At 41.9% G+C, this 62,894-nt stretch overlaps 1 protein-coding gene across 1 annotated transcript; it reads right to left on the reverse strand.

The window, feature by feature from the left end:
• Window positions 1-15,355: 15,355 nt before the first annotated feature.
• LOC121839098 (neurobeachin-like) lies at window positions 15,356-60,313 on the reverse strand. The gene is made up of 2 exons (XM_042296093.1): window positions 59,852-60,313; window positions 15,356-15,427 (listed from the first exon to the last, which is right to left on the reverse strand). Exons 1-2 carry the CDS (start codon window positions 60,119-60,121, stop codon window positions 15,386-15,388), a joined length of 312 nt encoding a protein of 103 aa, XP_042152027.1. The 5' UTR covers window positions 60,122-60,313; the 3' UTR covers window positions 15,356-15,385.
• Between the last annotated feature and the right edge of the window lie 2,581 nt (window positions 60,314-62,894).

Raw genomic sequence — 62,894 nt, forward strand, 5'->3', positions numbered from 1 at the left:
GTGGAAGATATGGTTTATATGTTCTACTCACCAGTAGAGATATGGTTTATATGTTACTCACAGTAGAGATATGGTTTATATGTTCACCAGTAGAGATATGGTTTATATGTTCTACTCACCAGTAGAGATATGGTTTATATGTTCTACTCACCAGTAGAGATATGGTTTATATGTTCTACTCACCAGTAGAGATATGGTTTATATGTTCTACTCACCAGTGGAAATATGGTTTATATGTTCTACTCACCAGTAAAGACATGGTTTATATGTTCTACTCACCAGTAGAGATATGGTTTATAAGCTCACCAGTGGAAATATGGTTTATATGTTCTACTCACCAGTAGAGATATGGTTTATATGTTCTACTCACCAGTGGAAATATGGTTTATATGTTCTACTCACCAGTAGAGATATGGTTTATAAGCTCACCAGTGGAAATATGGTTTATATGTTCTACTCACCAGTAAAGATATGGTTTATATGTTCTACTCACCAGTGGAAATATGTTTTATATGTTCACCAGTAGAGATATGGTTTATATGTTCTACTCACCAGTAGAGATATGGTTTATATGTTCTACTCACCAGTAGAGATATGGTTTATATGTTCTACTCACCAGTAGAGATATGGTTTATATGTTCTACTCACCAGTAGAGATATGGTTTATATGTTCTACTCACCAGTAGAGATATGGTTTATATGTTCTACTCACCAGTAGAGATATGGTTTATATGTTCTACTCACCAGTAGAGATATGGTTTATATGTTCTACTCACCAGTAGAGATATGGTTTATATGTTCTACTCACCAGTGGAAATATGGTTTATATGTTCTACTCACCAGTAGAGATATGGTTTATATGTTCTACTCACCAGTAGAGATATGGTTTATATGTTCTACTCACCAGTAGAGATATGGTTTATATGTTCTACTCACCAGTCACCAGAAATATGGTTTATATGTTCTACTCACCAGTAGAGATATGGTTTATATGTTCTACTCACCAGTAGATATGGTTTATATGTTCTACTCACCAGTAGAGATATGGTTTATATGTTCTACTCACCAGTAGAGATATGGTTTATATGTTCTACTCACCAGTAGAGATATGGTTTATATGTTCTACTCACCAGTAGAGATATGGTTTATATGTTCTACTCACCAGTAGAGATATGGTTTATATGTTCTACTCACCAGTAGAGATATGGTTTATATGTTCTACTCACCAGTAGAGATATGGTTTATATGTTCTACTCACCAGTAGAGATATGGTTTATATGTTCTACTCACCAGTAGAGATATGGTTTATATGTTCTACTCACCAGTAGAGATATGGTTTATATGTACTACTCACCAGTAGAGATATGGTTTATATGTTCTACTCACCAGTAGAGATATGGTTTATATGTTCTACTCACCAGTAGAGATATTGTTATATGTTCTACTCACCAGTAAAGATACGGTTTATATGTTCTGCTCACCAGTAGAGATATGTTTATATGTTCTACTCACCAGTAGAGATATGGTTTATATGTTCTACTCACCAGTAGAGATATGGTTTATATGTTCTACTCACCAGTAGAGATATGGTTTATATGTTCTACTCACCAGTAGAGATATGGTTTATATGTTCTACTCACCAGTGGAAATATGGTTTATATGTTCTACTCACCAGTAGAGATATGGTTTATATGTTCTACTCACCAGTAGAGATATGGTTTATATGTACTACTCACCAGTAGAGATATGGTTTATATGTTCTACTCACCAGTAGAGATATGGTTTATATGTTCTACTCACCAGTAGAGATTTGGTTTATATGTTCTACTCACCAGTGGAAATATGGTTCATATGTTCTACTCACCAGTGGAAATATGGTTTATATGTTCTACTCACCAGTAGAGATATGGTTTATATGTTCTACTCACCAGTGGAAATATGGTTTATATGTTCTACTCACCAGTAGAGATATGGTTTATATGTTCTACTCACCAGTAGAGATATGGTTTATATGTTCTACTCACCAGTAGAGATATGGTTTATATGTTCTACTCACCAGTAGAGATATGGTTTATATGTTCTACTCACCAGTGGAAATATGGTTTATATGTTCTACTCACCAGTAGAGATATGGTTTATATGTTCTACTCACCAGTAGAGATATGGTTTATATGTTCTACTCACCAGTAGAGATATGGTTTATATGTTCTACTCACCAGTAGAGATATGGTTTATATGTTCTACTCACCAGTAGAGATATGGTTTATATGTTCTACTCACCAGTAGAGATATGGTTTATATGTTCTACTCACCAGTAGAGATATGGTTTATATGTTCTACTCACCAGTAGAGATATGGTTTATATGTTCTACTCACCAGTAGAGATATGGTTTTATATGTTCTACTCACCAGTAGAGATATGGTTTATATGTTCTACTCACCAGTGGAAATATGGTTTATATGTTCTACTCACCAGTAAAGATATGGTTTATATGTTCTACTCACCAGTAGAGATATGGTTTATAAGCTCACCAGTGGAAATATGGTTTATATGTTCTACTCACCAGTAGAGATATGGTTTATATGTTCTACTCACCAGTGGAAATATGGTTTATATGTTCTACTCACCAGTAGAGATATGGTTTATATGTTCTACTCACCAGTGGAGATATGGTTTATATGTTCTACTCACCAGTAGAGATATGGTTTATATGTTCTACTCACCAGTAGAGATATGGTTTATATGTTCTACTCACCAGTAGAGATATGGTTTATATGTTCTACTCACCAGTAGAGATATGGTTTATATGTTCTACTCACCAGTAGAGATATGGTTTATATGTTCTACTCACCAGTAGAGATATGGTTTATATGTTCTACTCACCAGTAGAGATATGGTTTATATGTTCTACTCACCAGTAGAGATATGGTTTATATGTTCTACTCACCAGTAGAGATATGGTTTATATGTTCTACTCACCAGTAATAGTTTATATGTTCTACTCACCAGTAAAGATATGGTTTATATGTTCTACTCACCAGTAGAGATATGGTTTATATGTTCTACTCACCAGTGGAAATATGGTTTATATGTTCTACTCACCAGTAAAGATATGGTTTATATGTTCTACTCACCAGTAGAGATATGGTTTATAAGTTCTACTCACCAGTGGAAATATGGTTTATATGTTCTACTCACCAGTAGAGATATGGTTTATATAAGCTCACCAGTGGAAATATGGTTTATATGTTCTACTCACCCAGTTTATAGTTCTACTCACCAGATATGGTTTATATGTTCTACTCACCAGTAGAGATATGGTTTATATGTTCTACTCACCAGTAGAGATATGGTTTATATGTTCTACTCACCAGTAGAGATATGGTTTATATGTTCTACTCACCAGTGGAAATATGGTTTATATGTTCTACTCACCAGTAGAGATATGGTTTATATGTTCTACTCACCAGTAGAGATATGGTTTATATGTTCTACTCACCAGTAGAGATATGGTTTATATGTTCTACTCACCAGTAGAGATATGGTTTATATGTTCTACTCACCAGTAGAGATATGGTTTATATGTTCTACTCACCAGTAAGAGATATGGTTTATATGTTCTACTCACCAGTGGAAATATGGTTTATATGTTCTACTCACCAGTAAAGACATGGTTTATATGTTCTACTCACCAGTAGAGTTTATATGGTTTATAAGCTCACCAGTGGAAATATGGTTTATATGTTCTACTCACCAGTAGAGATATGGTTTATATGTTCTACTCACCAGTGGAAATATGGTTTATATGTTCTACTCACCAGTAAAAATATGGTTCATATGTTCTACTCACCAGTGGAAATATGGTTTATATGTTCTACTCACCAGTAGAGATATGGTTTATATGTTCTACTCACCAGTGGAAATGTGGTTTATATGTTCTACTCACCAGTAGAGATACGGTTTATATGTTCTACTCACCAGTAGAGATATGGTTTATATGTTCTACTCACCAGTAGAGATATGGTTTATAAGCTCACCAGTGGAAATATGGTTTATATGTTCTACTCACCAGTAAAGATATGGTTTATATGTTCTACTCACCAGTAGAGATATGGTTTATATGTTCTACTCACCAGTAGAGATATGGTTTATATGTTCTACTCACCAGTAAAGATATGGTTTATATGTTCTACTCACCAGTAGAGATATGGTTTATATGTTCTACTCACCAGTGGAAATATGGTTTATATGTTCTACTCACCAGTAAAGACATGGTTTATATGTTCTACTCACCAGTAGAGATATGGTTTATAAGCTCACCAGTGGAAATATGGTTTATATGTTCTACTCACCAGTAGAGATACGGTTTATATGTTCTACTCACCAGTAGAGATATGGTTTATATGTTCTACTCACCAGTAGAGATATGGTTTATAAGCTCACCAGTGGAAATATGGTTTATATGTTCTACTCACCAGTAAAGACATGGTTTATAAGCTCACCAGTGGAAATATGGTTTATATGTTCTACTCACCAGTAGAGATATGGTTTATATGTTCTACTCACCAGTAGAGATATGGTTTATATGTTCTACTCACCAGTAAAGATATGGTTTATATGTTCTACTCACCAGTAGAGATATGGTTTATATGTTCTACTCACCAGTGGAAATATGGTTTATATGTTCTACTCACCAGTAGAGATATGGTTTATATGTTCTACTCACCAGTAGAGATATGGTTTATATGTTCTACTCACCAGTAGAGATATGGTTTATATGTTCTACTCACCAGTGGAAATATGGTTTATATGTTCTACTCACCAGTAGAGATATGGTTTATATGTTCTACTCACCAGTAGAGATATGGTTTATATGTTCTACTCACCAGTAGAGATATGGTTTATATGTTCTACTCACCAGTGGAAGATATGGTTTATATGTTCTACTCACCAGTAGAGATATGGTTTATATGTTCTACTCACCAGTAGAGATATGGTTTATATGTTCTACTCACCAGTAGAGATATGGTTTATATGTTCTACTCACCAGTAAAGATATGGTTTATATGTTCTACTCACCAGTAGAGATATGGTTTATATGTTCTACTCACCAGTAGAGATATGGTTTATATGTTCTACTCACCAGTAGAGATATGGTTTATATGTTCTACTCACCAGTAGAGATATGGTTTATATGTTCTTCACCAGTAAAGTGGTTTATATGTTCTACTCACCAGTAAAGATATGGTTTATATGTTCTACTCACCAGTAGAGATATGGTTTATATGTTCTACTCACCAGTAGAGATATGGTTTATATGTTCTACTCACCAGTAGAGATATGGTTTATATGTTCTACTCACCAGTAGAGATATGGTTTATATGTTCTACTCACCAGTAAGAGATATGGTTTATATGTTCTACTCACCAGTAGAGATATGGTTTATATGTTCTACTCACCAGTAGAGATATGGTTTATATGTTCTACTCACCAGTAAAGATATGGTTTATATGTTCTACTCACCAGTAGAGATATGGTTTATATGTTCTACTCACCAGTAGAGATATGGTTTATATGTTCTACTCACCAGTAGAGATATGGTTTATATGTTCTACTCACCAGTGGAAATATGGTTTATATGTTCTACTCACCAGTAGAGATATGGTTTATATGTTCTACTCACCAGTAGAGATATGGTTTATATGTTCTACTCACCAGTAGAGATATGGTTTATATGTTCTACTCACCAGTAGAGATATGGTTTATATGTTCTACTCACCAGTAGAGATATGGTTTATATGTTCTACTCACCAGTAGAGATATGGTTTATATGTTCTACTCACCAGTAGAGATATGGTTTATATGTTCTACTCACCAGTAGAGATATGGGTTCTACTTTATATGTTCTACTCACCAGTAGAGATATGGTTTATATGTTCTACTCACCAGTAGAGATATGGTTTATATGTTCTACTCACCAGTAGAGATATGGTTTATATGTTCTACTCACCAGTAGAGATATGGTTTATATGTTCTACTCACCAGTGGAAATATGGTTTATATGTTCTACTCACCAGTAGAGATATGGTTTATATGTTCTACTCACCAGTAGAGATATGGTTTATATGTTCTACTCACCAGTAGAGATATGGTTTATATGTTCTACTCACCAGTAGAGATATGGTTTATATGTTCTACTCACCAGTAGAGATATGGTTTATATGTTCTACTCACCAGTTTATATGTTCTACTCACCAGATATGGTTTATATGTTCTACTCACCAGTAGAGATATGGTTTATATGTTCTACTCACCAGTAGAGATATGGTTTATATGTTCTACTCACCAGTAGAGATATGGTTTATATGTTCTACTCACCAGTAGAGATATGGTTTATATGTTCTACTCACCAGTAGAGATATGGTTTATATGTTCTACTCACCAGTGGAAATATGGTTTATATGTTCTACTCACCAGTAGAGATATGGTTTATATGTTCTACTCACCAGTAGAGATATGGTTTATATGTTCTACTCACCAGTAGAGATATGGTTTATATGTTCTACTCACCAGTAGAGATATGGTTTATATGTTCTACTCACCAGTAGAGATATGGTTTATATGTTCTACTCACCAGTAGAGATATGGTTTATATGTTCTACTCACCAGTGGAAATATGGTTTATATGTTCTACTCACCAGTAGAGATATGGTTTATATGTTCTACTCACCAGTAGAGATATGGTTTATATGTTCTACTCACCAGTAGAGATATGGTTTATATGTTCTACTCACCAGTGGAAATATGGTTTATATGTTCTACTCACCAGTAGAGATATGGTTTATATGTTCTACTCACCAGTAGAGATATGGTTTATATGTTCTACTCACCAGTAGAGATATGGTTTATAAGCTCACCAGTGGAAATATGGTTTATATGTTCTACTCACCAGTAGAGATATGGTTTATATGTTCTACTCACCAGTAGAGATATGGTTTATATGTTCTACTCACCAGTAGAGATATGGTTTATATGTTCTACTCACCAGTAAAGATATGGTTTATATGTTCTACTCACCAGTAGAGATATGGTTTATATGTTCTACTCACCAGTGGAAATATGGTTTATATGTTCTACTCACCAGTAAAGACATGGTTTATATGTTCTACTCACCAGTAGAGATATGGTTTATAAGCTCACCAGTGGAAATATGGTTTATATGTTCTACTCACCAGTAGAGATATGGTTTATATGTTCTACTCACCAGTGGAAATATGGTTTATATGTTCTACTCACCAGTAGAGATATGGTTTATAAGCTCACCAGTGGAAATATGGTTTATATGTTCTACTCACCAGTAAAGACATGGTTTATAAGCTCACCAGTGGAAATATGGTTTATATGTTCTACTCACCAGTAGAGATATGGTTTATATGTTCTACTCACCAGTAGAGATATGGTTTATATGTTCTACTCACCAGTAGAGATATGGTTTATATGTTCTACTCACCAGTAGAGATATGGTTTATATGTTCTACTCACCAGTAGAGATATGGTTTATATGTTCTACTCACCAGTAGAGATATGGTTTATATGTTCTACTCACCAGTAGAGATATGGTTTATATGTTCTACTCACCAGTAGAGATATGGTTTATATGTTCTACTCACCAGTAGAAATATGGTTTATATGTTCTACTCACCAGTAGAGATGGTTTATATGTTCTACTCACCAGTAGAGATATGGTTTATATGTTCTACTCACCAGTAGAGATATGGTTTATATGTTCTACTCACCAGTGGAAGATATGGTTTATATGTTCTACTCACCAGTAGAGATATGGTTTATATGTTCTACTCACCAGTAGAGATATGGTTTATATGTTCTACTCACCAGTAGAGATATGGTTTATATGTTCTACTCACCAGTAAAGATATGGTTTATATGTTCTACTCACCAGTAGAGATATGGTTTATATGTTCTACTCACCAGTAGAGATATGGTTTATATGTTCTACTCACCAGTAGAGATATGGTTTATATGTTCTACTCACCAGTAGAGATATGGTTTATATGTTCTACTCACCAGTAGAGATATGGTTTATATGTTCTACTCACCAGTGGAAATATGGTTTATATGTTCTACTCACCAGTAGAGATATGGTTTATATGTTCTACTCACCAGTAGAGATATGGTTTATATGTTCTACTCACCAGTGGAAATATGGTTTATATGTTCTACTCACCAGTAGAGATATGGTTTATATGTTCTACTCACCAGTGGAAATATGGTTTATATGTTCTACTCACCAGTAGTAGAGATATGGTTTATATGTTCTACTCACCAGTGGAAATATGGTTTATATGTTCTACTCACCAGTAGAGATATGGTTTATATGTTCTACTCACCAGTAGAGATATGGTTTATATGTTCTACTCACCAGTAGAAATATGGTTTATATGTTCTACTCACCAGTAGAGATATGGTTTATATGTTCTACTCACCAGTGGAAATATGGTTCATATGTTCTACTCACCAGTGGAAATATGGTTTATATGTTCTACTCACCAGTAGAGATATGGTTTATATGTTCTACTCACCAGTGGAAATGTGGTTTATATGTTCTACTCACCAGTAGAGATACGGTTTATATGTTCTACTCACCAGTAGAGATATGGTTTATATGTTCTACTCACCAGTAAAGATATGGTTTATATGTTCTACTCACCAGTGGAAGATATGGTTTATATGTTCTACTCACCAGTAGAGATATGGTTTATATGTTCTACTCACCAGTAGAGATATGGTTTATAGTTCTACTCACCAGTATGGTTTATATGTTCTACTCACCAGTAGGATATGGTTTATATGTTCTACTCACCAGTGGAAATTGGTTTATATGTTCTACTCACCAGTAGAGATATGGTTTTTATATGTTCTACTCACCAGTAGAGATATGGTTTATATGTTCTACTCACCAGTAGAGATATGGTTTATATGTTCTACTCACCAGTAGAGATATGGTTTATATGTTCTACTCACCAGTAGAGATATGGTTTATATGTTCTACTCACCAGTGGAAATATGGTTTATATGTTCTACTCACCAGTAGAGATATGGTTTATATGTTCTACTCACCAGTAGAGATATGGTTTATATGTTCTACTCACCAGTAGAGATATGGTTTATATGTTCTACTCACCAGTAGAGATATGGTTTTATATGTTCTACTCACCAGTAGAGATATGGTTTATATGTTCTACTCACCAGTAGAGATATGGTTTATATGTTCTACTCACCAGTAGAGATATGGTTTATATGTTCTACTCACCAGTAGAGATATGGTTTATATGTTCTACTCACCAGTAGAGATATGGTTTATATGTTCTACTCACCAGTAAGAGATATGGTTTATATGTTCTACTCACCAGTAGAGATATGGTTTATATGTTCTACTCACCAGTAGAGATATGGTTTATATGTTCTACTCACCAGTAGAGATATGGTTTATATGTTCTACTCACCAGTAGAGATATGGTTTATATGTTCTACTCACCAGTAGAGATATGGTTTATATGTTCTACTCACCAGTAGAGATATGGTTTATATGCTCACCAGTAGAGATATGGTTTATATGTTCTACTCACCAGTAGAGATATGGTTTATATGTTCTACTCACCAGTGGAAATATGGTTTATATGTTCTACTCACCAGTAAAGATATGGTTTATATGTTCTACTCACCAGTAGAGATATGGTTTATATGTTCTACTCACCAGTGGAAATATGGTTTATATGTTCTACTCACCAGTAAAGACATGGTTTATATGTTCTACTCACCAGTAGAGATATGGTTTATAAGCTCACCAGTGGAAATATGGTTTATATGTTCTACTCACCAGTAGAGATATGGTTTATATGTTCTACTCACCAGTGGAAATATGGTTTATATGTTCTCACTCACCAGTAGAGATATGGTTTATATGTTCTCTCACCAGTGGAAATATGGTTTATATGTTCTACTCACCAGTAAAGACATGGTTTATAAGTTCACCAGTGGAAATATGTTTTATATGTTCTACTCACCAGTAGAGATATGGTTTATATGTTCTACTCACCAGTAGAGATATGGTTTATATGTTCTACTCACCAGTAGAGATATGGTTTATATGTTCTACTCACCAGTAGAGATATGGTTTATATGTTCTACTCACCAGTGGAAATATGGTTTATATGTTCTACTCACCAGTAGAGATATGGTTTATATGTTCTACTCACCAGTAGAGATATGGTTTATATGTTCTACTCACCAGTAGAGATATGGTTTATATGTTCTACTCACCAGTAGAGATATGGTTTATATGTTCTACTCACCTGTGGAAATATGGTTTATATGTTCTACTCACCAGTAGAGATACGGTTTATATGTTCTACTCACCAGTAGAGATATGGTTTATATGTTCTACTCACCAGTAGAGATATGGTTTATATGTTCTACTCACCAGTGGAAATATGGTTTATATGTTCTACTCACCAGTAGAGATATGGTTTATATGTTCTACTCACCAGTAGAGATATGGTTTATATGTTCTACTCACCAGTAGAGATATGGTTTATATGTTCTGCTCACCAGTAGAGATATGTTTATATGTTCTACTCACCAGTAGAGATATGGTTTATATGTTCTACTCACCAGTAGAGATATGGTTTATATGTTCTACTCACCAGTAGATATATGGTTTATATGTTCTACTCACCAGTAAAGATACGGTTTATATGTTCTACTCACCAGTAAAGATACGGTTTATATGTTCTACTCACCAGTATAGATATGGTTTATATGTTCTACTCACCAGTAGAGATATGGTTTATATGTTCTACTCACCAGTAAAGATACGGTTTATATGTTCTACTCACCAGTAGAGATATGGTTTATATGTTCTACTCACCAGTGGAAATATGGTTTATATGTTCTACTCACCAGTAGAAGATATGGTTTATATGTTCTACTCACCAGTAGAGATATGGTTTATATGTTCTACTCACCAGTAGAGATATGGTTTATATGTTCTACTCACCAGTAGAGATATGGTTTATATGTTCTACTCACCAGTAGAGATATGGTTTTATATATGGTTTATATGTTCTACTCACCAGTAGAGATATGGTTTATATGTTCTACTCACCAGTGGAAATATGGTTTATATGTTCTACTCACCAGTAGATATATGGTTTATATGTTCTACTCACCAGTAGAGATATGGTTTATATGTTCTACTCACCAGTGGAAATATGGTTTATATGTTCTACTCACCAGTAGAGATATGGTTTATATGTTCTACTCACCAGTGGAAATATGGTTTATATGTTCTACTCACCAGTAAAGATATGGTTTATATGTTCTACTCACCAGTGGAAATATGGTTTATATGTTCTACTCACCAGTAAAGATACGGTTTATATGTTCTACTCACCAGTGGAAATATGGTTTATATGTTCTACTCACCAGTAGAGATATGGTTTATATGTTCTACTCACCAGTAGATATATGGTTTATATGTTCTACTCACCAGTGGAAATATGGTTTATATGTTCTACTCACCAGTAGAGATATGGTTTATATGTTCTACTCACCAGTAGAGATATGGTTTATATGTTCTACTCACCAGTAGAGATATGGTTTATATGTTCTACTCACCAGTAGAGATATGGTTTATATGTTCTACTCACCAGTGGAAATATGGTTTATATGTTCTACTCACCAGTAGAGATATGGTTTATATGTTCTACTCACCAGTAGAGATATGGTTTATATGTTCTACTCACCAGTAGAGATATAGTTTATATGTTCTACTCACCAGTAGAGATACGGTTTATATGTTCTACTCACCAGTAGAGATATGGTTTATATGTTCTACTCACCAGTAAAGATACAGTTTATATGTTCTACTCACCAGTAGAGATATGGTTTATATGTTCTACTCACCAGTAGAGATATGGTTTATATGTTCTACTCACCAGTAAAGATACGGTTTATATGTTCTACTCACCAGTGGAAATATGGTTTATATGTTCTACTCACCAGTGGAAATATGGTTTATATGTTCTACTCACCAGTAGAGATATGGTTTATATGTTCTACTCACCAGTAGAGATATGGTTTATATGTTCTACTCACCAGTAGAGATATGGTTTATATGTTCTACTCACCAGTAGAGATATGGTTTATATGTACTACTCACCAGTAGAGATATGGTTTATATGTTCTACTCACCAGTAGAGATATGGTTTATATGTTCTACTCACCAGTAGAGATATGGTTTATATGTTCTACTCACCAGTAGAGATATGGTTTATATGTTCTACTCACCAGTAGAGATATGGTTTATATGTTCTACTCACCAGTAGAGATATGGTTTGTCTTTGTCTACGTTGATGTTGTTTAGAGGGTCCATTCTGAACCAGGTGTTGAGAGTGAAGCCGTTCTGGTAAGGCCACTTAGCAATGGGAGGCAGCGCTATGGCCTGGAGTGAGAAAGGAAAGAGAGAGAGAGAGAGGGAGAGAGAAGGGGAGAGAGAGAGATACTTATCATAGACGTCAGAGTCATCTCTAAACCGAATAATGTAACAAATATTCAACATATTATAGAACAGTGACAGATAACTACAGTTTATGTATAACTATTTTCAGCTCTTCACACAAACAAAACATAATAAGAGGGAATGTCCATTTTACCAGCCCAGCCCAGTCCAGAGTGTAAATAAAGTCTTACCGCAGCACTGCGTCCGGGGAAGTTGAAGAAAGTGTCTGGACCGTGTCTCTGAGGCATCTGGTTCAGAACAGACAGCAGCTTCACCGCATGCCTCGGCTGAAGAGGAGAGATGAAGGGACAAAGGGAAGAGAGAAGAGACGAGGGAAGAGACGAGGGAAGAGACAGAGGGGAGACATGAAGGGACAAAGGGAAGAGAGTAGAGACGAGGGAAGAGAAAGAGAGGAGACATGAAGGGACAAAGGGAAGAGAGAAGAGACGAGGGAAGAGACGAGGGAAGAGACAGAGGGGAGACATGAAGGGACAAAGGGAAGAGAGTAGAGACGAGGGAAGAGAAAGAGAGGAGACATGAAGGGACAAATGGAAGAGAGAAGAGACGAGGGAAGAGAAAGAGAGGAGACATGAAGGAACAAAGGGAAGAGAGAAGAGACGAGGAAGAGAGGGGAGACATGAAGGAACAAAGAAGAAGAGAAGAGACAGAGACATGAAGGGACAAAGGGAAGAGAGAAGAGATGAGGGAAGAGAAAGAGAGGAGACATGAAGGGACAAAGGGAAGAGAGAAGAGACGAGGGAAGAGAAAGAGAGGAGACATGAAGGGACAAAGGGAAGAGAGAAGAGACGAGGGAAGAGAAAGAGAAGAGACATGAAGGGACAAAGGGAAGAGAGAAGAGATGAGGGAAGAGAAAGAGAGGAGACATGAAGGGACAAAGGGAAGAGAGAAGAGACGAGGGAAGAGAAAGAGAGGAGACATGAAGGGACAAAGGGAAGAGAGAAGAGAGGAGACATGAAGGGACAAAGGGAAGAGAGAAGAGACGAGGGAAGAGAAAGAGAGGAGACATGAAGGGACAAAGGGAAGAGAGAAGAGACGAGACATGAAGGGACAAAGGGAAGAGAGAAGAGACGAGGGAAGAGAAAGAGAGGAGACATGAAGGGACAAAGGGAAGAGAGAAGAGACGAGGGAAGAGAAAGAGAGGAGACATGAAGGGACAAAGGGAAGAGAGAAGAGACGAGGAAAGAGAAAGAGAGGAGATATGAAGGGACAAAGGGAAGAGAGAAGAGATGAGGGAAGAGAAAGAGAGGAGACATGAAGGGACAAAGGGAAGAGACGAGGGAAGAGAAAGAGTGGAGACATGAAGGGACAAAGGGAAGAGAGAAGAGACGAGGGAAGAGAAAGAGAGGAGACATGAAGGGACAAAGGGAAGAGAGAAGAGACGAGGGAAGAGAAAGAGAGGAGACATGAAGGGACAAAGGGAAGAGAGAAGAGACGAGGGAAGAGAAAGAGAGGAGACATGAAGGGACAAAGGGAAGAGAGAAGAGACGAGGGAAGAGAAAGAGAGGAGACATGAAGGGACAAAGGGAAGAGAGAAGAGACGAGACATGAAGGGACAAAGGGAAGAGAGTAGAGATGAGGGAAGAGACGAGGGAAGAGAAAGAGAGGAGACATGAAGGGACAAAGGGAAGAGAGAAGAGACGAGGGAAGAGAAAGAGAGGAGACATGAAGGGACAAAGGGAAGAGAGACGAGACGAGACATGAAGGGACAAAGGGAAGAGAGTAGAGACGAGGGAAGAGAAAGAGAGGAGACATGAAGGAACAAAGGGAAGAGAGAAGAGACGAGGGAAGAGACAGAGAGGAGATGTAAGGAAGAGATTGAGAACATATGAACCATGTTCATCAAATACAACAGGTGAATCTAAACCCCAAGTTGTAACCTCTCCTTCTCCTCCTACAACTTACCCAGAGTTCTCTACTCCTACAACTTACCGAGAGTTCTCTACTCCTACAACTTACCCAGAGTTCTCTACTCCTACAACTTACCCAGAGTCCTCTACTCCTACAACTTACCCAGAGTCCTCTACTCCTACAACTTACCCAGAGTTCTCGGTCTCCCCTCAGCATACTGAACAGCAATTTGAGCTCCTTCACTGTGATGCTGTAGCTGGCCAGCACTCCTAACATATCCACCAGCAGGTCTACACACACACACACACACACACACACACACACACACACACACACGTGTTGAGTTGGTACTTCACCGGCAGATAGGGTTTCATTATTTACTGTAAACAATCCACAATAGAAACATGCCCTCATATTCACAACAGAATTCAAAAGAAAATTCCATGCTATTAGCTTACCCTCTGAAAAAACATCCTCTAAACTGCCACTCAGTCTCATTATAAAACACACTGTGACTAATGACATTTTCTCTTTTCAATCTTTCCTCTCCTTTAAGCCATAGGAATTTCAATATGCTTAAAATATTAACTTAATCCACATCCATCCACCCAGAACTCTGCAGTGGGTACTTTACTGTACTGCAGGCAACTGGCCATGGAACAAGCTCTATGGACTATGTATTCTCTGTGTGTGTGTGTGTGTGTGTGTGTGTGTGTGTGTGTGCCTGCTTGCGTATGTGCCTTTACCTGCGATCATGTCGTCAACGGAGCTCATCTTCAGCAGCAGCTGCTCTATGAGGCCCACCTCAGTGCTGGTCTGGAGGTTGCGGACACTCTTCCTGAGGATGGCTGTGAACATGGACCACACCTCAGCCTGGCAGGTCACATCACAGTGCTCCAACAGCTCTACTACACAGCCCAGGCTCTCCGCTGCCGCTATGATGAAGTTCTGCTCCAGGTCAAACTCGCCCCCACCAGCTGAGAGGAGAGGGGAGGGGAGGGGAGGGGAGGGGAGGGGAGGGGAGGGGAGGGGAGGGAGGGAGGGAGAGAGGAGAGGAGAGGAGAGGAGAGGAGAGGAGAGGAGAGGAGAGGAGAGGAGAGGAGAGGAGAGGAGAGGAGAGGGAGGAGAGGAGAGAGAGAGGAGAGGAGAGGAGAGGAGAGGAGAGGAGAGGAGAGAGAGGAGAGGAGAGGAGAGGGAGGAGAGGAGAGGAAGGGGAGAGGAGGAATGGAGGGGAAGGGACAAGAGAGAGGGGGTATGAGATTAACGGGCATGATTGCTAGTTCAGTAAGAGAGGGGGGGCTTTTTCCTCTAAGAGACTGTGAGGGTATTGGAGATGTAATGTAAAATCCAATGTTGGTTGGAAAGTGGAGGGGAAGGGGCATACTGTACCGATCACCCAACAATCAATATTTATATTCTTGAAGATCAACAGGAAATTAATTGGCCGACTCTAGTAGCATGTGATACATACAGAGAACACACTGTACAGAGGCTGCATCTTGATTGGTGGGCATGGAGGCAGACATGCATAAAATAGGGTCAGAAACTCTCCAGGTAACAGAAGTAACAGAAGAAAAAGAAATAAAAAAAAGAACTAATAGCAGATCTAGCAAAAGAGAGAGCATGAAAGAACGTGAGAAAGAAAGAGGGTGAGAGAGAAAGGGGTGAGAAAGAAAGAGGGTGAGAGAGAAAGAGGGGTGAGAGAGAAAGGGGTGAGAGAGAAAGGGGGTGAGAAAGAAAGAGGGTGAGAAGAAAGGGGTGAGAGAGAAAGAGGGTGAGAGAGAAAGGGGGTGAGAGAGAAAGGGGGTGAGAGAGAAAGGGGTGAGAGAGAAAGGGGTGAGAGAGAAAGGGGGTGAGAGAGAAAGGGGTGAGAGAGAAAGAGGGTGAGAGAGAAAGAAAGGGGTGAGAGAGAAAGAGGGTGAGAGAGAAAGGGGGTGAGAAAGAAAGAGGGTGAGAGAGAAAAGGGGTGAGAGAGAAAGAGGGTGAGAGAGAAAGAGGGTGAGAGAGAAAGAGGGTGAGAGAGAAAGGTGAGAGAGAAAAGGGGTGAGAGAGAAAGAGGGTGAGAGAGAAAGAGGGTGAGAAAGAGGGTGAGAGAGAAAGAGGGTGAGAGAGAGGGAGGGTGAGAGAGAAAGAGGGTGAGAGAGAAAGAGGGTCAGTCTCAGAGAAAGAGAGAGAAAGGGGGTGAGAGAGAAAGAGTGTGAGAGAGAAAGGGGTGAGAGAGAAAGAGGGTGAGAGAGAAAGAGGGTGAGAGAGAAAGAGGGTGAGAGAGAGAGAAAGAGGGGAGAGAGAAAGAGGGTGAGAGAGAAAATCTGAAGGGGGTGAGAGAGTTCAGGGTGGAGAAAGAGGGTGAGAGAGAAAGAGTTGAGAGAGAAAGGGGGTGAGAGAGAAAGAGGGTGAGAAGAAAAGGGTGAGAGAGAAAGATGAGAGAGAAAGAGGGTGAGAGAGTTCACACTGAGAGAAAGAGGGTGAGACAGAAAAGGGTGAGAGAGAAAGAGGTTGAACAGAAAGAGGGTGAGAGAGAAAGAGGGTGAGAGAGAAAGAGGGTGAGAGAGAAAGAGTGTGAGAGAGAAAGGGGGTGAGAGAGAAAGAGGGTGAGAGAGAAAGAGGGTGAGAGAGAAAGAGTGTGAGAGAGAAAGGGGGTGAGAGAGAAAGAGGGTGAGAGAGAAAGAGGGTGAGAGAGAAAGAGGGTGAGAGAGAAAGAGGGTGAGAGAGAAAGAGGGTGAGAGAGAAAGAGGGTGAGAGAGAAAGAGGGTGAGAGAGAAAGAGGGTGAGAGAGAAAGAGGGTGAGAGAGAAAGAGGGTGAGAGAGAAAGAGGGTGAGAGAGAAAGAGGGTGAGAGAGAAAGAGGGTGAGAGAGAAAGAGTGTGAGAGAGAAAGGGGGTGAGAGAGAAAGAGGGTGAGAGAGAAAGAGGGTGAGAGAGAAAGAGGGTGAGAGAGAAAGAGGGTGAGAGAGAGGGAGGGTGAGAGAGAAAGAGGGTGAGAGAGAAAGAGGGTGAGAGAGAAAGAGGGTGAGAGAGAAAGAGTGTGAGAGAGAGGGAGGGTGAGAGAGAAAGAGGGGGGAAGTACTGAGTAATCTGATGTGGTTCAATGGCCAAGCTGTTCAGACAACTGATTCCTATAAAGAGTTTACAGAAGCAACCTCCTGCTATTCCTTCCCCACCATCTCCTCTGCTTCCCCTCTCCTTTCCTCCCTTCATCTCTTCTCTCTCGTCTCCTCTCCTCCTCTGCCTCCCATCTCATCTCCTCTTTTTCTATCCTCTCCTCTGTCTTCTGCCTTCCTCTCCTCATCCATCCTCTCCTCTCCCCATCCCTCCTCTCTATTGTCCTCTCCTCTCCCCGTCCTCTCCTCTCCCCATCCACTCCTCTCCCCATCCACTCCTCTCCTCTCTATTGTCCTCTCCTCTCCCCATCCTCTCCTCTCTATTGTCCTCTCCTCTCTCCATCCCCTCCTCTCGATTGTCCTCTCTACTCTGCGTTGTCTAAAGTTAATATTCCTTTCATTTATTTACCCCTCATTTTATTTTAGTAGAATTCAGATCCAGTAGTAGTTGTTATAAAAGGCATCAATTACTTAGGGAGCTTAGTGTGGTAATACCTGTCTGGTACTCGAGTACAGAGCCCAGGGAAAGTATTCATGTGGAATGTACCATCTTGACAAGAACGTCCTTATCAATGAGAGGAATTGATTTTCAGATCAGACTGTGTGCAGTTGAAGTTAGGATAATGTCTGAGGTATTAGGAAAAACAGGACCAGATCAATCATGTTTATTTACTTTCTCATCTACACCAGAGAACTAGGATTCTGACCAAGAACTAGCTTCTCCATTACATTGTGGGTTGAGCAAACAACCTCAACATTTTTACTGCAAATGTATTGGCAGACTAGTAGGCCATGGTATAGAGACAGAGGAGAAACAAAGAGCCCTGCAGTCCCGGCTGAACCTAATCTCTCGTTCCTACCTCTCCATCCCCCTGTCCATGCTTCACTCCATCCCTCCATGCACAGACAGCAAGCAGCAGACTAATTACAGTTGTCTCATCCTAGTAAACTGCAGACATTATGCTCAGAGAGGAGGAGAGGTATAGATGCGTCCCCCTATTCCCTATTTTGTGCTCTGGTCAAAAGGCTCTGGTCAAAAGTAGTGCCCTAAATAGGGAATAGAGTGGCATTTGGGATGTTGACATGGACATAGATTAGCCACTTAGGCTGCGTTTACACAAACAGCCCAATTCTGATCTTTTTTTCACTAATTGGTATTTTGACCAATCAGATCAGCTCTGAAAAAGATCTGATGTGATTGGTCAAAAGAACAATGTGTGGAAAAAATATCAGAATTGGGATGCCTGTCTAAACGCAGCCTTAGAAGCTTTCAGCCTCTCTCTCACACAGCCAGTGACTGTTAGAGTAATTATACCAGCCATTATACACACCACTTTAGCCACTTAAAACTGGCTAAACCATGCTACTGCATAATCAATACTAAGAACACGTATACATTTAGCTTGAGTTTGTTTAAACCATACGGAAGAAGAACTTGAGGGTTATCAAAGATTCAGAAATATAGGCACATTATGTAAGCCTGAGGTATGCCAGAGGCAACGAGAGCTAACACGATGTCCTGTACAGCAGTACAGCAGAATATCTGCAGTCTAAACTCCAGGGAGGTATCCAAAATAGCACCCTATTCTCTATATAGTGCACTACTTTTGACCAGAGCCCTGTGGGTGCCATTTGGGACCTCAAAAAAGGATTTGGGGCACTCCTAGAAGCCAGTGAGAGGACAGCAGAAAGGAGAGAGCAGAGAGGAGAAAACAAGGACACAGGGAGTCTAATCATCAACAAAACCTTGAAGATGAAAAGAACAACTTGTGCAGTCCAAAGTCAGTTTTACAGTGTGGTGGTGTATCTTCAATCAATCATGATCTCCTGGTTGGATGAAAAAGAAAATAACTACTTTTTAACTTGAAATGTTTAGTATGCATAAGAGTGTCATTGTTTCTATTAGCAGAATAACACTTTCATTTACAATCTCTTTCTGAATTTAGAAACCATCTTCAAATTAGATTCTTGATTAGCTCCCACAATCACCCAGGTGCCAGATGTCTCTGTGTGAGTAGCTGCATTAAGAATGAATGTATATTGGAAACATACAGTCGGGTTACATATAACTGTCACACCCTGATCTGTTTCACCTGTCTTTGTGATTGTCTTCTCCCCCCACCAGGTGTCACCCATCTTCCCCATTATCCCCTATGTACTTATACCGGTGTTCTCTGTTTATCTGTTTCCAGTTTGTCAAGTCAACCAGCGTTTTTTGTATCAGCTCCTGCTTTTTCCCAGTCTCTCTTTTCTCCTCCTGCTGGTTTTGACCCTTGCCTGTCCTGAGCACATCCACCTGACCACTCTGCCTGCCCCTGACCCTGAGCCTGCCTGCCCCTGACCCTGAGCCTGCCTGACCCTGCCTGCCTTGACCCCCTGACCACTCTGCCGCCCCTGACCCTGAGCCTGACCACTCTGCCGCCCCTGACCCTGAGCCTGCCTGCCCCTGCCTGCCCCTGACCCTGCCTGACCCTGCCTGACCCTGACCCTGAGCCTGACCACTCTGCCGCCCCTGACCCTGAGCCTGCCTGCCCCTGACCCTGCCTGACCCTGCCTGACCCTGACCCTGGCCACTCTGCCTGCCCCTGAGCCTGCCGGCCCCTGAGCCTGACCACTCTGCCTGCCCCTGAGCCTGCCGGCCCCTGAGCCTGACCACTCTGCCTGCCGTCCTGTACCTTTGCCCCCGTTGCTGTAATAAATATTGTTACTTCAACACGGTCTGCATCTGGGTCTTACCTTTATCCTGATAATAACAATGTACCTCCTCCACCATCTAAGAATATAGTTTTAAGGATTACTAGAAGTAACAGGCTACATATAGATATAGGCTCAGTCTTATTACGGTAACAGAAATTATACCCATTTCAATTTAACTCTACAGTACCGCTCACTTCTTCTCACTACAACCTCTCTCCTTCTCCCCTCTCTTTCTGTGTGTTAACCTCCTGACCATTCATCTCTGTTACACTTAACATCCTGATCAGTGATTAGTTCCTTTCTCCCGACTGCATCTTGACAGGATGACGAACCAGAGAGAGGGGGAGAGAGAGAGAGAGAGATTCTTGGTCACCATGGTGACAGCAGTAGGTTGTACTAGTGATGTAATCTTCAGTAAGTTTCCAGTCTAAACAATGGACAGTAAATCAGGCAAAAAAAAATATTAGAAGTGATTTCCTATTTTCAGCTGCTAGTGAGAATGAAAAGAGAGAAGGAGAAAGAGGATTACATCAAGATGAATAATATAAGATGCCAAAACATGTTCAAAAATACACAGCTGCTCCATACTAAGAGGCATCCATTGTGAAGGCCCGGGCTAAACTGCTGTATCCATCATCAGAGTACACAGACAGCACATGCTAGTGTGTCGTTTCGGTTTCCATGTCATCCTAAATAAAAAGAAAACCTGGTGGACTTTCAGTTCTTTGCAGCAGAGAATGTGTACAGCAGCCATGCAGCAGCAAACCGTCTGGAAAAGAATTAGACCAATCGCTCAAAGATCAGCCTCACAGATTGGTCGATGATTGTGTCTGCACCCTGTGTGCCTACACCAAGTCACAGTGATAACAGAACAGCATAACAGGACAAGTCCAGGGTTGTATCCCAAATGGCACCCTATTCCCTTTATACTGCACTACATAGGGAATAGGGTGTCATTTTGGACACAACTCGGGGCTAGACCATTGCGGATCAGGTCAGCCTGATAGTGTTTAAACTACTTAAGCTGCTCTCTGTCTCTCTGACACGTACAGTAATCTTCAGTACTCTGCAGGAGTGTGATCTAACACAGCCACTCCAGTAATCTGAGGGAGTAAACCCAGGGCTCTTCTCTCCCTCCTCGAGACCTGACAAAATGTCACGACTACAAAGGTCAGGCTCCCACTCAGCCCAGTCCAAGCTGTGTAGTAGTGTGAATAGTGGGACACCACAGCTGCTCTGATGCTCTGAGGACTAGAACCACTTCCTCATTCCAACATAATGTAAATTAATTCACTCATTTGCATAACTGGCAGAACAGCCTTGTGTGAGTAAATGCACAAGGCAAAACCCACAAATTAAACCCCCTTTTGTAGCTGTCATGATCTATACTCTAATCAGCAGGACGGTCAACGTCATACACACACCAAAACACCTATAAAAGGTTTAGTCCCAGTGTACTAGCCATGTAACACCAGAAAGGAAACAGTCTTTTAAACAGCAGCTTTGATGAATGTGTGTAAACTAGGCCATGATGCTACTGTGAACAGAGCACATATCTGAGAACCCAGTTACACACTGGTTTCCCCTTTAAGACAAGCCACAACCCACCTCCTGCTTCCTGCCTGCTGCAGCCAAACCTTCTCTCTCCTCCTTGCTGATCATCGCTACATCATCCAGACACATGGTCCTCTTGGCTTAGACTGCAACTCTGTTGTCGGGGGGGGTCAGAGTTTCTCAACACAGTTTTGTTCCAACCCTGCACAAGCATGCATGATCAAAGGGCTAGAAGATGAGTTGAGTGGTGGAATCAGATGGGTTTGTGCAGGGCTGGAGCAACAATGTGCACTGGACCGGAGGGTGGGGACAGTAGTGGAATGTTGATGCATGTTTAAACAGAGCTTTGTGCATAAACCCAGCACTGGGAAACAGCAGAGCCCAGCACTGGGAAACAGCAGAGCCCAGCACTGGGAAACAGCAGAGCCCAGCACTGGGAAACAGCAGAGCCCAGCACTGGAAAACAGCAGAGCCCAGCACTGGGCAGCAGAGCCCAGCACTGGGAAACAGCAGAGCCCAGCACTGGAAACAGCAGAGCCCAGCACTGGGAAACAGCAGAGCCCAGCACTGGGAAACAGCAGAGCCCAGCCAGCAGAGCCCAGCACTGGGAAACAGCAGAGCCCAGCACTGGGAAACAGCAGAGCCCAGCACTGGGAAACAGCAGAGCCCAGCACTGGGAAACAGCAGAGCCCAGCACTGGGAAACAGCAGAGCCCAGCGAGGTTGTGTGACTGGATTACAGATTAACATACAGCATGTGATGATGATCACACCGGGGTAAACAAACACAGGAACAACACAAAGGACAACTCTGTTGAAACACTGTAGAAATTAGAGGCTTACAGTCATATTACTGTTGAGACGTAAACACATGATCAGGTCTACACAGATACAGTATACTCTCCTCCATGCTATCACGTGGACATATAGATGGTCCAGAATGATCAACTCCACCGCTCAGTCAGGTGTGATCTATGGCAGATCTATTTCCAGTCAATAGGGCATCACATTACTCTGCTCCCTGACCCAGCATCATGAACACCTGGCCCGCCCCTGTTCATCATGAGAAAACAGATGTCTGTCCATGTGTGAGAGTTTCCACCTCCTTTGCTACAACGCACGCACACATGAAATCCTCTTCCTCCTGTCCTCCCCATCCTCCTCTCCTCCAGCTGATTCAGTTGCACCAATTTATTTTATCAAACAGGTCATTATATGAAATCAGTAGATCCTTTGTGAGGGCTAGAAAGACCTGTGTGATTTATTGAACAGGAACAGAACAGGAAGGTTGTCTCTGAGGCAGAGAGGAGAGATGTCCTGAGTACCAACAAATCAACCTACAGAGAAAAGAGAGGGAGTAGAGAAGGAGGAGAGAGAAATGAGAACGGGGAGAAAATAGGGAAAATAGAGAAATGAGAGGGGAGAGAGGGAGGAAAGGGGGAGGAGAGAAGGAAAGAGAAGAGAGAAATGAGAGGGGAGAGAGGGAGGAAAGAGGGAGTCTAATTACCAGGGAGGAGAAAGTGAGAAAAAGAGCGCTAGAAGGGGTGGGAGGTGAGATGGAGAGAGGGACGGGAAGAACATCAGTAGTTTTCATCACCTTCTCTCCACATAATAAATCAGGGGGAACATGAAATGTATTAAATCCCAGAAGAACCAGCCAGCTTCATTTATCTTAATGCTCACTGCTAACATTACCTGTAGAAGCACAAGTGCCATGACATTTACTATCTGAAAGGAAATGGAATAAATTGTATAAAATAGTGGAATAAATGGAATGTTATATCATTGTCCAAGGTACACGACAAGATTATCAAGGTAACCATAAATCCTGTAAAGAAGACATTGTATCAACACCAGTACACCCTACAAAGCCAGAAGAGGAGAAAGGAAGTCTAACGGAGCTCTAGAGGGGCCTTGAGGATGTGCCATGACCAGGCCATGCAGTCTCTGAAAAGGGACAGCACAGCAGATCAACATAGGTCCTTGTCAAAAGTATTGCACTAAATTGGGACAAACTGCTTAAAATTCTACCTAGCCGGAAGGGGTTATTAATCTCATACTTTTAGTCATATCTTATGTGCGCCGCCAACACAGGGAGAAGTGGGAAATTGAATTGAAAATAGAACTTACCGAGGATTGGAGTGAAAGCGCTATAAAAAGAGTAATGTGGGGTCCAGGGGTCTGAATACCCTCGGAATGCACTGTATATGTTGTATATATATTCACTGTCTCATTTATAACATGTTAACATTCATTGTTTTCAAACCATGACACATGTAGGCCTATGCACCTTATATTAATAGTATTTTATTTTATGTATTTATTTTTATTATTATTCATAATTGTTTTCCCGGGATGGAATGTGAGGGTGGGACTGGGGTAGGTGGGCACGAGTGTGGAGCTGTTCTTTGTAAAAAAAGAAATATAAAAAAACAATCAATGGTGCAATTTTAATCTTTAATTAAAGAAACTAACTAATTAGGGAATGAAGGCCATTTGGGATGAAGAAAAGTGAAAGTGCGTCTGACTCCATACAGACAGACACTAGCTGCATGTCAGTATTTCAGCACTATGGACAGTTCCTCTCTGGTGAAACCTCATTAAACCTCACAAAGCTGCAAGTGTAGAGCCCCACTGATCATGCTGCCTCACTGCACAGACAAAGACAGGTTAACAGACATGTAACATGCTAATGACATACTTTATATGAAGTGGCCTCTTCCAGCCTTCTGGTCCGTGGCAGGGCCTGTTAAGCTGAACAGCCAATCAACAGATAGCAGGTCTCTTTCATCTCTGGCCAGCCTCATACTAAAGCCCATAGGCTGGCAGCCATGCTGTGTGTGTGTGTGTGTGTGTGTGTGTGTGTGTGTGTGTGTGTGTGTGTGTGTGTGTGTGTGCTGGGTAAAAGCACATCAAAGCCAGTGATCCTGGCCTGCTTCTCTTAAACTTCAGTAGAGGCGAGAGTAAGAAACCACTTAGTATTTTGTCCACCAATTAATCACACCCTGGGGGTGGATCCTAAGGTCAGTACAGAGAGCTCCCAGAGACACTGTGTTCTACCTCCCTAACCCATCAAGTCACTTCACATTCACAGCTCACTGTGAGAGACAGAGACACAGGTCTGCTTCCCCATCTGAAGGCTTCTCAGCTCAGTTCCTTTCCTCTCCATTCTTCTTCCTTTCCATTCCTCTCCTTTCCTTTCCATCCATTCCTCTCCTCTTCACTCCTCTCCACACAACCCCTGCCCTTCTATCTTCCTGCCACTCTCTACTCCTGTGAGTATCTCTCTCCCTCTCTCCATCTCTTTTCCAGTGAATACTCAGATTGTCAAACAGGTTGAGTAGCGAGCGTTGCCAGTCCAGAGCAGGAGAGAAAATTAAAAAGCAATCTTGCAAGAAATACATCTGGTGGAAAGGAAGAGGGGCTGTGATGTGAAAGGAATACCAGGAGGTCTGGGGAGTGTCGCTACAGATTACAGAACACATACACACACAGGCCTGCTGAGCTCAAAACCACACCACATACTGTAGGTACACACACACACCACATACTGTAGGTACACACACACACCACATACTGTAGGTACACACACACACACCACATAGAATATTAGAAGACATGCATAGAAAAACCTATGATACAGCATCTCAACATGCAGACAGACATCATGGGAGATGCTGTATGTTAAGATAACATATGGAATTGTTTTAACATTTTCACACCATGGATCATTTAGCTATTTGATTTTAATTTTAGGAACACTTTATGAATCCAAAACATATGTAAAAAATATTTGATAAAATATTGAATTAAGAGTTTACTACTATAGCCCATAGAAACTCATTGAATAACACATTCATTAAAGGCAAAAAAAAGTCAGTCAAAAAATAAATCTTAAGGAGTAAGGTTTTGAAGTGTCTGTCCTATATCTAGGAGATTTAAGAAAGCTCAGGAACATGTGTTATTTTTACACATATTTAACCCCTTATTTTTGTAGGTCAAAACTACCTCCATACTTCCATTCGTTTGTATTGGTTATCTTCAGGCGAGTCCCGTGACGCTATAGGCGTTTTGGTGAGAAGAGCGAATTTGACAAACACCCCTGTAGTTCGGCCACCTTCCACCACAGATGTGGAAGGCTGACATAGGTGGATTGTAGATTGAGACTCAGTCCATGAAAAAAAACGGATCTCTCTAGTTTAATGTGACAGATTTTGATGGGAATTTTTTTATTATGTTACTTAGAATGACACAAAGGTGCGTCAATAGACTCTCAAGAATTAAACAACTCCATGATTGGGAGTGGTCAGGACTCACGGTACAATATGTGTGTGTGTGTCTGAAGGTGAGGAATAAGTACAGATGCTTCACCGCTGTTTCCTGTCAGATCGTCTGTCTGTCTTATTAAAGATACGCCTGGAGCCATCTGGTGCTCACACACACACACACACACACACACACACACACACACACACACACGCTGTTGTTCCACAATGAAAGAAAGGTTTAAAAAGAGTCACAATCAATCATTATCACAACCAACCCTACAACAGTTGGGATATCTAGCGGCAGTATATTTATCTGGGATATCTATTCACTGTATATCTATCCTCTGATACATAGATGAATGCTTCAGTGCTCCAGTCACCTTGGAGCAGCTCTGCACTGCAGCATTCATCTGTGCACACCTCACCTTGGCTGGGGGTTGCATGGTGCAGTGGGACAGGAGTTCTCCTGTCTCTCTCTCACAGCAGAACAAAACAGAAAAGCAGTTGAGGTCACCTAAGCCTGTCTAATCATCTCTGCTAATTGAACAGCTCCAGTCAGGATAAGAGTTGTCAGAGTCATTAACCTCATTAACCTGCAGATACACTTCCCCGTTCTGTTCCATTATACTGCTATCACAGACACAGACTGGAGGCATATGGAGAGGGATAGCTGGGGGAGAGAGAGTTGAAGGGATCCCTATTGTAAAGTGGTGTACAAATGTAGGATCTTAATTTGATCACCCTGTTGCAGGAGAATTTTGCTGCAATGCAGGAAATGTAAAACTTTTAGAACATGTGAGATTTAAAATTGCTTCTGAAGTTTTGAGAGTTGATTTTCCCTTACGTAAAATGTATCAACCCCTACATAACTCTCCATTAACTACAATCCACATAAGAATTCACATTTCCTTCTGTAGCAAACTGGCTCAGATTAAGATCCTACATCTGTATAGAGAGAACAGAGAGAGAGAGAAAGGGAGGAGAGGAGAGAATTGCCTCTACAGCCCTAAACAGCGATGAGAGAGAGAGCAGCGCACTGCAATGCAGAGAGAGAGAGAGAGAGAGAGAGAAAGAGAGAGAGAGAAAAAGAGAGAAAGAGAGAAAAAGAGAAAAAGAGAGAAAGAGAAAGAGAAAGAGAGAGAGAGAAAGAGAGAGAGAAAGAGAGAGAGAAAGAGAGAGAAAGAGAGAGAAAGAGAGAGAGATAAAGAGAGAGATAAAGGGATAGAGATAAAGGGATAGAGATAAAGAGATAGAGATAAAGAGATAGAGAGAAAGAGATAGAGAGAAAGAGATAGAGAGAAAGAGAGAGAGAGAAAGAGAGAGAGAGGTGTCACCAGGCTGAGAGGAGGACCAGGACATCATGTAGTCCAGATAAAACTACACACACACTTATAGCAGCTGAAAGTCATAATCTCAGGATTATGATCTAAAGTAGATCCCTCAAACTCAGCTCTGGAACTTGAAGCCAGTTCCACTGCATGTTTTCTATTCTTCCCCTCTTATCAGAGACTGAATTAGACCTGGGACACCAGGTGGGTGTAATTAATGACCAGGTAAAACAGAAAACCAGCAGACTCCAGACCTCGTAGGGTAATAGTTGACTACCCCTGATCTAGATGAGAACTATCCTTCAGAATCTCTGAACCACTGAAACACAACTCACATTAAAACACAACTCACATTAAAACTCAACTCACATTAAAACTCAACTCACATTAAAACTCAACTCACATTAAAACTCAACTCACATTAAAACTCAACTCACATTAAAACTCAACTCAGATTAATTTTGATATACAGTACCAGTCAAAGGTTTGGACACACCTACTCATTCAAGGGTTTTTCTTTATTTTTACTGTTTTCTACATTGAAGAATAATAGTGAAGACATCAAAACTATGAAATAACACGTATGGAATCACGTAGTAAGTTTAAAAAAAGTGTTAAACAAATCAAAATATATTTTAGATAACCAGCCTTTGCCTTGATGACAGCTTTACACACTCTTGGCATGGAAAAAACTCTATTGTTCCCGCCCCAGCTGGATGTCCTTTGTCATAATATCAAACACAACAACATCAGAACAACAGTAAAACAACAGTAGAGATATGTTTGTTATTCTTTTAGTCTCAGTGTAAAACTGCAGAGGGAATGATAGAGAAAAGTACATTAGAAATAACAGCCATTTCAGACAGAAATCAAACAGTGCTGTTAATGAATGTATGATGGAGAAAAGAGGTCAAGTCTAAAGCGGCCAGTCAGAATCAAACCTCATCAGAGCCTCCCGAGTGGTGCAGTTGTCTAAGGCACTGCGTCGCAGTGTTACTAGAGATACTGGTTGAAGTCCGGGCTCTGTCGCAGCCGACCGCGACCAGGAGACCCATGGGGGGGGGCACACAATTGGCCAAGTGTCATCTGGGTTAGGGGAGGGTCTGGCTGGCAGGGATGTACATGTCCCATCATGCACTAGCGACTCCTGTGGTGGGCCGGGTGCAATGCATGCTAACACGGTGGCCAGGTGTACAGTGTTTCCTCAGACACATTGGTGTGGGTGTCATGTCAAGAAGCATGGTGCCTCTCCTTGTTCGGGCGTCGTCACCGGCTTTCTGGCTGCCACTGATCCACGTTTCTTTTTCCATTTGTTATGTCTTGATTGTACACATCTGGTTCCCATTAAGTTACTATTATTTCCCTATTTAACCCTCTGGTTCCCATTCTGTTTTGTGAGTGATTGTTCCTCGTTTATGTTAGTCTTTTGTGTTAGAGTTTGTTATTCCCTGCGTGAATTCATTTTGGCTGATTTATTTTTCCGAGTAAAGTACGTTGTTTTACTCAGTTCTTCGTCCTGCGCCTGACTCCGTCCTCACCTGTGCACAACTGACAGTTGACACAGGGTTGGGTTGGGTTTCAGAGGATGCACAGCTCTCTACCTGCAACAAGACTCTAACTACCAACTGGGTACTATGAAAAAAAAAAATATATATATATATATATATTAAGATTCTAAAAAGATTCAAACCTCATCGCCTCCAAACAGACCTTCCATTACAGACACCAGGAACCATGGAAGAAATGAAATTAGCCAGACAGTGTGTGTGTGTGTGTGTGGAACTATACTTGTGTGTCATGGTTCCTCCTGGCATCAGAGGGCGGCAGAGACTACCCTAGAGATTTTTATTGGACTCGTGTGTCTTATTACGCGCTCCAACAGGTATATTTCAATGGTCATCCCCAAAGCCAACACCTCCTTTGGCCGCCTTTCCTTCCATTTATCTGCTGCCAATGACTGGAACCAATTGCAAAAATTACTGAAGTTGGAGACTTATATCTCCCTCACTAACTTTAAACATCAGCTGTCTGAGCAGCTAACCAATTGCTGCAGCTGTACGCAGCCCATCTGTAAATAGCCCATCCAATCTACCTACCTCATCCCCATATTGTTTTTATTTACTTTTATGCTCTTTTGCACACCAGTATTTCTACTTGCACATCATCATCATCTGCACATCTATCACTCCAGTGTTAATTTGTAATTACTTCGCTACCATGGCCTATTTATTGCCTTACCTCCTCACGCCATTTGCACACACTGTATACAGACTATTTTTCTATTGTGTTATTGACTGTACGTTTGTTTATTCCATGGGTAACTCTGTGTTGTTGTTTGTGTCACACTGCTTTGCTTTATCTTGGCCAGGTTGCAGTTGTAAATGAGAACTTGTTCTAAACTGGCTTACCTGGTTAAATAAAGCTTAAAAAAAAACGTTAAAAAATGTGTTTATGATTGTTTCCCCTTTAAGAGAGGTGTGTTTTCTGTTTCCTTTTGTTAGTTCTTGAATTCAGTTTCCTGTATGTTTACCCCATGTGAGTTTCGAGTTTTAGTGTTTGTTGTTTTTGGTTTGAAGTTTTCTATATTATTACGTTCTCCATTATTCAAGTAAAGGGATTACGTTTTTCCCAAGTCGCTGATTCCTGGTCTGGTTCATTCTCTGCTCATGGGTTCAAATCTACCACGTCACATTGTGGGGACAAACACAAATTTGAGCAACTGGGGACATTTTCTTAGTCCCCACAAGGTCAAATGAGACTTCTAGGGAGGTTAAGATTAGAATTAGTGTTAGGGTTTGAATTAGGTTTAGGTTTAGGGTTAAGAGTGAGAGTTAGTTTTAGGTTAGGAGATAGGGTTGGGGTTAAGGATAGGTTTTGGGGTTAAGGTTAGGTTTAAGATTAGGGTAAGGGTTAGGTTTATGGGTTAGGGAAAATAGGATTCTGAATGGGACTGAATTTTGTGTCTACACAAGGTTAGTTGTACAAGACTGTGTGTGTGTGTGTGTGTGTGTGTGTGTGTGTGTTTCTAGAGCAGTGTGACTGATGGCTCTGTTATGTTAGGTGTTTATTTGATGATGTAATTATTTCTCGTCTGTAATTACTTCTCAATGAAGTCTCAATGTAGAGCTGGCTAAGCCAATAGTCTAACACATGCCTGTCCTTCTCTTTTATACACACACACAATAACCTTAGGGAGGAGTTCTGATGGGAACAGTCACCTGGGAAAGTCTAACGACAGATTGAATGGCCAGCCTGGGTCGGGAGGTGGGTGTGTGTCGCCTGGCAGCATGGGGCTGGCAGAGCAGACAGGTGGCAGAGCCATAGCTGTAGAACCTGACAGAGCTAACAGAGACACAGAGAGAGAGAGAGAGAGAGACACAGAGAGAGAGAGAGAGAGAGACACAGAGAGAGAGAGAGACACAGAGAGAGAGAGAGAGAGAGACACAGAGAGAGAGAGAGAGAGAGAGAGAGAGAGAGAGAGAGACACAGAGAGAGAGAGAGAGAGAGACAGAGAGACACAGAGAGAGAGAGAGAGAGACACAGAGAGAGTGAGAGAGAGAGACACAGAGAGAGAGAGAGAGAGAGAGAGAGAACAGAGGTGTTCACAGTGAGAGCTGCTTGCTACCTTGGTCTCTAAGCAGCTCTACAGACATGACACAGCCTGACAGTCTGCAGACACAAACAGAATGTTTACTGATCATATAAGACACACAGGGAAAACAGGGATGTACAGTACCAGTCAAATGTTTGGACACACCTACTCACTTAAGGGTTTTTATTTTTACTATTTTCTACATTGTAGAATAATAGTAACGGCATCAATACTATGAAATAAAACATGGAATCATGTAGTAACCAAAAAAATGTTAAACAAATCAAAATATATTTGATATTTGAGCTTCTTCAGTTAATGCCTTGATGACAACTTTGCACACTCTTGGCATTTTCTCAACCAGCTTCATGAGGAATGCTTTTCCAACAGTCTTGAAGGAGTTCCCACATATGCTGAGCCCTTGTTGGATGCTTTCCTTCACTCTGAAGTCCAACTCATCCCAAACCATCTCAATTGGGTTGAGGTCGGGTGATTGTGGAGGCCAGGTCATCTGATGCAGCATTCCATCACTATCCTTGGTCAAATAGACCCTAAACAGCCTGGGTTTTAGCTGTTCTTGCCATAATATGGACTTGGTCTTTTACCAAATAGGGCTATTTTCTGTATACCACCCCTACCTTGTCACAACATAACTGATTGTCTCAAACGCATTAAGAAGGAAAGAAATTCCACTTTTAAGAAGGCACACCTGTTAATTGAAATGCATTCAAGTTGACAACCTCATGCATCTGGTTGAGAGAATGCCAAGAGGGTGCAAAGCTGTCATCAAGGATGGCTACTTTGAAGAACCTCAAATATAAAATATATTTTGATTTGTTTAACACTTTTTTGGTTACTACATGATTCCATATGTGTTCTTTCATTTCATTTGATGTCTTCACTATTATTCTACAATGTAGAAAATAGTATATAAAAAAAATAAAAAAACTGGAATGAGTAGGTGTGCCCAAACTTTGGACTGGTGCTGTAAGGGTAAACGTTATTGCTCTCTGGTGGTTCAGAGCACAACAGCACAAACCATTACATAATGAAAAACAGAGCTGGAATATAAATGTATGCGTCCCATGTACGCCACCCTATTCCCTATATAGTCCACTACTTTTGACCAGAGACGTAAGGGCCCTGGTCAAAAGAGGTGTGCTAAATAGGGAATAGGGTACAATTTAGGATATACCCAAATCATGTTATCATGGAGCATTACAGGGTCCTGAACCAATACAAGGTCTCTGTAGCCTAGGGGATAAACATAGCCCACATCCATATAAAACAGTTTTTATTACTACCACAGTATTTTCATTATTTTTCATTGCATTCAATTACTACATTATTGCGACAGAAAGAGAGAGAAAATTAGATCACTGTACTACAGTCACCAGATGACCGTCACTGCCTGATGAGGGAGGTGAGTGCAGAGATCTGATTGGCTACCCTGAGGAACTGACCAGTCAGGCTAGAGGAGAAGCCCTACCCTCCAGATGGACTCAACCCACACCTCCTTTATGTTGTTTTAACTACCCAGCGATACGCTTGATCTCATATCTGCAACTGGAACCTAGTCTCCACATGACTGTCCAGGTTAGAGCTAACACACATCTCAATGCAAAAACTCTCTCTCTCTCCCCCCCCCCTCTCTCTTTATTTATCTCTTCTTCTCCCCCTCTTTCCCTCCTCAGTAATGTAAATTACAGTTTCTTACAGTAGTTGTGACATTTGGGAGACTGAGGTTGCATCCCAAATGGCACCCTATTCCCTTTATGGTGAACTATACTTTTGCACTATACTGCCCTATGGGCCCTGGTCAAAAGGAGTGCCATATAGGGAATAGGGTACCATTTGGGATGCATATAGGTCTTCATGATTCAGCTCCCAGGTATTGGTAGACTGGGAGACTTCGATCTTATTATGTGGCAGGCCAGTCCTCTATTCCTCCCCTCACTCTACTCCATTTCACCTCTCACTCTCTTTCCCTGCTCTTATGTAGAGCACACTCAATCAGCTCGGGGCTGCTTCTCCTGATGTGATATGAGCATGCCTTTCAGAGCTAATGTCAGAACTGCAGCTCATTCTTTCTCACTGCGTTTTGTTCTCACAGTGCAGAGGGTGTGTGTGTATATGTGTTGCTGTCTGTGTGTGTTTATATGTGTGTGTAGCTGTCTCTGTGTGTGTTTATATGTGTGTGTAGCTGTCTCTGTGTCTCTGTGTGTGTGTGTGTGTGTGTGTGTGTGTGTGTGTGTGTGTGTGTGTGTGTGTGTGTGTGTGTGTTGTCAGGCAGGCAGGCAGTGAGCGAGAGGGATTTGATAGCTTCCGGCAGCGTGCTTGTTTCCCTCCCTGCTGGACCAGTGTTCTGTGTTCTGGAGCTAGTTTATGAGATTGAGTGTGACCTGCTATACGAAGGTCGACCTGACCTTGTCACAGTGGATAGAGGGAGGATGGAAGGGAGGGAGAAAATGAGAGAGGGAGAGAAAACGAGAGAAAGGGAGGGAGGGCTTGGTATTCTGTGCAGTTCTTCAGTAGATCTGACTCCGTTTAATCGACTGGCCGATTGTTTGGTCGATAGACTGTTGGTTGACTGAGATTTCTTTAGTCGAGCAGTAGCAAAAAATTATAATTTCATGGTGTACTAGTAACCGAAAAGTTGCTCTATCAAATCCCCGAGCTGACAAGGTAAAAATCTGTCGTTCTGAACAAGGCAGTTAACCCACTGTTCCTAGACCAGTTAACCCACTGTTCCTAGACCAGTTAACCCACTGTTCCTAGACCAGTTAACCCCCTGTTCCTAGGCCGTCATTGTAAATAAGAACTTGTTCTTAACTTGCCTAGTTAAATAAAGGTAAAATAAAATACATTTAAAAAAATGACCACCTGTCTGTGGACTACTCCATTGTGGAGGCCGTGGGGATGGCACAGTCCATCACTAAGACATGTGCTGCTGAAGTTGTATATGATTATATTATATAATAACAAATTATGTAAATACGAATGTAAAAAAAAAAAAAAGTTTTATAAAAAATGCGCTTTCTCCCGTGTTGGATAGCGGTCGTTGTCCTCAAACATCTGTGCGCTGTTGAATTGGCGCCTATTCCTAGAGCATTTTGCTATGTGCATAATAGTAAAGCTATCAAGTATATTGGTGTTGAGAACAAGTGAGGAGAGAGGAAAAGAAGCCAACAAGTGCTCAGCATATGTGGGAACTCCTTCAAGAGTGTTGGAGAAACATTCCATGTGAAGCTGGTTGAGAGAATGCCAAGAGTGAGCAAAGCTGTCAAGGCAAAGGGTGGCTACTTTGAAGAATCAGAAATATAAAATATATTTTGATATGTTACATTTTTTGGGGGTACCGCATGATTCCATATGTGTTATTTCATAGTTTTGATGCCAAATTAAGAAAAACCTTTGAATGAGTAGGTGTGTCCAAACTTTTGACTGGTACTGTATAGCTGCAGAAATGACAGATCTTCAATAGTCTACTGATTCCGTGAGCACCAAGCCTCACGCACCCACATGTTGGATTAACAATTTCACAAATTTGCCGTTTTTTAAAATTGTATCTTTGCTATGCTGTAATAAAGGCTTTACACATTTTTTTTCATTAGAACAGCCTATCTGGTATTATTTATAATGTATTTAGTGTTGTTTACACTCTTCCAAATTGTCTGAAAAATTATATTTATAATAATAACCCTCCTTTTTCTTGATCTCCTTATTGTTATTATTTTTACTGCTACTACCACTTTCATCATAATTAGTAATGTCATTATCATTAGTAGGCTAAGTATAGCAGCCTTGTTTAACCACCATCGAGCTGTAGGACAAAGAGTGCATCCTGTTGAGTCTTAATACCATAACTTAGACATATATTTCAATAGTTATATAGATCATCTGTTCATGTCATCACACAGCATATGTGTAACGAACACGAGGGGAGACAGAGAGCTGGTTTCATGCGCAGGGCGCAGCAAGTGTTTATTGCAAAGGACCACAGGAGGAGGCAGGTAGCTGGGTCCAGGGGCAGGCAGAAGGTCATACACAGGAGGAGGCAGGTAACTGTGTCCAGGGGCAGGTAGACAGTCATACACAGGGGTTCCAAAAGGGCAACAGTATAGGCAGGGAAAAGGCTAGTAACGTAGTCCGGGAGATCAGGAAATAGGTAGATGACAGGAAATCCGATAGGCTAAAGTACAGGCAGGGAATAGGCAAAAAGGCGTCATTAGTGAGGCAGGCCAAAATTATCTTACACGGGAGGAGTAAATCACGGGAAAAACAGTGCTCCGAAAGACGTGTGTAACAAAACAAACTATACCTCACACAGATGGGGTGCAAAGAACTGAAATAAAAAAGTGTGTGATAATGACTTACAGGTGTGTGAACAGGTGATTCGAATTCAGGTAATTGGGATCTGGAGAGTGAGCTGCGTTCAGGGGATCTACGTTTTTGAGAGTGTGAGCTGGATAGTGGTCTGGAAAGTGAGCTGTGTTCAGGGGATCTACGTGTTTGAGAGTGGGAGCTGGAGAGTGAGCTGTGTTCAGGGGATCTACGTGTTTGAGAGTGGGAGCTGGAGAGTGAGCTGTGTTCAGGGGATCTATGTGTTTGAGAGTGGGAGCTGGAGAGTGAGCTGCGTTCAGGGGATCTATGTGTTTGAGAGTGGGAGCTGGAGAGTGAGAGTGAGCTGCGTTCAGGGATCTATGTGTTTGAGAGTGGGAGCTGGAGAGTGAGCTGCGTTCAGGGGATCTATGTGTTTGAGAGTGGGAGCTGGAGAGTGAGCTGCGTTCAGGGGATCTATGTGTTTGAGAGTGGGAGCTGGAACGTGGTCTAGAAAGTGAGCTACGTTCAGGGGATCTATGTGTTTGAGAGTGGGAGCTGGAAACAGACATTACAATATGAGTCATTCATGATTTGAAATGCAATCAAGCATTTTACTTTCTAAAATAAAATAAAGCGACCATTGAATAATTAGTAAACACTAAATAGAATGTGTCTATATATGGAAAAATACACGTTTAAACATTTTGACCAATCGATTGGACTAAAGAACAAACAGCTCTCTGTTGACCAAGGTGTGTTTTTGTCGGTGTCACACCCTGACCATAGTTTGCTTTGTATGTTTCTATGTTTTGGTTGGTCAGGGTGTGAGCTGAGTGGGCATTCTATGTTACATGTCTAGTTTGTCTAGTTCTATGTTTGGCCTGATATGGTTCTCAATCAGAGGAAGGTGTTCGTCATTGTCTCTGATTGGGAACCATATTTAGGTAGCCTGTTTGGTGTTGGGTTTTGTGGGTGAATGTCCTTGTTCTGTCTCTGTGTTACTTTGCACCAGTATTAGGCTGTTTCGGTTTTCGTGTTACGTTTATTGTTTTTGTATTTGATTCGTGTTTACTTTGTTTTATTAAACATGGATCGCAATAGCCACGCCGCATTTTGGTCTGACTCTACTTCACATACAGAAAACCGTGACAGTCGGGGACAGCCCGAGTAAAAAGTCTGGTTTATGGTCTTCACTGAACTGGAATAATTAGGATGATTATTATGCTAATGCTCATATATATTGCATGTTCATCAGACCTGCAATCCTGGCAGGAAATAAGAATCAGGGTATGTCCCAAATGGCATCCTATTCCCTAATAGTGCACTACTCTGATGTTAGACTACTCTCCCCATTGAGAGATGATGACCAGCATATTCACATTTACATGTTAGTTATTTAGCAGACGCTCTTATCCAGAGCAACTTACAGTTAGTGCATTCATCTTAAGATCGCTAGGTAGGAGAACCACATATCGCAGTCATAGTAAGTACATTTATTCTCAATAAAGTAGCTATCAGCAAATTTAGAGTGGGTGGGGGTACTGTGGGATTATTTAAGATACTCTTTGAAGAGAAAAGCATTGCAAGTTTGAATTTTTTAAAGTTAGTGTGGGAGAGGTTGAAAAAGTATTGTTATCGATCAATAATAACTAACCTCTTGGCATTGACAACTCAGATGGAAAGCTACTGATGATGGTAGCTGACTCCATAGCCACTGCTATCTGTCATATCTTTAATCTGAGCCTAGAGGAAAGTCTTTGTCCTCAGGCCTGGAGGGAAGACAAAGTCATTCCGCTACCCAAGAGTGGTAAAGCGGTCTTTACTGGTTCTAACAGCAGACCTATCAGCTTGCTACCAGTTCTTAGCAAACTGTTGGAAAAAGTACAATGCTATTTCTCTGCAAACAAATAACAACAGAATTTCAGCATGCTTATAGAGAAGGGCACTCAACATGCACTGACACAAATTACTGATGATTGGTTGAAATAAATCAAACAATAACAAAATATTGTCATATACACATGGTTAGCAGATGTTAATGCAAGTGTAGCGAAATGCTTGTGCTTCTAGTTCCGACAGTGCAGTAATATCTAACAAGTAATCTAACAATCCCCAACAACTACCTAATACACACAAATCTAAAGCGGTATATGAGAATTGGTACGTGTAAGTATATGGATGAGCGATGGCCGAGCGGCATAGGCAAGGAGCAATAGATGGTATAAAATACAGGATGTACATGTAATATGAGTAATGTAAGATATGTAAACATTATAAATAAAATACAGTATATACAGTGGCTAGATAAAGTATGTGAACCCTTTGGAATTACCAGGATTTCTGCATAAATTGGTCATCAAATTTGATCTGATCTTCATCTAACTCACAACAATAGACAAACATAGTGTGCTTAAACTAATATCACACAAATTATTGTATTTTTCTTGTCTATATTGAATAGATCATTTAAACATTCACAGTATAGGTTGGAAAAAGTATGTGAACCCCAAGGCTAATGACTTCTCCAAAAGCTGATTGGAGTCAGGAGTCAGCTAACTTGGAATCCAATCAATGAAACGAGATTGAGTTTGCTATTCACAAGAAGTATTGCCTGATGTGAACCATGACTCGAACAAAAGCGATCTCAGAAGACCTAAGATTAAGAATTGTTGACTTGCATAAAGCCTGAAAGGGTTACAAAAGTATCTCTGAAAGCCTTGATGTTCATCAGTCCACAGTAAGACAAATGTCTATAATTTAAGAAAGCACTGTTGCTACTCTTCCTAGAAGTGGCCATCCTGCAAAGATGACTACAAGAGCACAGCGCAGAATTCTCAATCAGGTTTAAAAGAGTGTCAGCTAAAGACTTACAGAAATCTCTGGAACATGCTAACATCTCTGTTGACGAGTCTACGATAAGTAAAACACTAAACAAGAATGGTGTTCATGGGAGGACACCACAGAAGAAGTTTGCAAAAGTGCACCTGGATGTTCCACTGCGCTAATGGCAAAATATTCTGTGGACAGATGACACTACATTTGAGTTGTTTGGAAGGAAGGAACACACAACACTATGTGTGGAGAAAAAAAAGGCACAGCACACCAACACCTCATCTCAACTGTAAAGTATGGTGGAGGGGGCATCATGGTTTGGGGCTGATTTGCTGCCTCAGGGCCTGGACAGCTTGCTATCATCAACGGAAAAATGAATTCTCAAGCTAATCAAGACCTTTTGCAGGAGAATGTTAGGTGAAGCTCAACAGAAGTTGGGTGATGCAACAGGACAACAACTCAAAACACAGAAGTAAATAAAGAATATAATGGCTTCAACAGAAGAAAATGCGCATTCTCCACCTCCAAATCGATCCCGCTCCAGAGTACAGGCCTCAATGTAATGCTCATTCCTTCGACAATAAACACGAATCCGACCATCACCCCTGGTGAGGAAAAACCGTGACTCGTCAGTGAAGAGCCCTTTTTGCCAGTTCTGTCTGGTCCAGCAATGGTGGGTTTATACCCATAGGCGACATTGTTGCCTGGGTATCTGGTGAGGACCTGCCGTACACAGGCCTACAAGCCCTCAGTCCAGCCTCTCTCAGCCTATTGCGGACAGTCTGAGCACTGATGGAGGGATTGTACATTCCTGCACTAACTCGGGCAGTTGTTGTTGACATCCAGTACCTGTCCCACAGGTGTGATGTTCGGATGTACCGATCCTGTGCAGGTGTTGTTACACATGGTCAGCCACTGCGAGGACAATCAGCGGTCCGTCTTGTCTCCCTGTAGCGCTGTCTTAGGCATCTCAGAGTACGGACATTGCAATTTATTGCCCTGGCCACATCTGCAGTCCTCATGCCTCCTTGCAGCATGCCTAAGGCACATTCACATAGATGAGCAGGGACCCTGGGCATCATTCTTTTGGTGTTTTTCAGAGTCAGTAGAAAGGCCTCTTTAGTGTCTTAAGTTTTCATAACTGTGACCTTACTACTTACTGTCTGTAAGCTGTTAGTGTCTTAACAACTTTTCCACAGGTGCATGTTCATTAATTGTTTATGGTTCATTGAACAAGCATGAGAAACAGTGTTTAAACCCTTTACAATGAAGATCTGTGAAGTTATTTGGATTTTTACAAATTATCTTTGAAAGACAGGGACCTGAAAAAGGGATGTTTCTTTTTTTGCTGAGTTTACATCTATAAGAATGAAAACAGAGGAGAGTCAGCTTTGCCAGTGCGGAGAGCCTCTGTGACACAGAGAAGCGCAGTCTCGGTTGAATGACCAGCCTTGAAGCCTGAATGGTTAGGTTCAAGAAGATCATTCTGAGAGGGATATCGAGAGAGTTGGTCAGAGACAGCACGCTCAAGTGTTTTGTAAATAAAAGAAAGAAGGGGCTGTTTTGATGTTAGAGGGTTAGAGTGTTGTTTTCTTGAGGAGCGGAGTGACTCTGGACATTTTGAAGTCAGAGGTCAGGGTTGAGTTGATGAGGAAAGTGAGGAATGGAAGAAGGTCTCCAGGGATGGTCTGGAGAAGGTAGGAGGGGATGGGGTCGAGAGGACAGGTTGTCAGGTAGCCAGACCTCACTAGTCGCAGTATTTCATCTGGAGAGAGAGGGGGAAAAGAGGTAAAGGCGTAGGGTAGCTCTGTGTGAGTCGGACAAGTGGACTCAATAGGCTGAGTGAATGAGGAGCGGACATGGTCAACCTTCTTTTCAAAGTGGTTGACAAAGTCGTCCGCTGAGAGGGAGGAGGATGGGGTGGAGGATTAAGGAAGGAAGGGAAGAGTTTCCTAGGGTTAGAGGCAGAAGTTCAAAAAATGTATAGTGATTGAAAGTGCCTTTAGCAGTGGATACAGAAGAAGAGAAGGTAGAGAGGAGGGAGTGAAAGGAGGATAGGTAATTCTGGAAGTTTAATTTTCCTCAATTTTCACTCAGCTGCCCTGTTCTATAAGCTCGCAATGAGTCACGGGGCAGGAGGGGAGGGCCAAGTCGGCCAGGAAGGAAAGGGGACAGTGCAACTCAAAGGATACAGAAAGGGAGAGCATCTGGTCAAAGATGCAGAGTCAGCAGATAGTAGGGAGAAGGATTTAGTAGAATGAAGAGAGGATAAGATAGAAGAGACAGAGAGAGATAAGATAGAAGAGAGAGTGAAGATTGCAGTGGTGCATGACCATCTGAGTAGGGCCCGAGTGAGTAGGGTTGGAAGAGAGTTGGAGAGAAAAGCAAACAAAGTAGTGACCAGAGACATGGAGGGGGGTTGCAGTGAGATTAGTAAGCGAGCAACTTCTAGTGAAGATGAGGTCAAGAGTATTGCCTGCCTTGTGAGTGGGAGGTTACTGGGAAAGGAAGAGGTCAAAAGAGGAAAGGAGTGGAAAGAAATTCATTGAAGTCAGACGATGGGGATGTTAAAGTCACCCATTTCAATGAATGGTGAGCCATCATTAGGAAGTTAGCTTATCAAGGTGTCAAGCTCATTGAGGAACTCAGGGCACCTGATGGGCAACAGATGTCCACTCAAGCTTAACATTGTTGTCAAGTGACAGTGACAGCATGGAATTCAAATGAGGAGATGGACAGGTAAGTGAGGGGGAAAAGAGAAAATCTCCACTTAGGAGAAATGAGTAGCCCTGTGCCACCACCACAATGACCAGATGCTCTTGGATTATGAGAAACGTTGTCAGATGAAGAGAGAGCAGCAGTGTTCTCTGAGGTGATCCATGTCTCTGTCAGGAGCAACAAGTCAAGGGACTGAAGGGCAGCATAGGCTGACATGAACTCTGCATTCTTGACTGCAGATCGGCAGTTCCAAAAGCTGCTAGAGACCAGGAATTCCACATGGGTTGGGCGTGCAGGGTACACTAAATTAGAAGGGTTGCAGCCAAGGTGTGAGGGTAGTGTCTGTAAAGCCTACAGGGAGAGGAGTGAACAGGTGTAGAAAACACACACATAGTTGCCAAAGCTACAAAAGAGTCAAATTAAATCTGAAAATAACTAGTTAAGATGCTCAAGTGAGAGAGTGGTGTGGAGCCTTCTCATTCCTTCCTCAAATAACTCGTCAGAAACACTCGTCAGAACCGTCTGTGGCAACGGTCTTAGTTTTGCAACGGAACTGCCTCTGATAAAACAGAGGAGACTGAAGTACTAACACGAATCCTTTCCTTGCAGATGTGAATAGCACACCACTCATAACTAATTGTTGATTGCCTAGGATAGGAGAAACCACTCCCCTTCCAATACAACCGCTGATTATGAAGACAACAACATTCACAAATTGCCCTGCCCATTAATTCTGGTTGATGTGTCAACAGTCATCAGCAACTTGATAGCAGTTAACAGTTCACACACCAAGTAGGCTACTGGGAAGACAGGCAGCACTTAAAGTAGATGGCCCTAGCTACGTAGCAAAAAGACGGCACTAGACAACAACAGATTAAGACAAAAATGATACCTATCACTCCTTGAGATGTCAGGAGATATAGAATGAAGCATCATAATCAGTCTAATGGCCACTGCCCTGACACTAGTGGATTAAATTAAAAACAGAAGGATGTATTTAAAGGTCCTTTCATTATAAACACAGAATACACTGAGTGTACAAAACATTAGGAAATGTTCTTTGCATGACACAGACTAACCAGGTGAATCCAGGTGAAAGGTATGATCCCTTATTGATGTCACTTGTTAAATTCACTTCAAATCAGTGCAGATGATGGAGAGGAGTCAGGTCAAAGAAGTATTTTGAAGCCTTGAGACACAGATGGTGTATGTGTACCATTCAGAGGGTGAGTGGGCAAGACAAAAGGTTTGCGTGCCTTTGAACGGGTTATGGTAGTAGGTGCCAGGCGCACCGGTTTGAGTGTGTCAAGAACTGCAACGCTGCTGGGTTTTTCACCATCCAAAGGAAACCCAACCAACTTGAAACAACTGTGGGAATCACTGGAGTCAACATGGGCCAACATCCCTGTGCTTTCGGCACCTTGTAGAGTCCATGCCCTGATGAATTGAGGCTGTTCTAAGGGCAAAAGGGGCTGTAACTCAATAATAGGAAGGAGCTCTTAATGTTTTGTACACTCAGTGTACATTTTATGTCACACTCTCAAACTTTTACATTTTGCATGAGCTAATAGCTAATTCATTTGTTTTCAAAACAACATTAAATGTGTTTCCTGTTTTGATTCACTCAGAATATAATAACACCAAGGCACATGTAAAGAAAACTTGTCAACTGTAATATTATCTTTACATTTTTCCACCCGATCTGAGTAATAAAAACACTGAAGCTTTGTTGTTTGAACTTTCTTCCCCTCTCTCTCCATCTCCTGGAAGCGGAACACAGAACCAGCCATTTAGGAGATCTGTGTACACACACACACACACACACACACACACACACACCTCCTCTCAGAGCTTGCTGATCCCCACAGAGAGACAAGAGGAGACAGATAATCGGCAGAATGGACAGCACAGTGTGTGTGTGTGTGTGTATATAAAAGGACAGCCAACAGAGACACTGTGATAATAGAATACAAGGCAGAGAGAGAAAGAGGCCTGGATGGGAACATCCAGGGAACATCTGGCCCAATAGAACCAGAACCAGGCAGAGACTGTTCTCTGTGATAACAGCCTAGCAGCAGCAGGCTTAAAACTGAGCCTCTGGAGAGAGATCTGGGCCCATATCCACAAAGCGTCTCAGAGTAGGAGTGCTGATCTAGGATCTGTCCATACAATATTTTTCTTCATGTTCCAAAAGTAAAAACTGATGCTAGATCAGCACTACTACTCTGAGACACTTTGTGGATACGGGCCCTGAGCTGCACAGCCAAGGAAAATACATGCAGGCTTCCTTTGAGATGGAGATAGCTAGTCACATCTTCAGGCTAATGTTGCTTTTGCTGCTTTGTGAGGCATATTTGTTATGTTTATGAATGCTCTATAAAGCCTTTATATCATATCAGGTTGTTAGTTTAAATGTGTTGTAATGCTTCTATCTAACCATTCTGAAGTCAAATGTTTTCCCCTCAGTCTTGATATGATCGTAACCCTGGGACTAAGGACCCTAGGACTTAACACCTCCCTCTGCAACTGAATCCTGGACTTCCTGACGGGCTGCCCACAGGTGGTAAGGTTAGGTAACAACACATTTGCCAGGCTGATCCTCAGCCCTCAGGGGCACGTCCTTAGTCCCCTCAGGTACTCCCTGTTCACACACGACAGCGTGGCCAAGCACAACTCCAACATCATCATTAAGTTTGCCGACAACACAACGGTGGTAGGCTGATTCCCGACAACGACGAGACAGCCTATAGGGAGGAGGTCAGAGACCTGGCCATGTGGTGCCCGGGCAACAACCTCTCCCTCAACGTGATCAAGACAAAGGAGATGATCGTGGACTGAGCACACCGGGTAGCCAATAAATGGGTCAAACAAAACCCGGTAATACCAGCATACCGTGCATAAGCACTACGAGAAACAATTACCAACAAGGACATGAGGGGGAACAGAGGGTTAAATACACAACTTGTAATTGATGGAATTGGAACCAGGTGTGATGGAAGACAAGACAAAACCAATGGAAAATGAAAAGTGGATCAGCGATGGCTAGAAGGTTGGTGACTTCGACCGCCAAATGCCGCCCGAACAAGGAGAGGGACCAACTTCGGTGGAAGTCATGACAGACTCGGTACCGGTACCCCCTATATATAGCCTCGTTGTTGTCATTTTATTTTGTAACCATTTTTTTACATTTTCTTAACTATTTTTTCTTAAACTGCATCGTTGATTAAGTGCTTGCATTTCTTTGATTTGAGCATGATAAGAGAACAGAACCATTTTGAAAGGCTATGCCTCAAATAATAATAATTAATTGGATTTATACAGCGCTTTGATCCCAATATAGGGCACTACATTTGACCAGGGCCTATAGGGTTTATAGGGAATAGGGTACCATTATATAGGGAATAGGGTACCATTATATAGGGAATAGGGTACCATTTGGAACACAAACAACAATAAAAGAACAGACGCATTGTGAAGCCAGACAGACAGTTGAACTCAGGATCCAGATCAGCTCCTCGGCTGATTTCAGAATGCAGCTCCTTTCCTCAGCATGCAGGGCGAAGCTGGCCAGACTCAAACACTTCCACATGTCACTACAGATATTCTCATTGGCAGTTCAGGGACACACTCCACAGACAACGTGCACTACAAGTCAATGAGGCCAGTCAGCTCAGAGGCCTGCAGGTGGTTGGAGCCAGGGCTGAACAGAATAGAACTCAGCTGGGAGTCAGTCAGGAGAGGACACTCTGGGATGGCGGAATGTGGGATGTTAATAGGCAGGGGTACATGGTTTTAACTGTCATCAGGTCTGTGCTGTAACCTTCATGGGATATGGTTTATTCTTTCTTGAATTCTCTATGAGAACAGGAGTGTGAGGCCTGAGGGACAGAGCCTGAATAGACAGACAGACAGACAGTAGCTTACAAATTTGATCAGTGTTCATAGTTTAACACACCCATGTGAGGGATGTCCCAGACTTCCAGAACAGGCAGACAGACATACAACAGATAGCAGGAACCTATCCTGTGACATCAGTGACTGCAACCCAAATGAAACCTTATTCCCCATATAGTGCACTACTATTAACCATGGCCAATTGAGCTCTGATCAAAAGTAATGCACTATATAGGGAATAGGGTGCCATTTGGGATGCCCCCTCTCTATACAGAGCAGGACTATTACTTCCATAGAGACTCTGTATTCTATTTAAAGCAGGAGGTATTGAGGCCTCCTGTGTCTTCAGCTGAACATAGACAGCCTGAGAAGAGGTTACAATTTATACAAGACAAGAAGCTAGTCTAAACAGTACTAAGTCTGTGATAATTCAAATGCTGAGGTGTTTAGATAGAACACACAACGTCCCCCAGCTCTCATGGATGGTTATGAAGCCTCAGTTTGTGTCCCAAATGGTGGATGGGCCATGGTCAAAAGTAGTGCACTATATGGGGTTCTGGTGAAACGTTCTTGTCCATTTGGGACGCACCCTTTGTTGACCGGAGATGTTAACAATGTCACAATATGACAAGACACTGTTCTCTGATGAGACATACTTCCTATTGGTAACATCAAGCTGGCAGCAGGTATGTGTGGCTAGGCTAGCCACTCTCAGTGCGCGACGGAAATGCCTCAGAGCAAGCCAAGGACGTGTCAATGCAGTGTGATGTTTCTGCAAAGAAGCCTCTAATCCTCTGAGCCATCCTAATATGGTTTGGTCCTCCTCTGGTGCTCTGGGGATGAGAGAGAGAGAGACAGTGCTGAACTGAACCTTTAATGCAGTGTTTCCCAACTCCAGTCCTTCAGTACCACCAACAGCACACATTTTTGTTGTGGCCCCAGACAAGCACACCTGATTCAACTTGCCAACTAATCATCAAGCACTCAATGAGTTGAATCAGATGAGTTGGTCTCGAGGATTGGAGTTGGGGAAAAGTGCTTTAATTAACCTAAAGAAAACTTATTTCCAGGCCTATTTACTGCCTGTTCTCTGCTGCTACTCTACCCAATCTCCAGTCTGTAAGACGTGTTGTTACTCCAAGGTCAACAGAGGTCAGAGCATCAGAGAGCGCATCCCAAATGACACCCTGTTACTTATATAGTGCACTACTTTTGACCAGGGCCCATAGTGCTATGGTCAAAAGTAATGCACTACATAGGGAATAGGGTGTCATTTGGGACGCATAGAGAGCACCAGGCCAGCTGGCTTCCTGCCACCAGAAACACAGCTCTCTGGGGAGCAGTGGGAGAAACACAACCTGGGTTGAGTTATTCACCTGCACTGCAGCTGCCACTACCACAAAGCCCTAGCACACACACACACACACACAAGCATCCACCATTTCTTCATTGCACTTCTTTAGATCCACACTCTTAGAAATAAAGGTGCTATCTAGAACCTAAAAGGGTTCTTCGGCTGTCCCCATAGGAGAACCATTGTTGGTTCCAGGTAGAATCCTTTTGGTTCCATGTAGAACTGTTTTGGTTTCCAAGTAGAACCGTTTTGGGTTTAATATAGATCCCTTTCCACAGAGGGTTCTACATGGTACCGAAAATGCTTCTACCTGGAACCAAAAAGGGTTTTTACCTGGAACCAAAAAGGGTTCTCCTATGGGGACAGCCAAAGAACCCTTTCGGAACCTTTGTTTTGAAGAGTGCAGAGATGATGCAGAGCGCAGACCTTCTTCACTGAGCCCAGAAGTAGGAAACTATCATCATAATGCACAGAATTGGGGCAGACATATTCAAGCCTCTCCAAAGATGGAGGGATTTTCTGTCAGAAGCCTGGAAATGTGCCATGTGCTTTTCAGCGCTGCAACAATAACCCCAAAAATTAGATAGGAACATCTCCATATGGAAAACGGATTGTCTAGATGAGAGAAAACATTGGACCCAAATACGTTTTCTCATTTCTGTCCCAACTGGCAGAGAATGAAACATGCTCCTAACACTGAAGGACTATGGCACTGTTACAGCCACTATGCTATAAGAGGCCTGCAGCATTCACGATAAGAAATATTATAGAGTCACATACAGATGCAGGATCTTAATTTGAGCCAGTTTGCTACAGCAGGAAAATAATCCTGCAGCAACAGGAAATGGGAATTATTATGTGTAATATAATAAATTGACATTTTTGTAAGGGTTGATACATTTTTTGTTAGGGCAAATCAAGTCTGATATTTCAAAGTGGAAATACAAACTTTAGAAGCCTTTAAAAACTTAAATACACTACAAGTTTGCATTTACTTCTGTGCAGGACAATTCTCAGCAACAAAAGATTAATCAGCTTAAGATCCTACACCTGTAGCCTTGTTTCTCTTTTGTATAATACAACAGTATAAATCCTTGTTATTTCTCTCTATACTGGTTGAGGAAGTGTCCCAAATGGAACCCTATTCCCTATTGGCCCTGGTCAAAAATAGTGTGTATAGGGAATAGAGTGCCATTTGGGATGGATCCTATGCCTTGCAGCTCAAAACAGAACAATAGACAATAAGGGGATAAATAACCACAGGGCTGCCAAGCTGAAATCCTACATTTTCTTAATTAAACTATGGGAATGGAACATGTTCAATTGTCCATTACTCTCTCATGAATATATGTATGAGCCACATATCTTAGTTAGAGGCAAACTGGAATTAAATGACACTGGAATCAGCAGTTTCATAACACAGACGTGTCTTAACAGTGTTATTGTGTGGAAACAAAACACAAAGCGGATTTGAGTTCTTTAGGAAAACATCATTATGTTAGAGTCACATTTATTTATTTTCAAGCTATAGAGCCCCAAAGTGGAGTGTCATAATTACCCATAAAACATAGGGTCAAACAGGGAAATGGTTCAAATCATTTTCCACCCTTATTTTAGGGGATTTTAGAAACACTTCAAATAAGGGCTGTGTTTTGTGTAGGCTTATCGTGGCGTGACGTTTGATCATGGCATTTGTAGTTCTTTCTGATAGCCACATTAGCAGCTAATTAGCGTTTCATTTTGGGGGAGTAAATAAATCAAATTGTAATTTGTCACATGTGCCGAATACAACAGGTGTAGTAGACCTTACAATGAAATGCTTACTTACAAGCCCATAACCAACAATGCAGTTAAGAAAATGCCAAAAACAAAGTAAGAGATAAGAATAACAAATGATTAAAGAGCAGCAGTACTCATTGAAGAAGAACATTATGTACAAAACCAGTTACGAACAACGCGAAAAAACAAACAACATAGCACGGTTGGTTAAGGGCCAATAAGACAGCCGCCCTCCCCTCCGGCGCCATCACTTGTCAAAAGTACAAGCATAAATATTGACAAAAGTCACCTTGACATAGAGAGATTTACACAGTTATCCAAACGCCACGCCAGGGTATGTCTACATGGAACACAGCCCTTTCTAAAAGAAAAAACTATTTGAAAAATGAATGGTGGGAAAACGATTGGAACCATTTCCCTGTTTACCGGTAGGATTCATGGGTATTATAACTCATACCGTGGTACTCTTTAGCACACAATATTGCATACAGCAGGTTTTTAAAAGGACAAAAGAGTTTGGTCTGCTTCATGTTTTCATTTTTGACGTGGAAAAAATATTGCGATACTGGTATTGTCACAGCCCTAGATGACTTACATGCCCTGGGTGCCTCATTAGCATAAATATGCATATCTATTTCCAGACAGAAGCAGTCGATGATAGTTGAGATGGAGGGAGATGACACCAGACAGAAAGGTGAGAAGGTATATCTTAGATATATCTGAAATAATCCTCCCTACGTGGAAAAATCATTGGATTTGCAAAAAGTCATCAACGTAAGGGAATGTCTTTTTCTTAACATTTAACCTAAATCCAATGACATGTACATTTTTTTGTTGATTTCACATTGAATCCACATTAGTTGACAACTCAACCAAATGTAAATCAAAACTAGACAATGAAATTACACCAGTGGGTTGTATTACTTAGACACTATGTTACTCCACCCCAGAAGATAACTAAGCCTAGTGGTTAGAGCGTTGGACTAGTAACCGGAAGGTTGCAAGTTCAAACCCCCGAGCTGACAAGGTACAAATCTGTCATTCTGCCCCTGAACAGGCAGTTAACCCACTGTTCCTAGGCCGTCATTGAAAATAAGAATTTGTTCTTAACTGACTTGCCTAGTTAAATAAAGGTAAAAATGTTGAAATGATTGGCTAATGTAAATCTTTTTTTTCTTCCCTGTGGTGGGGGCTTTAAGTTTTTTATTAATGTCTACAGAGAAGTATTATAAAATGTATTGGCAAAAACACTGTCTGCATCCCAACTAACACCCTATTTCCAGATATAGACATAGTGCAGCCCATCTCCTCTCTCCTCTTCCTACTACCCACCTCTCCTTTCCTCTTCCTGTCCTTCTGGAAGACAGCAGGCAGCAGCCATATCCTCACCTCTCCTCCTTTCCATTCTCTGCTCTCCTCCTACTCTCCACTCTTCCTCCTGCAAGACAGAAGCCAGCTGTGCCCCCATCTCGTCCCCCAGAGCCCCATATCCCCTCTCTCCTCCTTTACTCTCCTCCTCTCCTCTGTTTCTCTCCCCCTCCAGCCATCTGTAGCCCTATTTCCTCTCCTCCTCTTCCCCCTCTCCTCCTCTCCTCTTCCTACCAGCTTTGCCCCTGGTCCCCATTACCCAGAACAGGAAGGCATGGCCTACAGCCCTCTTATGCTAATGTGGGGAGGCAGTGAGCACATAATGTTCCATCAGGGCCATGCTAATGTAGGCAGCTGCCAAAAAATCCCCCATCAGCAATTCTCCAGGGTTACCACGCATGAACGAGAGAGAGAGAGAGAGAGAGAGAGAGAGAGAGAGAGAGAGAGATATATAGAGAGAGGGATATAGAGAGAGAGAGATATATAGAGAGAGGGAGATAGAGAGAGAGAGAGAGATCCATGGCCTTTGCAGTGGCTTGTGGCCCATCTCTTTAACAGCTCCTCTGGGCTTTAGTGGTTTGTTTCCAGCGACATAGATACTTCATCCCAGACACAACATAGGGACACAACACAGAGAGACAACACAGAGACACAACACTGGGACACAACACAGAGACACAACACTGGGACACAACACAGAGAGGAAACACAGAGACACAACACTGGGACACAACACAGAGAGACAACACAGAGACACAACACTGGGACACAACACAGAGAGACAACACAGAGACACAACACTGGGACACAACACAGAGACACAACACTGGGACACAACACAGAGAGGAAACACAGAGACACAACACTGGGACACAACACAGAGAGACAACACAGAGACACAACACTGGGACACAACACAGAGACACAACACTGGGACACAACACAGAGAGGAAACACAGAGACACAACACTGGGACACAACACAGAGAGACAACACAGAGACACAACACTGGGACACAACACAGAGACACAACACTGGGACACAACACAGAGAGGAAACACAGAGACACAACACTGGGACACAACACAGAGAGACAACACAGAGACACAACACTGGGACACAACACAGAGAGGAAACACAGAGACACAACACAGAGAGACAACACAGAGACACAACACTGGGACACAACACAGAGAGACAACACAGAGAGACAACACAGAGACACAACACTGGGACACAACACTGGGACACAACACAGAGAGGCCAAAGCTGCTGGCTGCCATCTCTCAAATGGCACCCTATTCCTTATATAAAGCACTACTTTTGACTGGGGCCCTGGTAAAAAAGCTGTGCACTATGTAAGGAATAGGGTGCAATTTGAGACACATGCACTGACTCCCACAGTAGCAGAGAGGATCTAAACAGTCAATAAAATCGAATGAAATAAAATAACATTTTATTAGTCACATACACATATTTAGCAGATGTTATTGCGGGGGTAGTGAAATGCTTGTGTTCCTAGCTCCAACAGTGCTAGTGTAGATTTGTCACTATAACCTGGAGCATGGTATGTAAAGGGACTACATGACATCACTATAGAGAGCAGTTGGAATGAAAAGGCAGATCACTACAGAGGAAGAGGTCTAAACTAAACAGATGTCAGACTAAGCAGGCTTTGGTAGATTTTTTTTCACAGAAGAAAATACAAAACAATATGATCAGAGTTTAAAAGGAAAACTAAATGAGCATGTGCAGGAAAGGTAGAAACCCCTGAGAGGCTTGTAAGATACCTCCCCATTTCAAATTATTATGGAATAAATGTAAATGTAAACAAGTAGTAAATAGATGTAAATATATGTAAACCAGATGTAAATAGATGTAAACAAGATGCAAATCGATGCAAACAAAGGCAGGAGGGTTTCAGCGGAACTGCAGGCAGGTCTACTATAAAGGGAATAGGGTGGCATTTGGGTCACAGTCCTACTTGTCTGCTCTGTCTCACCACCAGGCTGGTCTATGTTACTTCTGCCCCGTCACTCCGGCTGCATCGACCCAGGATTGATCCCTTCTGCCTGGGACAAACAGGAGGCTGCTCTGGGATAGCACAGATAGACTGTGGTTCCTAATTAAAAGGCTATACAGCTGGCTGCTATAGCCGTTCCTTTATTCCTAGTCAGTAGATTGTACAGGGTTGATGTGTGTTGTGATCAGACCCAGCAGCCCAAGGGCTCAACCAACCGCGGGAATTTAAAAACAATCAAACATGCTCAGAGGGCCTGCTGGGTTTGGGATTTGTTGTTTAGAGAATATTCCCAATGTGAGTCGAGATGTGTCCTGAAAATCAACAATATTTTTTAAGACTCACGTTTCCCCATCCAAGACATGAGCCCATAGTGAGAGAGGGGAAATGAGAGAACAAGGGAGAGAGAGAGAGAGAGAGAGAGAATGCCTGTCCCAGAGTGCAACAGCAGCAGTATGGCAACATGGCTTTAACCCAGAGAAACTCATCCAGATATCCAGAGAAACTGGGACAACATGAATTTTAGATGCCTGCCATGAAAAACAAAAAGAAGCATCTGAACTGAGAAGCAGGAGAAGAAGGAGGAGGGAAGTCTCCCAGAAGCCATCACCACTGAGCTGAGCAGAGCTGAACAGAGATCTGATGTTAATGTAGTGGTAAATCAACCCCTACTCTCCTGATTGATACAAAGCTATTCCCTCTAGATCTGATACAACCACACATCTATCTATGATCTATCTATCTACAGAAAACCCACCACAGGGCTGTTGTAACAGTAGACGCTTGTTTCAAATATGTCAGCCAGCTTTTGGTCTTCTGAAAATAATTTCTCTTGAGGAAAGTAACATCATGAAAGAGACATGCATACTGACACAACATCTGTTTTCATCCAGAGATGTGGAGCTGTGATGTCTGTTTCTTCACGTCAGACCCTCCTAGCTCTCTCAGTCTGAGTCCCAAATGGCACCCTATTCCCTACATAGTGCACTTCTTTAGATGAGAGCCCTGGTCAAAAGAAGTGGACTATATAGGGGAAAGAGTGCCATTTGAGACGCAATCTCACTCACAGTCCGGCCCAGCCAATGGGGAGAACGGGGATGTTAATATGTGACATAACATTGGCATGTTTACATGTTGTACTCATTATTTTCTGGCAGTGTCATCAGAACCTCCAGACTGATGAATGTTGTCTACTTCCTGGGTGAAGAGCTGACACAAGCTGAAATATGTCTGTCCATTCCTCAGATACGTTCTGAATGTCCATGTCTTCAGGTAAATGTTTGACTTAATTCTATGAATCTCAAATTCCACAAGACAACAGGACAGAAGTCTCCCAAGCTGTAATCATGTCCTCATCACCTCAATATGCCTTTTAATGGGAATTGAAAGATCATGGCCCAACTAAGTACATCCAGTAAATGTGGCTGAAGGTTTCAATTTGCCTCAGGCAAAAAACATCAACATCAGTAACACATTTGTTGTGAGAAAATAAACTGCTTTTCTCAGCAAAATATTGATGTGGGGACTAGCAGCATGAAGACCAAACAGGGACTGTGGTGTTCCATTGTGGTTAGTTCCAGAACGTTGCTCAATGAAAATTATAAGAGGCTGCACAGTGTTGGTTACCAAGGCTGATTTTGAGCTTAGCCTGGGATCTATCCCAATGGTACCCTATCTAGTGCTCTACTTTTGACCAGAGACCTATGGACCTTGTTCAAAAGTAGTGCACTATATAGGGAATAGGGTTCTATTTGGGACATGGCCCTGGTATTTTCTCTGTAATGTCGGTCAAAGGCTACTAATCCAGACAGGTATGTAGCGCTACAGGGGGCAGGGTGCATTAGAAAGTTTCCTGTACTAAGAAGCATTATGACCCAGAAACATAACAGATACAGACAGACCAGGCCTAATGGCAGCCTATTCCTTATTTAGTGAACTCCTAAATATGGGCCCAGGTCAAATGTAGTGCAATATATAGGGAATAGGGTTCTATTTGGGACGTAGCCCAATACATACCGGATTTCTGACCATTCAACTCTGCTCCCAGTGTCATCTGTTTCACCTGTCCTTGTGATTGTCTCCACCCCCTCCAGGTGTGGATTATTTTCCCTAGTGTTTTTATCCCTGTGTTTCCTGTCTCTCTGTGGCAGTTCATCTTGTATGTTCAAGGCAACCAGAGTGTTTTTCCCATGCGCCTGCTTTTCTATTCTCTCTTACTAGTACTCCCAGTTTTGACCTTTGCCTGTTTTTCTGGACTCCATTCCCACCTGCCTGACCATTCTGCCTGCCCTGACCTCGAGCCTGCCTGCCATTCTGCCTGCCCTGACCTCGAGCCTGCCTGACCATCCTGCCTGCCCTGACCTCGAGCCTGCCTGACCATTCTGCCTGCCCTGACCTCGAGCCTACCTGCCATTCTGTACCTCTGTATCTCTGAACTGGTTTTGACTTTTTGCCTGTCCACGACCATTCTCTTGCCTACCCCTTTTGGATTGTTAATAAACACCTTGAACTCTAACCATCTGCCTCCTGTGTCTGCATCTGGGTCTCGCCTTGTGCCCTTATATCCAAACTGTATATACCCACTAAGACTATCAAGCATCATGACATCCAAAACAGACACGCAAGTACACACACTGCTTTGTCATGTTTAGACAGCATGATATAAGCCATGTGACAAACAGTAGCCTGAGTTTAGTCACATCACTATTACTGATTTACAATTAGATTTCAACTTAAATCAAGGAAAATATAAAGATGAGAAATAGTGATCCTTACACTGAGACTGAGTACATGCACGGGCGGTCCTTATGAATATGGGGCTGTCGTTGTCTGCATCCCAAACAGCACGCTATTCTCTATAGCCATTTCAAACACACTTTTATATTACTGCAGCAGCAAGGTCACTGGGGCTGGTCTCCTGGGGCCGTGTAGATGAATAAAGCTAGTACACTAACACAGTTAGGCTACACATCACACTGTTACTGTAGGCCAGCTGCATCATCTATCACACTGTTACTGTAGGCCTACTGCATCATCTAAAACACTGTTACTGTAGGCCTACTGCATCATCTATCACACTGTTACTGTAGATCTACTGCATCATCAATCACCCTGTTACTGTAGATCTACTGCATCATCTATCACACTGTTACTGTAGACCAGCTGCATCATCTATCACACTGTTACTGTAGGACTACTGCATCATCTATCACACTGTTACTGTAGGACTACTGCATCATCTAAAACACTGTTACTGTAGGCCTACTGCATCATCTATAACACTTACTGCAGGCCTACTGTATCATCAATCACACTGTTACTGTAGGACTACTGTATCATCAAACATACAGTTACTGTAGTCCTACTGCATCATCAATCACACTATCACACTGTTACTGTAGGACTACTGTATCATCAAACATACAGTTACTGTAGTCCTACTGCATCATCTATCACACTGTTACTGTAGGCCTACTGCATCATCTATCACACTGTTACTGTAGGACTACTGCATCACCTAAAACACTGTTACTGTAGGCCTACTGCATCATCTAAAACACTGTTACTGTAGGACTACTGCAGCATCTAAAACACTGTTACTGTAGGCCTACTGCATCATCTATCACACTGTTACTGTAGGACTACTGCATCATCTAAAACAATGTTACTGTAGGAGTACTGCAGCATCTAAAACACTGTTACTGTAGGCCTACTGCATCATCTATCACACTGTTACTGTACTACTACTGCAGCATCTATCAGTAGCAGCCTCTGATCCATCTATCACCCATCCCTCACCTTGTCAGCCACCCTGTAAAACAGATGTGGGATATGAAGTGTGGCAACGTGCCAGCTGCCACCCAGAGACACCACCAGCCAGGCAGGATGGTGATGGGGATCTGCGGTGGCTGACCAGAATCATAATCATATTCTAGATGACTAGTTCTCTGACCTAGTCAGTAATATCCAGAATATGCTAATGTAAATACACTGTGTACTGGTCCCTGATCTTAGCATTATTGGGTTTCAGAGAAGCACTTTATGAACATGATGTGTTATTACATATTTAATGAACTGCTGGGACAAACTACAGGTGAAGAACAGACTGCTGATCAAAACAGGTTTTTAATTTTGTTTAGTCCCCACATTCCCTCAATGGTAATTTTTCTCCCCCACCCCCTCAACAGTCTTTACTCTGCCTTATTTATTCATCACTGCTACAGTCATTATTGTACATAGCATATAGTGCTATTTATATTCATATTGTTGTTGTTTTTATTACCATTTAGATCATTTTAATTAACTTAGTCCTGCATCTTGGAACTTGAAGCCTAAGATTTTCACTGTACCCAGCAATCACACCTGCAACCCTGTACATGTGACTATTAAACACTGAATCTGAATGTTGCTAAGTGAAAAAGTCCTGATTAATCTCATCCCTCATTAAACAATCAAATTCCTGGGTTAGTATTCACTAGAAACCAAACGGAAGAAAATAGTCCTGAACCTTTCCAATAAGAAACGGTCATTTTCGTTTACAAAATTTTTTCAGTTGCGAAACGTTTTGCTACGGTGTGCATTAATGAATACAACCCTGCTTAATGAAACCCACCTAGAGGGGAGACTTAATTCATTATGACACGTTATCTTATTTACAGCTTTATTCAGACTGGCTTCTATAGAGAAGATAAACGAGCTAACCAGGCTTAATGAGCTGAGATGATGGAAGGTGGCACCGTGGGGCAGGATACTGCCTTATAGCATCACAACACAGTGTTGTAGCATCTGTCTGATAGGAGGTTCATTATTCTCCTCCACGGGACAGTGTACAGTTGATGTGTCAGAATGGATTTGAGCCCTTTAAGACCCAGGAGTGGTGTTCCATCATCTAGGTTGCATCCCAAATGGCACCCTATTCTCTATACTGTAATGTACAGTACTACTTTTGACCAGGGCCCATAGTGCACTATATAGGGTGCAATTTGGGACATAACCTAGTCTAGATCGAGGGATGGCCAACTTCAGTTCTCAGCCATATTTATCCTTTAGTTTAACTAGGCAAGTCAGTTAAGAACAAATTATTTTTCACAATGACAGCCTAGGAACAGTGGGTTAACTGCCTTGTTCAGGGGCAGAACGACAGATGTTTTACTTGTCAGCTCAGGGATTTGATCTAGCAAGCTTTCAGTTACTGGCCCAAAGCTCTCACCACTTCGGCTACCTGCCCCCCAGAATACCCTAGTTATTCATAAAACTAGCTAGATTCAACATGCCAGTCCATAAGTTCAGGATGCATGTACACATCAAGATCATGTGTACAAGGTTTTTACAAGGCATCATACGATAGATCACTATGGTCGGGTTCCTTCCCAAGTACATTGCAAATGCATGCAAGATCTTACAATGCCTGGATAGGTACTGTATTGTTAACATATCAGCAAACCACATCATATGATATCACCATCTGATGCCCGACTGCATAGTCGATGATGACGACATAGCACGCAACCATTGGTTGACTCAATGCAATGCCTGCAAATCTAGTCGGGCAGGAACTTGACCTATATCTCTCTTCCCGTCCTACTCCACCTCTTCCTACTCCTCCTTTCATCCTTTCATCCACTCATCATTGTCAACCTGATGCTACTTGACTCTGCTCTCAGTCGCTCCACGTCTCTCTCTCCATTGTTCTGTAATCAGACTGGTCTCTGTTCAGAGTCCTGACCCTCTGAATCATTCATTCATACATACAGGAGAGACACGATTAGCATTATATTAGCATTATGCTAAAATGTTCCCTCCATCCCACTGTCTCTCTCCAATTGAGACCGTGCTGCTACGGTATGTGTTCATCCAACCTCAAGTGAACTGTGGGGATATGAAGCAGACAGATGCAGCCCTGCACACTCATATGTTGCATCCAAAATAGCACTCTATTCTCTTTATAGTATACTGGTCAAAAGTAGTCCACCGTATAAGGAATAGGGTGCCATTTGGGATGCATTCTACATCTCTACCCTAGCCTGCTTGTGTCTGTTTTCCATTACAGCAATCACCTTTTTAGATTCCATTTTTGCTCTTTAACAATCCCTAATTGAGTGTTATGCTATTCATTCTAGTTCTCATGCACTGTAGTTGGTCCTGCCTGATGACAGAGACGTGTTAATGGAACCATTAGTTAGAGGAGAGGAGACATTACTCAGAAAGAAACATAATGTTCTCGATACAGAACTGTTCACCATCATACATACTGTTTCTTCATACCAGGGGCACATTAATAACACACCTCCTGACATGCAGCACTAAAAACCACCACATGAAACACAGTATGTTCACGCATGGAACTCTATTCCTATAGTTCACTACTTCTGACCATAGGGCTCTGGTCAAACATAGTGCACTATATAGGAAATAGGGTGCCATTTGAGACTCAAATACAATTTCCACTTCTACAAGGAGTTGATGGATGATGGTTAATATAGACAGTTTTTCCATCCAACACATCTCTCTACAAATGAAAGCTATCATATGAAACAACTATAGCCTATTAGGACTGATATTTCACCATTTACCCAGATATATTAGACAGGAAGCCTAAGAGGCCAAATGGGAACTATTAGTGAAATATGATGATTGAATGGACTGGTTCCATCTTCATACCTGCAATAGCTACCATTAAGGTTGCCTCTTATATGCTTCTACATCTGCATTGCTTGCGGTTTGGGGTTTGAGGCAGGGTTTCTGTACAGCACTTTGTGACATCGGCTGGTGTAAAGAAAAAAGGCTTTATAAATACATTTGATTGATTGATTGGTGAAGTCTGAACTAGGCATCAGCCACAGTTAGGCTTTACTGTTACTACCAGCCTTCACTAGCCAATGTCCACCTATATATATATACACACACCCACGTCTATGTCAAATCAATCAATTAAATGTATTTTATAAAGCCATTGTAACATCAGCATATATTGAAGACTTAGCCATGTTAGCCACAGAGGAATCTTCCCCATTGAAAATGATCACAATTTAGTCTCAATTTCACACTGAATGCCAAGTTCAACTCCACTAAGGTGAAGCCTGTCAACAGATTGGTCCATCTCCTGGAAACATTCATATCATGTTTCCAATCTGAGCTACTGCCATCCCTGGGGTCCATATGGTCATGATAATGGGTGGTATTGTGGTGGCTGATAAAGTATTGTGGAAGAGCTACGCTCACCACAGAGCAAAAGGGTCAGTCTGTGAACACCACGGCATGAGTCTGCACCTGATGCAGAGGGGCTGTAGACATGTGTCAGTGTGCTGGGGCTATCTGGTGGGTTTATTGTTCCCCTGGTGATTTATTTTTACCTTTATTTAACTAGGCAAGTCAGTTAAGAACAAATTCTTATTTTCAATGACGGCCTAGGAACAGTGGGTTAACTGCCTGTTCAGGGGCAGACAGATTTGTACCTTGTCAGCTCAGGGGTTTGAACTTGCAACCTTCTGGTTACTAGTCCAACACTCTAACCACTAGAGCATGACAGAGCATACAGTTGGAATGGGTCTTGCAGCCAGACCACAGCAGCACACATCTCTGCCCTGTACCTGCTACAGACACATGCATGAACACACAGACAGACAGACATACAGACAGAGAGACAGACAGACACACCCCACTGGGCACAGACGTCAGTTTAACATCTAGTTTTGATTGACATTTGGTTGAGTTGTCAACTGACGTGAATTCAATGTGAAATCAACAAATGTCACCATGTCATTTAGGTTAAAAACTTGGGTGAAACAAAATAGGAAAAGCCATTACATTAATGACTTTCTGCAAACTCTATCAGTTTTCCCACCTTCATTTATTTATTTTTTTACCTTTATTTTACTAGGCAAGTCAGTTAAGAACAAATTCTTATTTTCAATGACGGCCTAGGAACAGTGGGTTAACTGCCTGTTCAGGGGCAGAACGACAGCTTTTGTACCTTGTCAGCTCGGGGATTTGAACTTGCAACCTTTCGGTTAACAGTCCAATGCTCTAACCATTAGGCTACCCTGCCGCCCCATTCAACATCACTTTTATTTTTGGGGTTGAAATCACGTGGAAACAATGTTGGTTCAACCAGTTTTTGCCCAGTGCGACACCTTCTGTGGTCCCATTCACCACATCAGATCGGGGCACCATGTATCTGATCTGTGTGTTCTAAATATTGCAAATGGGTCATGTTATGTTAGCTGTCATCTTCAGATGTTGAAATGTTGTCTAACAAGCACAAACTCAAATGAGGAAACAGTCACACTCCATAAGAGTTCAGAGTAATGCCTCAATCGCTAATAAGAATGAACCCCATCTCTAATAACACCCTATCTGTAATCTCTAGTTACATGGTCTCTAGACTACAATATCAGACCTGTACAGAACAGAACACATGCAGCAGCAGCAACCCCCGTTTTGCCAGGCATCGAGTCATCCACTGAGACCCCTACCCTTTATTATGGTGCTACAATGTAGCGCTCTGTGCGTGTTGATGATGTTGTGTTTGTTGCATGTGTAAAATGCTGTTTCTGAAATGGTTTATATTTCCTCACCAGGTTGAGCACAGTCTCCACGATATCCCTGTTGCTAACCTCCCCCACCTGGATCAATCCGATCAGAACCGCGAATTTCATCTTGATATTCCGGATGGGCACCTGCGGGTTGATTATCCCGCCCGGTAGAACCATAGAACCCGAGCCAGATACAATTATTTTCCCGGTACCAGAGCACCCTTGCTGCCCATGACCCGGGGGGATTTCACGGTCCGAAAGAGACACAGCTCCCGGCATCTTCACCGCCGGCCTCTCACTTGTCGTGTCCATTCAACCAGATCGATATCACCTGCTTTAATCGCTGTTCAACTGCATCAATTAATTAGGATACAAAATAGAAGATTCTGGAAGAACCTGACGAAAGGGAAACCCCTATATTGTTTACATCCAGTCTCTCTGCCGTGCCCGAATAGGAACCGCAATCTGGTAACAATTTATTGAGGGTAGAACGAGCAGTGTCCTTCCCTGTATTCAGACGTCTTCTGGTAATCTGAACAGATTGAAGCTGAACAGCGCCGCAACCGCTGCAGGGTCTCTGGGCTATGGCTCGGTCATGTTGCCCCCTGCCTGCGGGAAGAAGCGCGTCACATGAGTTGTATGTAATTTTAGGAGAGAATACTTTAAAGGGATTCAACAAATCCCTTTACAGTTGAATTGGCTGTGAATCAGTCCATCTTTGTGGTTGTATTGCTGTCTAAACTTAATTTATCAAAGCAGTAGCCAATAGAAGGGAGGAAAAGGTTACTCAAAAGCTTTTTAGCGAAAGCGCCAGTAACACAATAGAGAAAGCACCTTATTAAAGATTAGATTGTGAAAAGCTATGCGGGTAGTTTGAATAATTATTTTATTAAAGGTAGCCTAAATACAAGTGGCACTCTATTTCTCTTTATAGTCCACTAGGCTCTGGTCAAACGTGCACTAAATAGGGTGCCGTTTGCGACTCATTTTCTGAGTTATACGAGTCATACAATGGGAGGACACTATTCTTAACATTTCTTTTTACTTCCAGACAGCTTCACCGTAGTATATCATTCATTCTATTGAACATTTAACCATTACTGCACCAAATGTTGGAAAATAAAAGAATACGGAATTACTTTACCTTTCCTGTTTAAATGTAAGTCATTACAATAAATCATTTGAATTAATCACCCTTATTCCTTGTGTAATTTCTGCACAAAACCACAATCACACACACAGAAAGAGAGAAAGAGAAGACACGCATGCACAGACACACAAACACAGACAGCAGAAATTACTGCACTGTCAGAGCTAGAAACACAAGCATTTCGCTACACCCGCAATAACATCTGCTAAACATGTGTATGTGATTTAATTTGATTTGACACACACACACACGTCAGGGTAAGGCTGTCTACTTGTCTTTTATTTAATTATGTAAATGGGACTCCTGGTGTCTCGCAGCTCATTGAACAGTCCGTAGATGTGGAAGTGACCTTGGAGAGTCTTCATGCAGAACCACAGAAGAGCAGACAGAACAGAAATAACAGGTTTGGGGGAAGTTACTAATATTGTGTCCCTAATGGCACCCTATTTCCTATATAGTGCACCTCTTTGGACCAGGACCCATAGGGCTCTGGTCAAATGTACTGTACTGTGTAGGGAATAGGGGCCACTTGGGACGGGACCCTGGTCAAAGTAATGCACTGTATAGGGAATATAGTGGCATTTGGGACGCCAAATAAATCTGTAACCTTATGAATCCAGTCTGTTTGATGAAGCTGTATTGTTCAGAAATCAGATGATGCTATCTAGTGGATAAATGAATACATTATTTCAGTGAATATGGGAGGAAACTATATATATATATATATATATATATATATATGGTCCAATCCCAAATCAACCCCTAGAACAGGGGTGCCAAACTTCATTCCACTACGGGTTATTGATTTTTCCTTTCAATTCAGACCTAGACAACCAGGTGAGGAAAGTTCCTTACCTATTGTTGAACTTAATTAACCAATCAAGTACAAGGGAGGAGTGACAACCCATAGACACTTGGCCCTCCGTGGAATTAGTTTAACACGTGTGCCCTAGAACCATACCCTATGCACTTGATTGGTGTATGCAGTATGGTGAAACATGTGCCTAGCAAATCAGAGTGCAAGTTGGAGCTATTACCATATTTCTCTGCCTGTAAAATCCTCTCATATCGCCACAAGTGCACAGGGCGTAGGGTCTAGGGGTCAATTTGGGATGAGCCATCTTTTGTGATCCCTCCATCATTAATCTGATCATTTCAATAAAACATATTCCATATGTATGAAACACAAATAAAAAAATGTACAACCCTGAGTTGAGAGATAAACAGACTGAAGGTTGTAATACACAGTATGACCACCAGGGAGCAACAACATCCTGTAAATAATAAATAATCATCATCATTTGGTGGGTGCTTATATTTGTCCTATTTCACACATGCATAAGTGTGTATTAATATATGTGAGATTTGTAAATAGTTTTTTTTACATATCCTAACTTTCCCTGAGACACCCTCGGAGAGTGTGTCATTGCCATTATCAACGGCAATCCTGGAGAAATTAGGGTTAAGTGCCTTGCTCAAGGGCACATAGGCAGTTTTGTCTTCCACCCTTTCAAAAAGACTGGGTGCTATTTAAAGGAAATATTTCAAGTTTGGTACCACTCTGTTCTCTCCCTGATTCCATTCCATTATGTGCTCCCAGGCCTCACTGGCCATTGTGTTCTTTTTGATTTATTGATTTATTTTTACTCCGTTTTCTCCCCAATTTCGCGGTATCCTATAGGGAGTTACAGTCTTGTCTCATCGCTACAACTCCCGTACAGACTCAGGAGAGGCAAAGGTCGAGAGCTGTGTGACCTCCAAACACAGCCCAACCAAGCCGCACTGCTTCTTGACACAATGCCCCCTTAACCGGGAAGCCAGCCGCACCAATGTGTCAGAGGAAACGCAGTGCACCTGGCAACTGTGTCAGCATGCACTGCGCCCGGCCCACCACAGGAGTCGCTATTGCGCGATGGGACAAGGACATCCCAGTCG

This window comes from Oncorhynchus tshawytscha, linkage group LG13, assembly GCF_018296145.1.
Source record: "Oncorhynchus tshawytscha isolate Ot180627B linkage group LG13, Otsh_v2.0, whole genome shotgun sequence".
NCBI lineage: Eukaryota > Metazoa > Chordata > Actinopteri > Salmoniformes > Salmonidae > Oncorhynchus > Oncorhynchus tshawytscha.

Bases quoted from the DNA above. Each gene is read 5' to 3' on its own strand.
- LOC121839098 (XM_042296093.1), bottom strand. From the start codon at position 60,121: ATGGACACGACAAGTGAGAGGCCGGCGGTGAAGATGCCGGGAGCTGTG. The intron at 15,428-59,851 runs GTGAGGAAATAT...CTCTCCTCTCAG, and splicing joins TGGAGACTGTGCTCAACCTG to CTGGTGGGGGCGAGTTTGAC.